We start from the raw sequence: 50,469 nt of genomic DNA, 5'->3' as shown, positions 1-50,469 counted from the left end.
TAAAATTCTTTTTGAAAAAATATCTTTACTTTAATAAATGAAATTTTCATTTGTTTCAATAAAATTATAATATATAATATATTTTGGACAGGCTGAAGAGCCATACAATTTGGATAAAAGAGCCTCATGCGGCTCGCGAGCCGCGGGTTGCCGACCCCCTGGTTTAGTGGGTTCTCAATATGGTTCAATATGCGTCTAAGGTACTCCTGTATAATTCTAGTGGATCGTCAACATGGTTATATTTGAGTGTAAGGAGGCCCTACATAAGTCCAGAGAGTCGTCCACTTGGTTAAATGTGAATGGTAAGGAGGTCCTATAAAGTATAGAAAGTCGTCTACGTTACGGTAGTAACAAATATAAAGCATAAAGCAATAGAAAAGCTGTAATTATAACTGTTAGTTGTGTCAGACTCCGACCTTTTATTTGCCATTCGCAACTACTGTAATAATCCTTTGAGCGCTGCAGTTTTTGCAACTAATTTTATTTATTTTTGCCGATTTTTTTAAGCAGACAAGCAATTGACTGATTGGAAAGGGTTATAAAAAAAGAAGTTATGTTTAAACATACAATTTATCATAAATAAAATACATTTCTTACAATAAAATATACACACTCTCCGAGTTTATTTACATGGAGAAAAGTGATAAGAAAATGTAATTACATTGTAAAATTAATAATGAAAGATTTATTAAATCAAATCACTCTAAAGTTTAGAGTCTAAAATAAGGATTTCTAATGTAAGTACATACATAAACATCACAAATATGAGTTAAGGAAGATTTTCATTATTAATATTTCTATATCAATGTCACAATAAAATTGTTTTAAAATAAATCCAGTGCCATCTATTAGATGCCTCAATTCGTAATTTTATTATAAAGTGGTTAGTTCCTGAATAGGTTTTCTCTATTGTAGAGGTGTATAATTGTAGAATAACACTTTATCTTCAGGTTTGGTCATACACTTGTAACGTTAAAACTGTCTCATTCGTATCTGAAAATGATAAAAATAATTTATTGTAACTTGCTTAATAAATATTAATAAACATCTTGATTATATTCTTATCCTGTCTATAGATGGCTGTTTTTTAGCCAAATTAAAAAAACAAAAAATTTTTACTTTATAAATTACTTAATTTTATTTTATAAAATTTACTTCTAACCATCATTTTTGCTTTTAACACTAACCAATTTTTTGTTTAAACAGGCGGGCATTAATAAATGCTTTTGTTTTTTTAAATGCTAGTAATGTTTGTTTATGGACAGCACTCTATGAGTGCGTTCCACTAAACGGCCACAACGACCACGCTCACGACCGCGGTTTTGGCCGTTCCACTTGCTTGCGAGCGTTGCGATCGAAAACCCAAGTGGAATGGACTGTGGGCGTTTTAACCGTTCATGTAAACATTACATATGGCGGCCTCGAAAATAAGTTAGAAGCTTGAAGTGGTTATTTTTTAATTTTAACCCCGTTTATAAGCAGTTATGATAAACTTTATTAATTATTGGTAAAGTTGACTTCTATTAAAAGAATATATATAATTCAATTTTTTTTATTACATTTTAGTGGAGTATTTATAAAATTTACGTTTAAATAAAATTAAAATGTCTTTTGTGGCAACAGTTGGATATTTATTAATAATGCTTTAGAAAGTTCTTTATCTAGTTCCGATTAGAGTGGAATGCAATTTTACAAAATCGCAATGATGAAAAGCGAAAACTTAGGCCACGTATTATTAGCTATCAGTGTAATTGATCTTTATTCAGATGAAGATTTCAAAAGTTATCTCAGGTAAATGATTTTGTGTTATTCAGTGATTTAGTATGTAAAGAGATAAGTAATTATTTATTTATTTATTGTAGACTTTCGAGAAACACATTCTATTATTTACATGAAATAATACTTTCATTTATACGAGATAATTTTTTCGGTCGCCATATTTTCTTTCAAAAATTGCGCCACATTTCTGAACGCCCATTTCGACCCAGCTCTATAGATGGGGCGTTGTGGGCTTCGCGTGAGCGAAAATAGTGACGTCATTAGTGACGTTTTCGCCACGACCACAACGACCGCGGTCGCCAAGTGGAACGCCTGAAGGTATGTTTTGGTCGCTGTGGTCGCTTAGTGGAACGCACCCTATATAACTGATTCACTTTCAACAGAAGATAATTCTTTGTATACTATCACCAGAATAATCCTGAAATACAATAATCCTTCTCAAAATCTCCGACAGAATGAAGGCGAATGAGCCAAATCGATAAGACCTCTCACGTACAGGACATCACCAAAGTACTAGATCTTCCTAGATTCCACCTCCACTTTCTCTTTTTCCCAACATTGTACCCTTCAAAAAACTAAACTTACGAATGATACTTAGCGAAGGGGACAGGAAAAAAAAAAAATCAATCAGACGTTTGGTTTAGCGCCCCTACGAGCCTTTAATTCTAAGGAGTTTCAAAGTTGTGCAGGAATAACAAATTTTAGAGATGTATTCTTAAAAAGAGGTTGGGAGCATACGCGCTGCTCATTACTAAGTAATTTTAAATTATATAAAAGTAATAAATGAAATGCTAAATAAATGTAATACAATTAGAGGATGAAATTAAGAAGAAAAAAATAGTTTTTAGTTAGAAAAGTTTTTTTTTCTAATTCCCTAAAATACCATAACTTCGACAAAATCCACACCTTTTACAGTACAACATACTATCATGGAAAATTTTACCAGTAATAACACCAAGTATAGATGTAAGAACACATCGTATCAGATAATATTTTGATGGGAATTTCCAATTTTTATGAAAAGAATTATATAACCACTTTTACCAAGGAAAGTCTAGAAGAAAAAATAACTATACAAAAATAATAAATAGATATTACCTCTTAAAAAATGGTTATCTCAAACCAGATTAGTTTTTCTCTCAAGAAAAATTAACATGAACTTTAAACTTTTCATTTAAAGAAAAGCCTTTTTCATCTATCCCAATAGTGACACGAATCTTTTCAATGTTGTAAAAGAAGTCCTGGAAAGTGATTTCCAAATTATTTTATACCCTAATAGTAACAAAGGAACCTTTTAATAAACTAAGACAGAAGTTCCATTAAATATACAATATTTTCATAGAAATTATTGCTTAACATGCACTGGATAATTCCTAAAGTCTATAAAAAATGTATTAGAAAATAGAGCTTAGGAGAGAGCTTACTACGTGCACTTTTCATAATTGTGGTAATTAAAATAAAGAGAAAAAAGAATTAAATCAGATTTTTGGTTTATTAAACATTAGCTGGCCTTAAAATTATTTGTAAATGCAAATTTAAACTGATAATTGCCCAAAATTTTATTTAAGGGCAACCTGAATCCATTAAAGTCCACTAACAACTTCCACTTTATTCACATAAAGTACCATTTATCAGCAATTACTCCAAAAACTTGGAAGTAGGTTGTCCTTAATCTAACTATAAAAAAAGAAGGCGGAAAGTAGCCTAAATTGAACGTTATAGCTTCAGTATGATTGGCTAAAATCTTCGAAAACCACTTCCTCTTACTAGAATTCTCAAAATCATAATTGGACCAATCTTGTTGATAACTCAGTAAAACTTGATTGCTCTTAAACCAACTATAATTAAAGAAGGTGACAATATATGTTGTACTGGTAAACTGAAAGTGTTTCAGAAAATTTGGATCAATCTGAATTCATTTTTCAATTCTAATATTACATTTTGGGACATGACAAAACTCCATATATTAAAGTAACCGAAGATTTTATTTTATTCAAGTATTTTATCAAATATAACATTCATTTTTACTGAAAACTTGAGAGAATTGATTTTGAAAGCATATGTACATATAATTTAAGAAATCATAAATATAACAGAATCATAAATAAATCATAACGGAGGAAGTATTTAATTACGAAAACAGAGTTCTAGTTAATATCCATTCATAGAAATTACTGCAAAATACAGCGTAAGAGAGAGCTTACTTCGTGTACCAACCAACCAAAATTCATTGCAGTCCCCTAAAAAGTTCTACATTATTCACAATTTACCAGCAGTTTTTCTAAAAACTAGCTCTGACCAAAGATTAAATTTGATTGTACATTAAGTAATTTTTAAATCAAAAAGGTGAAATACAGTTAAAATTGAACGTTCCAAGTTTAGTATGAGCAACTTAAAATCATCTTAAAACTACTTTCTCTTACTACAATTATTATAATTATAATTGGACAAATCTTCTTGATAACTCAGAATGTTTATTAAAGCTTTGGCTGCTCTTAAAATATCAATAAATAAAGAAGGTGGTATAATATTGTTAACTGAATGTGTTTTAGAACATTAGGATCCATCTGAATTTATTTATATTTAGGGCCCATGACTATATACTGTAGTAGTAAATTGCACGTATTTTATCTTATAAAACATTAATTTTTGTTGGAAACGTTTAGAGAGTTGATTTTTCAGGTATAGCTCATACATAGAATTAAATAAATATATATTTCTTCAAAATTCATGATTAGTTTTTAAATTTTGCTGCCTTCTAGAACTTACTATAAGATTTTGGTAAACCATACAATTCGTTGATATTTTTTAATAAAAAGAAATGCCTGTAATTCAATGTTAGAAGAATTTTAGCTTTTTTACTATTATTACAATTATAATTCACAAATTTATCTTTGCTTATAAGCTTAGTTTGATCTTACTTGTTGGGTAAGAAGATTATACAGAAATTAAACAGTAATAAACTATCTTCTTTTTTACGGCAACTTTTTACAAGTATGATAATATTTAACTAATTTACAAAGATTTCTACAGAATTCACACAGAATAACTTTATTTTTTAATAAACTGCTGTATGTTCACGTAGGAGATGGCAAATCACATAATTGATGGTATTTTGAACGAAATGAGATCCCAGATTCAAATAATTTGTAGGTACATTAATCTTTAGGATTCTAGGTAGTATATCATTATTAAAATACATTAATTTGATCTAAAATTGTTATTTTGATAAATATTGATCAATCAGAAACGAAAATATTGTATTAATATGTTGAGTATTGATTGGTTTTTGAGCTACTATGGTGAACTGAACGTCAATCTAGGGTCTAAACGGCCCTTAAGTATGATATAACTTGTTTAAAGCAGGCACATAACATAAACAGAAGTTAAATTTTATTATTATTTTTTTAATAATAATCAATAGAAAGGAAATTTATTGAATGCACTTACGGGAAAAAGGAAGATTGGGTAAAGGTTGATTTAAGTTATTTATAACATGGCTCGAAGGTAAAACTTCTCACCTTCTTCTACAATTAACTATTATTCTTAAAATGATGTAAAATTCAATAATAAAGCGTAAATGAACAGTTAATGCGAGCTAAAATTTCAATATTTATGAATATTGACTTAACTAGGGTTTCCACTCTAAGGCTTACATATGAAACAATTTCAACACAAGATTAAGATCCTTACCACTACTGTAAAATTACAGGCAATGAAGATTTTGCAAAAATATTAACTTATAAAAGAAAATTATCGCGTAGGTTCGTGGAAATTTTCCACGTACAAGAATAGGTAATAGGTTAAGTACTTTTTACGGATTTTCTTAAAAACAGTTTCAAAGATTTTGTTTAAACTTTGTGTACTTTTTATTTAAGCCGTATTACATAAATTTTACTGAAAACCGTTCTCTGAAAACTTATTTTGAGACCACTTTCTCAGTACAACTTCAGCCCTAGGTCACACTCGTAAACTAGCATTTAAATAAAATTTTGAGTTTTACCCTTAACTTATTATTAAACTTTACCTATTATTTAATAAAAGTTCTAAATTTGAAGAAAATCTATCGAGCAGATTTTCAAAAATTAGCCAAAGAAGGTCAGAAGTATAAGTAGGTGCTCATTTTTGCCTTAAAAAACTATTTCTAATGGAAAATAAAGTTTTAACTACTTAATTCAACTTGATAATTTAATATTCTTTCATTTTTTAAGAGAAAAAAATTAGTATTATTAATTTTTAACTGGAAGTACTTTTTGTATTCTTCCGCAAAACCATGTGCTTTTGAGTGACGTCATAAAGTAGTCCCAAATTATTTATTTAAAAAAAACCTTTAAAACTATTAATAGTGTGGGAAAATCATTTTTTTATCTAAATTAACTTGTTATTAATCCATTTTAAATAGAATTATGCTTAAATTTGATTTTATAAAAAATCCAAGTTCAAATATGGCGACTAACGGATTTTTGCAGTCAGTTGCCATTGGGCTCCCGACCAGTCAACATCTATGCTGTTCACGTAAGTAAGATTTTATTATTTATTTAATTAAATTCAATCAAATTTTTATTAAAATTAATAAAGTGATACAACTATCTTAAATTTACGGAGTATTAGATATTTTTTTACTAAAAAATTAAAAGAATTGAATTAGCACGTGGTCGACCAATGAATCTTGCATGCCTGGACAAGCAATAATTCTTATTTCTTTAATTATTTTTCTATTTCACTTAATTAATTTTTACATTTTAACATGAAATTAATTTTTATTATTATTTTAAATATTATTTTTACTAAGAAATTGAAAAAATTGAATTAGCATGCATGTGGTCGACCAACGAATCTTGCATGCCTGGACAAGCAATGATTCTTATTGCTTTAATTATTTTTCTATTTCACTTTAATTTTTACATTTTGACGTGTAATTAATATTTATTCTAATTTTAAATTTAGTTATTTATTTTTTTGTTGTAACTTAACTCTTGAAATAGCTTTAGACCTTGGGACGTTTCTTAACAACTTCACTAAAACATACAATACTCCGAATTGTGAAGCAAGTCACCCTGAACGTGCGACTGTCTTTACCCACCTTGAACTGAATACGCAGTGGTTAACTAAATTTTGGAAAAAAACAAGTAAGTAATAATATTTATTATTTTATTCAATAAGAACTGCAAATTAAATTTTTTTAATAGAAATTCAAATAGTTTAAAATAAAATTGAAATAAATTAAGGATTCAAATGAAACATGCTACAATCTACAATTGATTGGATTTTGGAATAATATTAAAGCGCAAAATAAGAAAGGCAACCTTCACTTTGGTGTTAAGCACTGAATAAAAAGAAAGATAAATAGAAAGAAAGAAAACACTAAGCGAATTTATATGATTCCTATGGCTAGTCAATTACATCATAAAAAAAAATTTGTAAGCTATGGAAAGATCCATCAATTTCTATTTAAAACAACTGGAGGGCATTTCATTTCCCTAAAAAGATTTCTTATGTTCTTAAATATAATATACTAGACTGAAGGAAATTAAAATATTATTCAAGATTTATGACAAATTTTATTATAATAATTCTTCCATTACACTTCGATACAGAAAATATTAAAACGTTCTCAATTATTGAAAACAATATCTAGATTTTAAGTTTGTACAATGCATTAATAAGGAAAGATAATCGTTAACCTTATAGTTATTGCGATAATCGGTAGGTAATTTTTGGGGAGCGAAATCTGATCTCTACCTCCTCGAGGTGCTCCCTGGGCAACTACTCCCGGGAGTAGGCTAACAGAGACAGTACACTTTTTAAAGCTCAAATGTAGCTTCAATTAACACTTACTTCTACAAATTATCTAGTATAATCTTTCGCTTCAATGTTAATTATAATTCCACTTATTTTACATGTTCATATTTAATTAATATGGTGTAACTAATAGCATGATAATATTGCATGAGAAAATTAAATCATTTCACTAATTGCATGTTCACTACTCACCTAAATGAATACTTGGAATTATAATTATTTAAAACATTTTAGTGGCCACTAACAATGTTTTTACTCCGTTTTTTAAGACTAAATGTGAATCAAATATACCGACCAATTAATTATTGTGTTAGATTTATCTCGGATACACGTCTTGCACAACACATCGTGACAAAAAACACTGGCTCCGACTTTATACATTACACGTTTCTTTGTTTTAAAATCTTTTGTTTCTTGGTTGATTTGTTTAATTTCAGGCTGGGGTTTCAGTTGCTAATCGACTTCTTCTTGATTCTTGAATTTCGATTTCTTTGTTGGTTTTGCAAACTCTATTTTCTTCAAGTCTGTATCTTTTAAGCCCAATTACCCACTAGACCAATCAGAAAAAACTATATCTTAGGAATTTCAATGAATGACTAAAATATCTAGTTTGTAAGCAAACTTACTTTGTAACCAAAGTTAAGCTTATTTGTAAATTGGGCTTGTGTGCCCCTGCCATATAAGAAGAAACTATCTTCGGAATTTCAATGGATGGCTAAAATATCTAGTATGTAAGTTAGGTTAAGCTTAGTTGTAAGTTGGGCAAGTGTGCCCCTGCCATATGTAAAGAAACCATATCTTAGGAATTTCAAAGGATGGCTGAAGTATCTAGTTTAAAAGTTAGGTTAAGCTTAGTTGTAAGTTGGGCAAGTGTGCCCCTGCCATATAAGAAGAAACCATATCTAAGGAATTTCAAAGGATGGCTAAAGTATCTAGTTTGTAAGTTAGGTTAAGCTTAGTTGTAAGTTGAGCAAGTGTGCCCCGGCCATATAAGAAGAAACCATATCTTAAGAATTTCAATGGATGGCTAATGTATCTAGTTTGTAAGTTAGGTTAAGCTTAGTTGTGAGTTGTGCAAGTGTGCCCCTGCCATACATGAAGAAACCATACCTTAGGAATTTCAAAGGATGGCTAAAGTATCTAGTTTGTAAGATAGGTTAAGCTTAGTTGTAAGTTGGGCAAGTGGGCCCCTACCATATATGAAGAAACCATATCTTAAGAATTTCAAAGGATGGCTAAAATATCTAGTTTGTAAGTTAGGTTAAGCTTAGTTGTAAGTTGGGCAAGTGTGCCCCTGCCATATATGAAGAAACCATATCTTAGGATTTCAATAGTTGGCTAAAGTATCTAGTTTGTAAGTTAGGTTAAGCTTAGTTGTAAGTTGGGCAAGTGTGCCCCTGCCATATATGAAGAAACCATATCTTAGGAATTTCAAAGGATGGCTAAAGTATCTAGTTTGTAAGTTAGGTTAAGCTTAATTGTAAGTTGGGCAAGTGTGCCCCTGCTATATAAGAAGAAACAATATCTTAGGAATTTCAAAAGATGCCTAAAGTATCTAGTTTGTAAGTTAGGTTAAGCTTAGTTGTAAGTTGGGCAAGTGTGCCCCTGCCATATATAAAGAAACCATATCTTAGGAATTTCAAAGGTTGGTTAAAGTATCTAGTTTGTAAGTTAGGTTAAGATTAGTTGTAAGTTGGGGAAGTGGGCCCCTGCCATATATGAAGAAACCATATCTTAGGAATTTCAAAGGATGGCTAAAACATCTAGTTTATAAGTTAGGTTAAGCTTAGTTGTAAGTAGGGCAAGTGTGCCCCTGCCATATATGAAGAAACCATATCTTAGGAATTTCAAAGGATGGCTAAACTATCTACTTTGTAAGTTAGGTTATGCTTAGTTGTAGGTTGGGTAAGTGTGCCCCTGCCATATATGGAGAAACCATATCTTAGGAATTGTAATAGATGGCTAAAGTATCTAGTTTGTAAGTTAGGTTAAGCTTAGTTGTAAGTTGGGCAAGTGTGCCCCTGCCATATATGAAGAAACCATATCTTAAGAATTTCAAAGGATGGCTAAACTATCTAGTTTGTAAGTTAGGTTAAGCTTAGTTGTAAGTTGGGCAAGTGTGCCCCTGCCATATAAGAAGAAACCATATCGTAGGAATTTCAAACGATGGCTAAAGTATCTAGTTTGTAAGTTAGGTTAACCTTAGTTGTAAGTTGGGCAAGTGTGCACCTGCCATATATGAAGAAACCATATCTTAGGAATTTTAAAGGATGGCTAAAGTATCTAGTTTGTAAGTTAGGTTAAGCTTAATTGTAAGTTGGGCAAGTGTGCCCCTCCCATTTAAGAAGAAACCATATCTTAGGAATTTCAATGGATGGCTAATGTATCTAGTTTGTAAGTTAGGTTAAGCTTAGTTGTAAGTTGGGCAAGTGTGCCCCTGCCATATATGAAGAAACCATAACTTAGGAATTTCAAAGGATGGCTCAAGTATCTAGTTTGTAAGTTAGGTTAAGCTTAGTTGTAAGTTGGGCAAGTGGGCCCCTGCCATATATGAAGAAACCATATCTTAGGAATTTCAAGGGATAGCTAAAATATCTTGTTTGTAAGTTAGGTTAAGCTTAGTTGTAAGTTGGGCAAGTGGGCCCCTGCCATATTTGAAGAAACCATATCTTAGGAATTTCAAAGAATGGCTAAAATATCTAGTTTGTAAGTTAGGTTAAGCTTAGTTGTAAGTTGGGCAAGTGTGCCCCTGCCATATATGAAGAAACCATATCTTAAGAATTTCAAAGGATGGCTAAACTATCTAGTTTGTAAGTTAGGTTAAGCTTAGTTGTAAGTTGGGTAAGTGTGCCCCTGCCATATATGAAGAAACCATATCTTAGGAATTTCAAACGATGGCTAAAGTATTTAGTTTGTAAGTTAGGTTAAGCTTAGTTGTAAGTTGGGCAAGTGGGCCCCTGCCATATATGAGGAATTTCAAAGGATGGCTAAACTATCTAATTTGTAAGTTAGGTTAAGGTTAGTTGTAGGTTGGGTAAGTGTGCCCCGGCCATATATGAAGAAACCATATCTTAGGAATTTCAATAGTTGGCTAAAGTATCTAGTTTGCAAGTTAGGTTAAGCTTAGTTGTAAGTTGGGCAAGTGTGCCTTTGCCATTTAAGAAGAAACCATATCTTAAAAATTTCAATGGATGGCTAATGTATCTAGTTTTTAAGTTAGGTTAAGCTTAGTTGTAAGTTGGGAAAGGGTGCCCCTGCCATATAAGAAGAAACCATATCTTAGGAATTTCAAAGGGTGGCTAAAGTATCTAGTTTATAAGTTAGCTTAAGCTTAGTTTTAAGCTGGGCAAGTGAGCTCCTGCCATATAAGAAAAGACCATATCTTAAAAATTTCAAAGGATGGCTAAAGTATCAAGTTTGTAAGTTTGGTTAAGCTTAGTTGTAAGTTGGGCAAGTGGGCCCCTGCCATATATAAAGAAACCATATCTTAGGAATTTCAAAGGATGGCTAAAATATCTAGTTTATAAGTTAGGTTAAGCTTAGTTGTAAGTTGGGCAAGTGTGCCCCTGCCATATATGAAGAAACCATATCTTAGGAATTTTCAAGGATGGCTAAACTATCTAGTTTGTAAGTTAGGTTAAGCTTAGTTGTAGGTTGGGTATGTGTGCCCCTACCATATATGAAGAAACCATTTCTTAGGAATTGCAATAGATAGCTAAAGTATCTAGTTTGTAAGTTAGGTTAAGCTTAGTTGTAAGTTGGGCAAGTGTACCCCAGCCATATATGAAGAAACCATATCTTAGGAATTTCAAAGGATGGGTAAAGTATCTAGTTTGTAAGTTAGGTTAAGCTTAGTTGTAAGTTGGGCAAGTGTGCCCCTGCCATATATGAAGAAACCATATCTTAGGAATTTCAAAGGATGGCTAAAGTATCTAGTTTGTAAGTTAGGTTAAGCTTAATTGTAAGTTGGGCAAGTGTGCCCCTGCTATATAAGAAGAAACAATATCTTAGGAATTTCAAAAGATGCCTAAAGTATCTAGTTTGTAAGTTAGGTTAAGCTTAGTTGTAAGTTGGGCAAGTGTGCCCCTGCCATATATAAAGAAACCATATCTTAGGAATTTCAAAGGTTGGTTAAAGTATCTAGTTTGTAAGTTAGGTTAAGATTAGTTGTAAGTTGGGGAAGTGGGCCCCTGCCATATATGAAGAAACCATATCTTAGGAATTTCAAAGGATGGCTAAAACATCTAGTTTATAAGTTAGGTTAAGCTTAGTTGTAAGTAGGGCAAGTGTGCCCCTGCCATATATGAAGAAACCATATCTTAGGAATTTCAAAGGATGGCTAAAATATCTAGTTTGTAAGTTAGGTTAAGCTTAGTTGTAAGTTGGGAAAGTGAGCCCATGACATATAAGAAAAGACGATATCTTCAAAATTTTCTAAGGATGGCTAAAGTATCTAGTTTGTAAGTTAGGTTAAGCTTAGTTGTAAGTTGGGCAAGTGTGCCCCTGCCATATATGAAAAAACCATATCTTAGGAATTTCAAAGGATGGCTAATGTATCTAGTTTGTAAGTTAGGTTAAGCTTAGTTGTAAGTTGGGCAAGTGTACCCCAGCCATATATGAAGAAACCATATCTTAGGAATTTCAAAGGATGGCTAAAGTATCTAGTTTGTAAGTTAGGTTAAGCTTAGTTGTAAGTTGGGCAAGTGTGCCCCTGCCATTTAAGAAGAAACCATATCTTAGGAATTTCAATGGGTGGCTAATGTATCTAGTTTTTAAGTTAGGTTAAGCTTAGTTGTAAGTTGGGAAAGGGTGCCTCTGCCGTATAAGAAGAAACCATATCTTAGGAATTTCAAAGGGTGGCTAAAGTATCTAGTTTATAAGTTAGCTTAAGCTTAGTTTTAAGCTGGGCAAGTGTGCCCCTGCCATATATGAAGAAACCGTATCTCAGGAATTTTAAAGGATGGCTAAACTATCTAGTTTGTAAGTTAGGTTAAGCTTAGTTGTAGGTTGGGTAAGTGTGCCCCTGCCATATATCAAGAAACCATATCTTGGGAATTGCAATAGATAGCTAAAGTATGTAGTTTAAAAGTTAGGTTAAGCTTAGTTGTAAGTTGGGCAAGTGGGTCCCTGCCATATTTGAAGAAACCATATCTTAGGAATTTCAAAGGATGGCTAAAATATCTAGTATGTAAGGTAGGTTAAGCTTAGTTGTAAGTTGGGTAAGTGTGCCCCTGCCATATATGAAAAAAACATATCTTAGGAATTTCAAAGGATGGCTAAAGTATCTAGTTTAAAAGTTAGGTTAAGCTTAGTTGTAAGTTGGGCAAGTGGGCCCCTGCCATATTTGAAGAAACCATATCTTAGGAATTTCAAAGGATGGCTAAAATATCTAGTATGTAAGTTAGGTTAAGCTTAGTTGTAAGTTGGGTAAGTGTGCCCCTGCCATATATGAAAAAAACATATCTTAGGAATTTCAAAGGATGGCTAAAGTATCTAGTTTGTAAGTTAGGTTAAGCTTAGTTGTAAGTTGGGCAAGTGGGCCCCTGCCATATATGAAGAAACCATATCTTAGGAATTTCAAAGGATGGCTAAACTATCTAATTTGTAAGTTAGGTTAAGCTTAGTTGTAGGTTGGGTAAGTGTGCCCCTGCCATATATGAAGAAACCATATCTTAGGAATTTCAAAGGATGACTAAACTATCTAGTTTGTAAGTTAGGTTAAGCTTAGTTGTAAGTTGGGTAAGTGTGCCCCTGCCATATATGAAGAAACGATATCTTAGGAATTTCAATGGATGGCGAAAATATCTAGTTTGTAAGTTAGGTTAAGCTTAGTTGTAAGTTGGGCAAGTGTGCCCCTGCCATATATGAAGAAACCTTATCTTGGGAATTTCAAAGGATGGCTAAAATATCTAGTTTGTAAGTTAGGTTAAGCTTAGTTGTAAGTTGGGCAAGTGAGCCCCTGCCATATCAGAAGAAACTATATCTTAGCAATTTCAATGGATGAACAAGTTATCTAGTTTATAAGTTAGGTTAAGCTTAGTTGTTAGTTGGGTAAGCAAGCCCCAGCTATATAAGAAGAAACCATATCTTAGGAATTTCAATGGATGGTTGATGTAATTAGTTTAGAAGGTAGCTTAGTTTGAACTTAGCGAAGTGTCCGTCCTTCAGCTCAGAAGAAAACCATATTTTTGGAACCTCAGTAGTGGATCTCAATGTAGTTGATAAGTAGTATTTTAAGGAAATGGTTTGGAACAAATGGTTTAATTAGTTACATACTGACTATAATAATAATTTCAATGCTCGTCATCTAATAAATACACAACCTAAACTAATTTAAGTGAACACTTCAATTTTTTTTTGTAGACTGTTGAAGTGCTCTTGAAGTATTGATGGATGTATAAGTTTTAATTGTACTCGTATTTTTTTTTTCTACACTTAGCATTATTGGTGCATTTAAGTGGCTTTTTTTCCTTTGGAACAGATATAGTATATTTCCTGGCAATATATTTTAATTAAATAATCTTCGTCTTAATCTTAAAAAGAAGGTTGTATTTAGGTACAAGAGTGACATTGATTAGAAGAAGAAAACGGTTGAACAGGTTGAAAGCGTACGCTGGTTTCTGAGAAACTTGTCGGGATCGTTTCATTTCAAATTCGTCTAAGGGTAGGAGATCTCTTTTAATTATTATTGATAGCGTTCTCAAAGCAGTCTTATTGTTTCTACATTATTTGCTTTGCAGTCAGTGGGAAATTTTTAGGACTTTTATTTTTAATAATTGTTTCGCTTACTTTTACAAATTTCGATTGTAATCTTGCATTTTTATAATAATTATAATTCCACTTATTTTACATTTCCATATTTAATTTATATGGTGTAACTAATAGCATGATAATAGTGCATGAAGAAACTAAATCATTTTACTGATTGCATGTTCGCTACTCACCTATACGAATACTTGGAATTATAATTATTTAAAACATTTTAGTGGCCACTAACAATGTTTTTACTCGGTTTTTTAAGAGCAACTGTGAATCAATTTACACAGACTAATTAATTATTTTAGTAGATTTATTTTAGATACACATTCTGCACACTTCGTGCCAAAAAGAAACACTAGCTCCGATTTTACCCATCACACGTTTCAGTTTTTTTTAATTTGTTATTTCTTGGTAGATTGTTTAGTTTCAGGCTGGGGCTTTTGTTGTTAATAATTGTCTTCTTCTTGTTTGTTGAATTTCGTTTTCTTTGTTGGTTTTGCAGACTTGGTTTTCTTCAAGTCTGTATCTTTTTGTAAGCCCAATTACCCACCAGTCCGAAAACCCTTTTTTTCCGAACGCCTTTCTAATAATTCCCCTATTTCCCTAATTGCCCCATCCTATACATAACCTAGAAATCTAGGTTTAACTCATTCTAGTCATTGGTCTATGCAGACAGATCTCCCTGTATATCCCTCAATCACTAAACGATATTCTTACCCTATTCCCTTTTCCTCCAATTTTATCCCAATCCAGTTTTCAAACTCCATTGTATGGAGTTCTACGTATCCCTATGCCTGCTTAAATGACCAACTAGAATGCGGATGTGGGTAGAAAGGCGTTCTTTGGGGAGCGAAAACTGATCTCTACCTCCTCGAGGTGCTCCCTGGGCAACTACTCCCGAGAGTAGGCTAACAGAGACAGTACACGTTTCAAACCTCAAATGTAGCTTCAATTAAAATTTTTTCCAAATTTAATTAAACTTTAAATATACAAAGATGTTCATTAATGACTACAAACAATAAATTGTGTTATCTGGTACAGAATCGCGAACGGTTGAAATATAGTATATCTAAATTTGCTAACAAAAAATAAACTTCACTTCGAGCATGAAATAAAACTAATAAGATCTCGACAAGTTAATTCTTCCACTCAAACAAGCGGCCTTAATTCTTTCAACTTTTTTCTGTATCAATGTCTTCTTTTAACTTAAATTTACCGTTTATTTTTTATGATCGAAACTTAAATTAACTAGCGAAAAATTTATTGCCAGCTAAATGTACAATTTCTGTAGTAATCCAGGAATCAGGGTCCTTTTTAAAACAATAATGGTTTATTTACAAACACAAGTAAAACTAATAAACAGAAAAATATGTACATAGCGATACTTCATGACAGAATAAACATTCTGACCTGACACAATTAAAAAAGGCCTTTTCTTAGTTTAAGTGTAGTTCATTTAGTGACGTTTCACTAAAATAACTTTATAGTTTACCTAACAAATTAAACTATTCATGTTCCAAATAATTAGTTATAAGTATAGTTAAGATAATTATTAAGATCAAGAATAATGAAGAACGTGTAATGATAATGAAGATGTTGGGAAACCAAAAAATTTAAATGCTACTTAGTTATAAGTTAGTTTTAAGTAACGCTAATCCCAAGCTGAGATGAGGAAAACCAACTTCGTTTAGTTAAGTTAGTTTTAAGAGACTAAGTTTGTACATTGTATTTAAAAAAAAAGATATCTTTTACTATTTTTCTCCCTAATCCTCTTGATATTAAGCACCAGTATGACATTAAATTTTATGACCAAAGGCAAAGCAGCTATGAAATGGAAGCCAAAAATAGTTAATACGAATTAAATAACTAAGAAGATATAGAGGTGAGCCAAATCCCGACACTCAGTGATGTGGAAGTCAAACATAGTTTTAAATTAATTAATTTAGTAAATTTGTAGCTATAAGTGTGATGCAGTGATGTGAATTTTGTGAAAAAAATTTTGCTAACATAAGTTAGTTTTAGAAAAATGCTTAAATTATTCTGTGGACTTATTATTGTTTAGTTGTTAATTAGTTATAAGATATTTAGTTACTTAGTAGGTTAGTTTTATAAGTTAGTTATAATCTTCATGAGTTGATGTGAACACCAAAAAATAATTCAAACGTAGCTAAATTAGTTAGATTACTAACTCTTAAGTAAGTATAAACCAGAAGCTGTGATGTGAAAACAGTGTAATATAATACGAAGTAATATGATTCGCACATGTACCAACTTTGAAGTCACACAGGAGAGGATAAATAGAAAAAGGAATCTAACTCTACAATATTTTTACATATGGGACATATGTTTTTAATATTCTCATCCAGGTAAAAAAAAACAAACTTAGTTTTAAGAATTAGTTTTAATGAGGCTGGGATGACGTTATGGATGAGCAAAGTGGATATGGATGAAGGAATGGAATGGAAGTCCTACAAATATTTTGGAAGTAATGGTAGATGGCTTAACGGACAATGGAGAAAAGAATATTTGATATTTGTTGAAATTGGTCCTTTCGTTGTTGCAAAATCTTAGTTTTTTTTGTTTTGTTGATTGGATCTATTGTAGTTTGTATAATCTCGCATTTGCTTTAAGTGCTATTAGTTGAATTAATACTCCTAAAAATGATTCACATGGACTTTATTAAAACAATCCTTTCCTAGTGTTCCATACCCAGTCGATAGTCAATCTTAATTGAATTATAATCAATGCTGCTCATCATTGAATATTTTGGGAAGCAGATTTTTATACTCTGATCTTATTACTATTGACCCTCTATATTTATCATTAGCATTTATGTATTTTATTATTTGTCTCATGGCACTGACTGTTAATTATTTAGGCATTTATTCCTCCTGAAACTCATCAGTGTTGATACACGTTGGAATTTCGTAAAGTTACAAGTTGATACTTGATTAAACTTTTCTTAGTGAATCTTTCCCTTGTGTATTAGAAAGTAAGAATTGAAACTGACTCTATCATAAGTGACAATAAAAACTGATAGATGGCACTAGTTTTAGTCACATTTTTAGTTGTAGTTTAGTTTAAGTAGAGCATTAGTTTAGAGTACAGATAGAATTAAGTATTAGTTATAAAAGTAGGTATAGTTTTAAGAATTAGTTATAGAAGTAGGTATATTTTTAAGAACTAGTTATAGAAATAGGTATAGTTTTAAGAATTAGTTATAGAAGTAGGTATAGTTTTAAGCACACTTAAAGGCCATCATATCAGTTTACATTCATTGAAAAAGTTCAGGTGTTGTGAGATGCAGTTTTAATAGATAACTAACCTAATTTGTTTAAAATTCTTACTTCTACATTATGTTACTAACCTGTATAAAACTAGCTCCTACCCCAACTTAGAATAGAAGATAAGTGAATTTGAAGCTAATTTCCAGACATGCAATTTTACTCTTTTATTCCTCTAAAACTATCTGCACCTTACACTTCTTTGCACGTTAATAAAAAAATAATTACTAGCTTAAATGTGACACTTAATTCTTCTAGAGTTCACTACTAATACGACATATTTTAAAAGTATGGTACCATACTACTAATATCCGGGCTAATATAAAATAAAACGGTGCGAGTTCTGATGATATTAGTCTAGGGAACGATAAAATCGGATATCCGGGTATTTAGATAATCCGTGAACGTCAAAACATTCGCCGTCCGAGTTACTTTTTTATTTTAAAGAGCTTAAAAGATTATTCGGCGCGGAGCGTGTTCGGGAAATAATTCGGTGTGGCAAACGGAACTAAATGGGTTACCGGCGTATTTCAATAGTATGTGATCTCTAGAACAATTGTATACGACATATGTCGCCAAACAATTAATTTACTGTTATTAATGTGCCAAGCAGAACTGGGTGCAAAGTATATCTATGATTTCTAAATTAGTGAAATTGCTTGTCTTACTTCGAATTGAGTGCTTCAGTCTCAAACAGTCTATTTCTCCGGTTTTATGTGTATATTATAATTTTGGTTAAACATCTATGTAGAATTTAAATTATACATAATTTCAAAAAATGTGCTCTTATTTAATACGTTCAACGTTTTGAATTTAATGTTTTAGGATAGTTTTTCTTTCTGTTGAGAGTTTAATGTTCATGGACTTGTTTTCGCTGCAGTAGATTAACAATCCATAGGGGTTAAACTCTGAATAGATGAAATCCTGTTTTTAGATTCGAAACGTGTGAAGTTAAATAAAAGTATTTTGGTTGTTAGGGTTAATGTAAATTTTAAACGTATTAGTAATCAAATATTTTGAAGCTCATGTACTTCTTTCATTTTTGTGTTTACTTTGACCTTGATCTCCGAAATCTGACTAGATTGTTAGGCGAACAGAGAGCTTCCTTTTGTTTGGTTTGTGTTCTTTGTGAATTCTCGATAGCTCTTCTTCAGACAAAAGTGGTCCATTGAAAATTAATTGTACCTTTAAAGGCAGTTACTTTCGTTTTGTAGATAGTAAATGGAAGTTAAACTGATACCTCTTGCTTATGATTCATTGATGTTCGTTGGTTCATAGATTCTTTGTAGGCTGTTATTTCTGCTATGCAGCTAGAACATGGAACTACTCCAAACCACCGCATTACGTAAATCTACGTCTTATGAAACTCCAGCCTAGCAAAAATTAGAATAGAATAATAATTAGTTTTTACGTTTACTTAGTTATAAGATGAGGAATTTTTAGCTATCATGACAGAAGAAAGCTATATGATTGGAATCCCAATGGGTGCCAGCTGAAATCAGCTCTAAGTTAACTTGGCTACAAGACAGGAGAAATGAACCATTTATGTCACATGAATCTAATATCTTTTGAATCGCAAACGTTGCCTAACCAAATTCACATTTTACGAATAATATTGGGTGAGACAGGTGTTTAGTTTATAAAGTAATGGTTTAGATTAAGCTTTAAACGTTCGCGTTTATATTTTAAGACTTCACCTGTTGGTGTTCACATCACTTGTAAGTATTTAAGTAATTTAGGAGTAAATCATATGCACCCTCAAGTTCAGACGAAAGCGAAATCTTAGGAATTTCAAAGGATGATTAAATTATTTAGTTTGTAAGTTAGGTTAAGCATAGTTATAATTTGAGGAGTATGCCCCTGCCATATCAGAAGAAACTATATCTTAGGAATTTCAATAGATGACTAAATTATCTAGTTTGTAAGTTAGGTTAAGCTTAGTTGTAAGTTGGACAGTATGCCCCGGCCATATCAGAAGAAACCATATCTTAGGAATTTCAATTGATGGCTAAAGTATCTAATTTGTAAGTTAGGTTAAGCTTAGTTGTAACTTGGGCAAGTGAGACCCTGCCATATCAGAAGAAACTATATCTTAGGAATTTTAATGGATGACTAAATTATCTAGTTTGTAAGTTAGGTTAAGCGTAGTTGTAAGTTGGGCAAGTGAGCTTCGCCATATCAGAAGAAAACATATCTTAGGAATTTCAATGGATGACTAAATTATCTAGTTTGTAAGTTAGGTTAAGCTTAGTTGTAAGTTGGGCAGTAAGCCCCAGCAATTTAAGAAGAAACCATATCTTAGGAATTTCAAAGGATGACTAAATTATGTAGTTTGTAAGTTAGGTTAAGCTTATTTGTAAGTGGGGCAAGTGAGCCCCTGCCATATTAGAAGAAACCATATCTTAGGAATTTCAATTGATGGCTAAAGTATCTAATTTGTAAGTTAGGTTAAGCTTAGTTGTAAGTTGGGCACGTGAGCCCCTGCCATATTAGAAGAAACCATATCTTAGGAATGCAATTGATGGCTAAAGTATCTAGTTTGTAAGTTAGCTTAAGCTTAGTTTTAAGCTGGGCAAGTGAGCTCCTGCCATATAAGAAAAGACCATATCTTCAAAATTTCAAAGGATGGCTAAAGTATCAAGTTTGTAAGTTAGGTTAAGCTTAGTTGTAAGTTGGGCAAGTGAGCCTCTATCATATAAGAAGAAACCATATCTTAGGAATTTCAAAGGATGACTAAATTATCTAGTTTGTAAGTTAGGTTAAGCGTAGTTGTATGTTGGGCAAGTGAGCTCCTGCCATATCAGAAGAAACCATATCTTAGGAATTTTAATGGATGAATAAGTTAGCTAGTTTATAAGTTAGGTTAAGCTTAGTTGTATGTTGGGCAAGTGAGCCCCAGCCATATAAGAAGAAACCATATCTTAGGAATTTCAAAGGATGACTAAATTATGTAGTTTGTAAGTTAGGTTAAGCTTAGTTGTAAGTTGGGCAAGTGAGCCCCTGCCATATTAGAAGAAACCATATCTTAGGAATGCAATTGATGGCTAAAGTATCTAGTTTGTATGTTAGGTTAAGCTTAGTTGTAAGTTGGGTAAGCAAGCCCCAGCCATATAAGAAGAAACTATATCTTAGGAATTTCAAAGGATGACTAAATTATCTAGTTTGTAAGTTAGTTTAAGCGTAGTTGTAAGTTGGGCAAGTGAGCACCTGCCATATCAGAAAAAAACATATCTTAGGAATTTCAATGGATGACTAAATTATGTAGTTTGTAAGTTAGGTTAAGCTTAGTTGTAAGTTGGGCAAGTGAGCCCCTGCCATATTAGAAGAAATCATATCTTAGGAATGCAATTGATGGCTAAAGTAGCTAGTTTGTAAGTTAGGTTAAGCTTAGTTGTAAGTTGGGCAAGTGAGCCCCAGCCATATAAGAAGAAACTATATCTTAGGAATTTCAAAGGATGACTAAATTATCTAGTTTGTAAGTTAGGTTAAGCTTAGTTGTTAGTTGGGTAAGCAAGCCCCAGCCATATAAGAAGAAACCATATCTTAGGAATTTCAATGGATGGCTGATGTAATTAGTTTAGAAGGTAGCTTAGTTTGAAGTTAGCGAAGTGTCTATCCTTCAGCTCAGAAGAGTTGTCTTATTGTTTCTACATTAATAGATTTGTAGTCAGTCGAAAATCTTTAGGAGTCTATCATTAATAATTGAAACATTTACTTTTACAAATTTTCTAGTTTAATCTTTCGCTTTAATTTTAATTATAATTCCACTTATTTTATATTTTCATTTTCAATTAATATGGTGTAACTAATAGCATGATAATATTGCATGAGAAAATTAAATCATTTCACTAATTGCATGTTCACTACTCACCTAAATGAATACTTGGAATTATAATTATTTAAAACATTTTAGTGGCCATTAACAATGTTTTTACTCGGTTTTTTAAGACTAAATGTGAATCAAATGTACCGACTAATTAATTATTGTATTAATTATCTTGGATACACATCCTGCACAACACTTCGTGACAAAAAACACTGGCTCCGATTTTATACATTACACGTTTCATTGTTTTAAAATCTTTTGTTTCTGGGTTGATTTGTTTAATTTCAGGCTGGGGTTTCAGTTGTTAATCGTCTTCTTGTTCTTTCTTGAATTTTGTTTACTTTGTTGGTTTTGCAGACTTTGTTTTCTTCAAGTCTGTATCTTTTTGTAAGCCCAATTACCCACTAGTCCAAAAACCCTTTTATTCCGATCGCCTTTCTAATAATCCCCCTATTTCCCTAATTGCCCCATCCTATACATAACCTAGATATCTAGGTTTAACTCATTCTAGTCATTGGTCTATGCAGACAGATCTCCCTGTATATCCCTCAATCACTAAACGATATTCTTACCCTATTCCCTTTTCCACCAATTTTATCCCAATCCATTTTTCAAACTCCATTGTAAGGAGTTCTACGTATCCCTATGCTTGCTTAAATGACCAACTAGAATGCGGATGTGGGTAGAAAGGCGTTCTTTGGGGAGCGAAAACTGATCTCTACCTCCTCGAGGTGCTCTCTGGGCAACTACTCCCGGGAGTAGGCTAACAGAGACAGTACATTTTTTAAAGCTCAATATGTAGCTTCAATTAAATTTTTTTCCAAATTTAATTAAACTTTATAAATACAAAGATTTTCATTAACGATAAAACCTTCCGTAAGGGGGAAGTGGACTAGTCACTTCTTTGGGGCGGGTCACTTCTTGGCGTCAGTGCGGGTACCTTAGCCTAGCAACACGAACAATACATGTTCACTAAAATCTGGCGCACCATATGCTACATAAGTTTGTTAAGTATTTTGTTGCGGTCTGTTTTTTTAAGTAGTGACACAGGTTAATTTCAATGATGTTTTGAATGAAGGTGGCGTTCTATTATGTATTCTACATAGCGATACTTCATGGCAGAATAAACTTTCTGGCCTGACAGAATTAAAGAAAGCCTTTCGTCAAGCTTCATCAAGGCAAAACTAACTAAACATAAATATTAAGTGGATTTTTACCTCTTTTGAAAATGGTTATCTCACATCACATTTGTTTTTTTCCTCAAGAAAAATTGACGAAAAACATTTTTCATCTATCCCAATAGTGACGAATCCTCTCAATATTATAATAAAATCCTGGAAAGAAATGATCAACAATATAATTATTTTATTTCATTATCATAACAGAGGTAGTATTTAATTACGAAAACAGAGTTCTATTTAATATCCTTTCATAGAAATTACTGCAAAATAGAGGGTAAGAGAGAGCTTACTTTGTTCACTTTTCATAATTTTGATAATTTAAAGAAAATCTAAAAGAAATAAATCAGATTATTGGATTATATTACATTAGTTGGCGTTAAAATTACTTGGAAATGCATTTTTGGGCTTATTATTAATGCAGAATTTTGTTCAAGGACAGCCAACCAAAATTCATTGCAGTACCCTAAAAAGTTCTACATTATTCACAATTTACCAGCAATTTGAAGAAATTCAAATAGTTTGAAATAAAATGAATTACTGAAATCAGTTGAATTGCAGTAAGAGAACATGTGCTGATTTAAATGCATTTTTTTTTTTTTTTTTAATTATTTCAACTAAACTAACAATTCTTAAAGTTTTCTAAAAGATAATCAAGAAAAACTATCTATTACTTACTTTCCTAAAGTCGTAAAAAGAAAATGTAGATTGCTAGGTGATTAAACTGGGAAACAGAGCTCCCTTATTTCACGTTTTCCAGTTGAAACAGCCTGCAGTCTTGTATACCTCTTGACTGCATTTCTATTGAAATTAAATATATTTATTGCACAAAAAACCACACAAAACCAAATCACCATTTAAAGAACCAATGTATTCCACTTTTGTTCTCTATTACCTACAATCACAATACACCAAAAGAAATGTATAGTACAGATCTACAAATGGAGGGAAACTTTAAGAATCATGTGTCCTCACTTTTGCTGAAAGACAGTGTAGCAATTATATATTTAATATTTACCAATATGAAAATTATTAATAATTAATTGAAAGTGTTTTAAAATTTTAAATATAAAATTATTTTTATAAAACCTTCTGATAATTAGTTATAATAATGTTTGAAATAATTTCTTATTTCTTTATATTGTTCCCGTGAACGAATTAAGATAACAAATTTACTTCGATTCACTTGAGTTTGATTCAGTGACTTTTATCTAAATCACCACTATTCTATTACGTTCTATTACGGAAGAGAAAACAATTCGAGAGAAATATCACACGATTTTCTCTTGCTATAATAATTGTCAAGGTTTTTCCATTACTCTTCGATACTCCAAATCTTAAAACTTCTTAATTTTTAAAAACAATATACAGATTTTAAGTTTGTACATTGCTTTAATAAGAAAAGATATCCCTATACATTGTTGTTATTCCGATAATCGGTAGATAATTTTTGGGGAGCGAAATCTGATCTCTACCTCCTCGAGGTGCTCCCTGGGCAACTACTCCCGGGAGTAGGCTAACAGAGAAAGTACACACTTCAATGCTTAAATGTAGCTTCAATTAAACATTTTTTCAAATTTAATTAAACCTTAAAAATACAAAAATGTTCCATTAACGATAAGCGAAATGCCTACAAACCATAAATTACGACAGCTTTAAAAGGGTTGCCGAACATAAAAGTGTTTTCTTATTCTGTATCGCGAAAGTTTGAGATATATATGAAAAATTGCAAAAAAAAATATACCTCAACTGCTCCAGTTCGAACTTGAAATAATACCAATAAGATCTCGTCAAGTTTTTTCTTCCTCTCCAGCAAGCATGCTTAATTTTCTTCAACTTTTTTCTGTATTGATATCTTCTTTCCACTTAAATTTGCCTTTTTCCTTTTATGATCGAAACTTAAATTTACTAGCGAAAAATTTATTGCCAGCTAAATATACAATTTCTGTACTAATATAAGGATCAGCGTTCTTTTAAAATCAATAATGGTTTATTTACAAAACAAGTAAAAGTGATAAACAGAAAAATATGTGAAGTACATAGCGATACTTCATGGCAAAATAAACATTCTGGCCTGACAGAATTAAAGAAGGCTTTTCGTTAATTTAAGTGTAGTTTATTTAGTGACGTTTCACGGAAATAACATTATAGTTTACCTAACAAATTAAACTATTCATGTTCCAAGGATTTTTTTAATTTAACATTCTCATTCAGGTGAAAGAAAATTTAGTTTCAAGAATTAGTTTTAATGAGGTTGGGATGACGTTATGGATGGGCAAAGTGGTTATCGATAATGGAGTGGAATTTTAATAGTCCTACAAATGTTTTGGATGTAATAGTAGATGGCTTAGCGGATAATGGAGAAAAGAATTTGTTCTAGACAATTTGATGTTTGTTGAAATTGGTCGTTTGGTTATTACGAAATCTTATGATTGTTGTTTTTTCCGATTTTTTTTTTATACGAAATTCTTGATTGGATTTATTGCAGTTTTTGTAATCTCGCATTTGCTTTGAGAGAATTGACATTCCAAAAAATGATTCACATGGAATAACAAACAATTCTTTCCTTTGGTGTCAGACCCAGTCGATTATTAATCTCGACTGAATTATAATCACTGCTGCTTATCATTGAATATTTTGAGAAGATTTGTGAACTCTGTTCTTATCTTTACTTGACCCTATATGTTTATCATTAGCATTTATATATTTTACTATTTGTCTCCTGGCAGAGACTTTGTTAGTTATTTGGGCATTTATTCCTCCTGAATCTCATCACTATTGACACCCTCTAATTCTAACATCATTATGTTTTTTTATTACCAAATATCACGTTTTGGAATTTCATAAGGTTAAGGCTATGATTTTAGATTGGCAATTTTATGCCAAGCGTATTTTATACTCATTAGATCAGTTAGTTTTGTGTGTAGGGTTTCAAGAAAAACGGGAAATAATGAAAAACATTACTTTTATACGGATTTACGGGTTTCCCGTTTCTACCAATCTATTTTTATGCCTGTTGTAAATTGTCCTCATTAAACTTGCTAGTTTTGTATGTGAAAATGGAAAACTGAATAATTTTCATTACTTTTACTGGTATTTCTATGTTTATGTTTCTCTAATGTTTTTTGTTTTGCCAATTGTAAATTATAAAATTTAGATCGGCTATTTTTGGATTTGGAGATTCTGAAAGCGGGAATAATGCATAATCTTTATTACTTTTGCATGAATTTCCTTGCGGTTTCTAATATTGTAAATTTATGCCAAACGCATATTATACTCATTAGTTCGACCAATTTTGGATGTTGAGTTTCATAAAGAAAGAAAAATTGCATAATCTTCATTACTTTTTCATGAATTTCGTTATTTTGATTGAATATTGGACACATTTGAAATATAATTAATGAAAAACGCTATATTGAATAATCTAAAAGATAGGTTGAGACGCTTTGTTCTAGAAAGGATTGTGAAGTCTTCCTGTGGCAATGGTAAGACAAAATTAATAGTAAAACATAAATTTTCGGTATCAGGCTGAGTAAAGTTTTTAGTAAGTAGTAAGTGAATCTCATCACTATTGTCAGCCGATAAAAGTTTGACAGTAGTGCATTTAAGTACGAAGTCACCTCTGAGCCAATCTATTACCACCTTCAATATATTTTCATATTAGCATAAAGTAATGGCAGAAGATTGAAGACTTACTGTTGATTAATGGTTACAATGGATTAGCATGGCTGAGGGACAACGTTAGGTTTGTTGACAACCTTTTACTCCACATCTTCAGCTTCTTATAAAAATCGTTAGTTTTTATTGATTTACTTATGGAAATTTTAGTTACGTCACTTGTAAATAGTGAAATATCAATACATCTTATGGAGATTTATTAAGAAATTTCCTCGTTTGTTATACCAATATTATTGTCCCATAATTATTAAAATACAATCATAAGATTGGTTGATTCTGTTATATGTACATAGCTTGTGAAAAGAGTGGAATTTATAAATAAATTTATATTATTTTGGTATTTGCTCTATTTAAATCAAAGAATAAATCAGGAATTGAAGTCCTTCTATTTAAATTAAAGAAATTGTAGAAATTCTATACATTCCGTTCTTACTTTTAAAGTAACTTTTAGGAATGGAAAAAAATAGTCATTAAGGTCATGCCTATGCCATCTAGAGGCAATAGCTTGAACTAGTAACGTGTAATTACATAGAAACTAGTTTCAGTAATTACCGCTAGGTAGGATTAACATGTACTTTGACACAATTAATTTAAATCTCCAAATCCAAAAATAGCAAGTTTAATGAGGACAATTTACAACAGGCATAAAAATAGATTGGTAGAAACGGGAAATCCGTATAAAAGTAATGTTTTACATAATTTCCCGTTTGTCTTCAAACCCTACACACAAAACTAACATTAAAATAAACATTAAATAACCTTCTAACTAAACAACTGTCTGGCAAGGCAGTGGAGTAAAAAGGGTATTCCGATTTGTCCAAATTTTCACTTTATTATGTAGCAACAGTAATTATTTGCCTTATTTAATAAATGTTCTTCACCCACGTTGATAAACATTTTATATCGTCAGTATTTTAAAAAGAAGTTTTCCTCTAAAAAAATTTCCATGTTTAAAATTCACCGTTTACCTCATAATTTGATGGTTTTTTATTTATGATTATTAGTTTTCTAGTTGATGCTGCTGTAACTAAGTCAGTGAGAACTTTACATACCTTAGAAAATTGTATTGTCTATTTACATTAAGCAATAACTTCCTAGGAAATTAAAAAACTTGTTTTTGCATAATTACTGCCTTAAGGACTTCTTACAGGTGAGCTACATTTTTTGTGTATACTTTTATTTTTAATTACGGATTGATGTGATTAGTAGTGTTTATAAAATTGACATATTTCCAAGACAGTTTATAGTAGGTGCATTTTAAGTGTACGCATGTAATTTTAAAAGTTGATTTTAGTCTTCATTATTTTGTTTTATAAAAATGTTTCAACGGTCATAAGTAGGTAGATTTAGTTCGTAACATGTTAATAATTTTATTACTGTGAAAGTAAATAGCTAATTAAGATTATGTATTTGGGAATTATAAACTTCCATGTAAATATTAACATTTCCCTCATTTAAAAGGGAGAGTAATCTCCATGAAATTTAAATTAATAATGTAAATTTTAATAACGTCCTAGAATTATGGACCTTGGTTATTGCAAGGTTCGCACCAATAGTTTTAAATTCTAACTTATTGAAAATTAATTTTTTTTCTAAATATTTGTAAATTACAATGAAAACAATGGTATAAATAAGAGTTTATATAATTTTATTTTTGTTCTCAGCGTTCTTTCGACATTCTAATGGTAATTTTGATCTGGTTCTATTCAGACAAATGGCTGAGTTGATGACATTCATGATATTTTATCCAGTGTAACACATTTTAACTCCTATAGTAACAGTAAGTACATGTTTTCAGCTTACAGCATGTTGTTTCTCAGTTAAGATATTAGTTTCTTAGTTAGATGTTAGTTATGTTATGTCGTATTATCTAAAGATAAATAATAAAGTATACAGTAATAGATTGGATACCTAGAAAGTGCAATGATTTTATTGCTTTTTGCAATAATTAAATCAAGTATTTCAAATAGGAAGATGGGGCGTTTTGTCTTTTGATAATTCATTATTTCACCCATTTCATTATTTTGAAGGATCCTTTTATACTTACAGCTAGTACGGCCGTATTTATGAGGTTATTCGCATCCATTCTATTTTGATGATAAACTAAACTAGATTCTCTAATTGTGAAACTGTTCTTCAAGTATTCTTATCTATTATTTACTACGTTCAGAATAGTACTACATAAACTAAAACTTTTTTCATATAAATTTTTATCTTTGTAGCTGAAATAAAGCTTTTAATTTTTGTGAAAGAAGGTTTTAATCTTAGTAGTGTGTCATTTCCAGCGGAATCTATTGGATTTAAGTATATCTAATTGTTGATTATAATTTATCATAATTTGTATGGAAAGGAATTGTTTTTAGAAGGCTGTATTGCTAGAAGCTCAACATAGTTGAGCAACACGTTTTGGTATCTGTAGGTTAAGACTATTAGTCAATAGTTTAGGTGGATTATTATTTTCTCCATTCTAATTTTTAACAAGACCTAAGGGTCACCATTTTTGTGTTGAAATGAAGGCCTACACGTCAACTCTTCAGCTCTTTCCGTGTGTTTTTCATCTCTAGATTATTTATTTATTTCTGATTTCTCATTTTGTTTTTCTTGTATAAATAAGTAATTATCTGTAAGGTGAGATCTCTGATTTAGATTTATGAAAATCAAGGATGAACGGTTTGCTGTTGACTTTCGTACCTTCTCCTTCACGCTGACACCTTTATTCACATTGAAGTTTCGTTATTTCGTAACTTTCCTTACAAGAACCCACCTGTTTCCTTTAATATACGTACAAACTTTATAGAAATGGTATTTTTATTTCATTGATAATTGAAGTAATGTTAAAATACTGTACGCTATATGTACAATTATTGGTCTAATTTAGTGGTAAAGCCTGAACTTCATTCATAATTTCGATATCAAAATTTCATTAGAAAAGGTTTCAATGAAATTCTTTTGTTCTTTAGCGGGAACCTTCGCCCAAGAACTGCCCTTTGTCGACTTGCTTGTTGCAGAGATGGCCTTTCATCACATCCAGCATGTAATTTGATATAATTCAAATCTATTTCTACATTCTGTTAAATAAATCAATGACGAAATCTCCATGCCTACCATGTTATCTTATGGAGCTGTTCTTCGTATAATCGTATCCATTGTTTGTTTCATCTAAAGCATTTTAACATCAATTAAACCTTTACTGTAATAAATTAAATATTTTCCTTTGAATCTGAATAAAATTGGTAATTACAGTCTTAACTAAGATTTGGTATGTAAAATGCTATATAAGTGTGAATGAATTTCTATCATTTACTAAGGTTTTAATACATGAAAACTTTCAGCCCTTGGCCGACTCGCAGCCCAGTAAAGCTGAGACATAATCTAAAATGATTACTTTTGAGGGAATTTCTTTGAATGCTGCAGCACTTCCGTAAATAAGAGGTGATACACATCCATCTCTATACCTGCAATATCCAAATAAGGAAATCTACCTACCACTCTGTGGTGTTGTCTTGCAGGTAATCTTATCCATTATTTATTAAAACTTGAGCTTTTTAACGTGATTAAACTGTTTTGTCCTGTTGAATCGAAATGAGTAAAGATTCAGTGTTGAAGAAAGTTTTATTTGACTGAAAAATTGAAAGGTTCGAGAACGAAAAATGACGAGTTTTTATTTAAAAAATGTTTATTTCACTTAAAAGCTTACAGTAAACTACTCTTTTGAAAATGGATTAAGTTCATATAATTACTAACACAATGTTTTACTTTCTTGCGTTTTCTTCCTAAAAGATTGATCTAGTTTTATTTAAACCTATAGAAATTAACATTGATTTTCAAGGAAGTTGAGTTGGATTTGAAGGACGATTCAGTAGACCAACAGTCTGTCTCATTGTATATTATTTGCCAGAGTTGAAACAGGCGAAACTGGAGTGCTTCCTGCAAAAGAGGTTCATCGAATCAAGCCAAAATAAAAAAGACGTTGGAAAACAACTGTCCAACTGCAACGCTTCCAATTCTTTGATTATTTGTAAAAAAATATATTTAAGTTTGAAAATGTAATTTAAATTTAAATTTTATAATGTAGATAATTTTAAGAATGATTACCTACAAGATGTAATTGAATTTAAAATGTTTTTGTAATACATAACAAGAAAAAATGTATATTTGGTAGCAAAATAAAGAATTATCTAAAAAAATTTAAAAACCTCATTATGTCTTTTCTCTTTTTGCCCTAGACTTCTTATTTTTATTATATTTGCAAAAAAACCAAGTTAATAAAGACCAAAAATAATAAGAGGCAAATAAGTAATGTACAGGTACGTATAAAACTGAAAATTCTGTTTACATTAAACAAAAAAAATAAAATAAAGTAATAGTAGTACGAAAAATGGCGTCAGAGAGCGTTAAAAAACCGAAAAAGGAAAAAAAGTTGAAAAAATTGTGTCAGAGAGACATAAAAACAAAACAGAGAAAATTAGTTCACATATTTGCCACCAGGTAGCAGCACTTACTGGACTTGTTTACATTGTAAACAAAATTTAGTTCACATGTTTGCCACCAGGTAGTACTAACACTGTTTATACTCTACTACTGTCAAACAAGATGTCTCCTCAGTACGACGGCAGAGTCGTACTCGTGAGGAGGGGGCTATGTCGCTCGTCACTCCAAAAATATCTAATCTAGTCCAAACACCTCTCTCCACATAAACAATTCTTGACAATATGTCATGGGTAATGGTTAGGGAGATGCGTCCACCTCGACGGTCGGAAGGCGAATATTCGCCCCACCCGGCCCGGCCCGCGCGGCGAACTTTCTTATATACCCTCTGGATGGCGTCTTATCACCATGACAACGGGCTCCCCCCCCTACTTTTAGTTCCACCAGCTGACACTAGATCGCTCGTGCTGTCTGTTTTACCTCTCGTAGCCTTTACTCTCAAGACTTTGGCAGCCATTGTTGTAACTTTCCTATCTTCTTACACTCTCTAGACTTTGGCAGCCATTGTGTCACCTTGCTATCTTCTTACACACTCTCTAGACTTCGGCGGCCATTTTTATAACCTTGCTATCTTCTTACACACTCTCTAGACTTCAGCGGCCATTGTTGTAACCTTGCCATCTTCTTACACACTCTTAAGACTTTGGCGGCCATTGTTGTAACCTTGCTTAATGCTTCTTACACACTCACATGACTTTAGCAGCCATTGTTGTCAACTTGTAACTTGCTAAACACTCTCTAGACTTCGGTAGCCATTGTTGTAACCTTGCTTAATGCTTCTTACATTCTCTCAAGACTCTTGCACCCATTTCAAGTTCTTTTTATATTTTTTATATAAATATAAAGATTAGGAAAAGGAAAAATAAATACAATATTGTTATAATTAATTCGTTTATTAAATATTAATAATTATTTATACATTTTCTTACAATAAATTTTTATAAAATCTTTACATCCTTTATCTAATATTTTGTTAACGACTCACAAGACTTATATAGGACCTCCATAAACTCACATTTAACCATGTTGGTGACTCTCAAGACTTATACAGGACCTCCATAAACTCACATTTAACCATGATGGTGACTCACAAGACTTATATAGGACCATCTTACAAGCACTTTTAACCAACTTGATGACTCATGAGACTTATATAAGACCACCTCACAAGCACTTTTAACCAACTTGATGACTCACGAGACTTATATAAGACCACCTCACAAGCACTTTTAACTAAGTAGGTGTCTCAAAAGACTTAATAGGACCACCTAGCGCCCACTTCTAACCATGTTGGTGACTCTCTGGACTAATACAGGACCACCTTGGAGTCACCAGCATGGTTATGTGTGTAAGGTGGTCTTATATAAGTCTAGAGAGTCACCAACATATTTAAATGTAAGTGTAATGTGGTCCAACTAAGTCTAGATAGTCACCAACAAGTTAAATGTGAGTTTTGGGTAGTCCTATATAAGTCACCAACGTGGTTAAATGTGAGTGGTCAAATACAAGTCTTGAGAGTCACTAACATGATTAAATGGACCGTTTATTTTGAAAGTGGTGTAAGTCCATTTTCTCTTATTTCGAGAAAATTAAAGGTTAACATATCTGTTAATTATAAAATTTAGACAAATTATATGAAGTCTGGCAATGTTTCTGTTACTGTTTTATCAACATGTAATTTACAAGACCACTATAACAATAAATAAATAAATAAATAAATAAATATGTAATTTGGTTATATAAATTTGTTTTAGGCGTATTTTACTAAACTGATGTATACTTACGGGCTGCAAATGGACTTACACTACTTTCAAAATTGGATAATTGTAAAAATCGTTTAGTTTCAATTTTGAAACATCAAATAATATATATTTTCAAATAATAATATACTAATAAGGGAAGGGATTAGCTATGAGGTTAGCATACTGGACTCCCACGCGGAGGTCCCGGGTTCGAATCCAGCAGCTGACCCTTAGATTTTCTCTTCCTAGGGAGCTTCTTACAGCTCACTGTCCGGTAATGGACAGTGTTGTCTGTAACGAGAGAACACTGTCCGGAGGCCGGCAGTGCACTGGAAAAAGCTGCGGGCGCAAATGACCTCAGCTGTTGATGCGCCAAAAAAAAAAATAATAATATACTAATTTATAATAATATTTTATGTTAATAAATAATAAAATACTTCATATTAATCCACTTTTGTTTACAAATAATAGTGACACGACATAAAATAGAAGTAATATTTTTAATTTTAGACGCTAATTACATTGTTAAAATTACAAGATATTGATAGTATTTAATATAAAACAAATGTAAAATAACAGGCTACTGATCGGCAACCATCTGCTAAGCCGCCTACCTATGTCAATTGGACTTACACCACTTTCATAATCGATGATTATTCAATTTCAGTCACCGACCAATTTTAAATTCTACAAAACATGAGAATTTTTTAAGAAATTAAACACGGACTAGTTATACATAAAAAATTAACATAAAATTAAGCATGAATTACGTGATATCTCATTTTTTTCAAAAATGGACTTACACCACTTTCAAAATAAACGGTCCAAATGTGAATGTAAAGTGGTTATATATAAGTTCTGTGAGTTACCAACATTAAAACTGTCCGGTAGGACAGTTGTATAAGGGTTGACCATCAAAAACTGCACGAAAAAGCGTAACGTTGAAAAACACCTAACTTTGACAATTTTTTTCTCTTTTTCTATAAAAGATAAAATTCCCAAATTTTCTTTAAATCTTACTCCAAACCCTCCTTTATAACTGTAATTTTTTTGCAACCACCCAGATCTAATAGGTTTCGAGAAAAAAGTTGCCGAAAATGAGCAAAAACGGCTTTTTCAAAAAATGTTCTTGTTCTTGTTCTTGTTGTTGTTCTTGTTGTTGTTGTTACCTTTTTTTGTAAACAACGTAGCGCCTAAACGCGCGAACCGATTTTCATGAATGAGGTGTCATTCGATTCGGAATTTTATGTAGATGTGCCTTTTGGGGGTCTCGATGCTGTACATCGAATGGGAGAGGAGTTAGCCCCCTTTATGTATGGCCCCCTCCAAAATTATTATTACTAATTACTCTGTAAATCTTGGCCCGATTTTGATAAAATTTGGTAGGGTGATAGGGTTAGGGCTCCCCTACGTAACATTAAAGCGACGATCAGCTCTTACACTTTTTAAGGGGAAGTATAGCAATCGTTGCAAATTATCGACACGTGAACCGATTTTCATGAATGAAGTGTCATTCGAATCGAAATTTTGTACAGATTTGCACATTAAAAGTCTCGACGCCGTGCCTCATAAGGAGGGGAGTTTGCCCCACCCAAATAAGACCCTTTCTAAAACTATTATTACCAATATTTCTATAACGCTTAGTCCGATTTTGATAAAATTCAGCCCGAATAAGTGGTTAAAGCTCCTCTACGTGGCTGTCAAGTGCCATCTTGCTCTTACACCTACTAAGAGGAAGTACTGCAATCGTTTAAATTATCAATGAGTGAACCGATTTAAATCAATGAATTGTCGTTCGATTAAAAAATCTTTCCTCTTTGCCTTTTAGGGAGAAGTACTGCAATCGTAGTTTATTTTTCTTACTCCTCTTAAAAGGAAGTACTGAAATCGCAGTTTAATTTTGCTATTTACGTACAAATACCTTCCTATGTTATTCAAAACGCTTTTTCAAAAAAATTGTTATTGAGGATGGTTTGGGGGAACGCAACTATAATCATTCTATAAAAAGATCTCTCCAGTGGTAGTTACGGTTCCGACTTAACATCTTATCAGATTATAATGATAGAATTGCTTATTCCAAATTTTAAAAAAATCTGTAAAGAAGATATGTAACTTTGTAAAATAGACAAAAAGGAAAATCTATCCAAAAGGTACAAAAATCTCCTTAACAAAAACTTACAGTTTAAAATGTTAAGTATAAGGGTTGATTAAACGCCAAAAGGTACACAAATCAGCGAGTACCCAACATTTCATTAATACTTCATTAATATTTAAGTAATTCTACTGCATTAATTTTCATTAATAAGTTATTTTTTAGAATTTATTAGATGTCACAGACCCTTATGCTGGCCACTTCATTTATAATATTTTTTAGTTATAATTATGATAAATCACATATATACGTACATGCATGTTAAAGTAGAAAAAGACAAAGTTAGAGTAGGCTACTGTCTTGAATTCGTCATACCGAATTATTCGTGAGCACAAATAATACACAGATAATAACAAGTAGATTATTTAACAACAATTATTCATTTCTCAATTGTAATTTAATTTAGTCCCCCTAATTTTACTTATAGTAAAATCCTGGAATAATTAGCTGTCCTAAAATATGCATATCTTATTTACTTTATATTACATATATACAACATTGTGGTATGAATACCTAGATTGAGAATGTATTTGAAGAAAACTATATTATTTGCGATAAAGCCAGATAATTATTACCTATTATTATAAACGTTTGACTACTACATAAAATAACAATTACTTTAATCGAAGAATGAACTTAAACCGACGATTTTTATTTAAAAATAAATAAATAAATAAAATAAAATCATTGATGTAAGTTTTTTATAAAAAAAAGTTTTGAATTTTTTAGCCTCATTTTTTTTTCTTTTTAACCTGTAATTAATAGTTTGATTATTATAAATAACTAGATATTACAGTCAATCTACAGTGCTACTTGAACATATATTTTGTAGACGAAAATGGCCAGCATAAGGGTCTGTGACATCTAATAAATTCTAAAAAATAACTTATTAATGAAAATTAATGCAGTAGAATTACTTAAATATTAATGAAGTATTAATGAAATGTTGGGTACTCGCTGATTTGTGTACCTTTTGGCGTTTAATCAACCCTTATACTTAACATTTTAAACTGTAAGTTTTTGTTAAGGAGTAGTTAAATGAGTTTAAGAAGGTCCTATTTAAGTCTAGTGACCCTCCAACATGATAAAATGTGAGTGCAAAATGGACCTATATAAGTGTTGTGAGTCACCAACATGATTAATGTGGTTGTAAGATAGACCTTTAAAAGTCTAGTGAGTCGCAACATGATTAAATATTAGTGTAAGAAGGTCCTATATAAGTCTTGTAAGTCGCCGTCATAGTTTAATATAGTGTAGGGAGGTCCTATTAATTCTTGTGAGTCGTCAACATGGTTAAATGTGAGTGTATAGTGGTCCAATACAAGTCGTAAGAGTCACTAACATGATTAAATGTGAGTGTAAAATGGTCATGTATAAGTCCCGTGAGTCGTCAACATGATGTGAGATAGTCCTATAAATCTTGTGAGTTGTTAACAAAGTTAAATGTTAGTGTAAGATAGTCCTGTATAAGTCTAGTGATTACTTAGTGCGTTCATTATGTATAATGTAACAATAAACTTACAGATCTCAGTTATGATCAGAAATCCGATTTTCTATAAGCAGATTCCAGGAAAGTATCTACGTCGTTGTCGGAGGTTGAGAACCCATCCATTTCAGGAAGATATCTTAGGTGCTGACGTAGTGTTTGCTGTAAAATAAAAAATAGCTCAATTTGTAGTTTGCACTTATTTATAAGGCTGCACAGTTTGTTAATAATGCTTACATTATTAACAGATAAGAGTTTTTTTTTTCCTCTTGTTATTGTTTTCTCAACTACACTTAAACTAACAAAAGGCCTTCTTTAATTGTGTCAGGTCAGAATGTTTATTTTGTCATAAAGTATCGCTATGTATATATTTTTCTGTTTATCACTTTTACTTGTTTTTGTAAATAAACCATTATTAATTTTGAAAGAACGCTGATTCTTATATTAGTACAGAAATTGTATATTTAGCTGGAGATGAATTTTTCGCTAGTTAATTTAAGTTTTGATCATAAAAGGAAAAAGGCAATTTTAAGTGAAAAGAAGATATCAATACAGAAAAAAGTTGAAAAAAATTTAACACGCTTGCTATAGAAATAACTTGACGAAATATTATTAGTTTTATTTCAAGTTCGAACTGTAGCAGTTGAGGTATATTTTTTTTAGCAATTTTTCATATATATCTCGAAACTTTCGCGAAACTGCACGAGATAACACTTTCATATTCTACAACCCTTTTAAAACAATTCTAATTTATCATTTCGCTTATCGTAAATGAATCTAATACTATTTATAAAGTTTAATTAAATTTGGAAAAAATTTAAATTGAAGCTACAGTTGAGCTTAAAAAAATGTACTGTCTCTGTTAGCCTACTCCCGGGAGTAGTTGCCCAGGGAGCACCTCGAGGAGGTAGAGATCAGTTTTCGCTCCCCAAAGAACGCCTTTCTACCCACATCCGCATTCTAGTTGGTCATTTAAGCAGGCATAGGGATACGTAGAACTCCATACAATGGAGTTTGAAAACTGGATTGGGATAAAATTGGAGGAAAAGGGAATAGGGTAAGAATATCGTTTAGTGATTGAGGGATATACAGGGAGATCTGTCTGCATAGACCAATGACTAGAATGAGTTAAACCTAGATTTCTAGGTTATGTATAGGATGGGGCAATTAGGGAAATAGGGGAATTATTAGAAAGGCGTTCGGAAAAAAAGGGTTTTTGGACTGGTGGGTAATTGGGCTTACAAAAAGATACAGACTTGAAGAAAACAAAGTCTGCAAAACCAACAAAGTAAACAAAATTCAAGAAAGAACAAGAAGACGATTAACAACTGAAACCCCAGCCTGAAATTAAACAAATCAACCCAGAAACAAAAGATTTTAAAACAATGAAACGTGTAATGTATAAAATCGGAGCCAGTGATTTTTGTCACGAAGTGTTGTGCAGGATGTGTATCCAAGATAAATCTAACACAATAATTAATTAGTCGGTACATTTGATTCACATTTAGTCTTAAAAAACCGAGTAAAAACATTGTTAGTGGCCACTAAAATGTTTTAAATAATTATAATTCCAAGTATTCATTTAGGTGAGTAGTGAACATGCAATTAGTGAAATGATTTAATTTTTTCATGCAATATTATCATGCTATTAGTTACACCATATTAATTGAAAATGAAAATGTAAAATAAGTGGAATTATAATTAAAATTGAAGCGAAAGATTATACTAGAAAATTTGTAAAAGTAAGTGTTTCAATTATTAATAATAGAACTGCTAAAGATTTTCGACTGACTACAAATCTATTAATGTAGAAACAATAAGACTGCTTTGAGAATGTTATCAATAAAACCTAGAAAAGATCTCCTACTCTTAGAGGAATTCGAAATGAAACCATCCCGACAAGTTTCTCAGTAACCAGCGCACGCTTTTAACCAGTTCAACCGTTTTCTTCTTCCAATCAATGTCACTCTTTTACCTAAATACAACCTTCTTTTTAAGATTAAAACAAAGATTAATTAATAAAAATATATTGCCAGGAAATATACTCTATCTGTTCCAAAAGAAAAAAAGCCACTTAAATGCACCAATAATGATAAGGGTAGGAAAAAAATACAAGTGAAATTTAAACATATACCAATACTTCAAGAGCACTACAACAGTCTGCAAAACAAAATTGAAGTGTTCACTTAAATTGGTTCAAGTTGTGTATTTATTAGATGGCGTGCACTGAAATTACTATTAAAGTCAGTTTGTAACTAAATAAACTATTTGTTCCAAACAATATCCTTAAAATACTACTTATCAACTACTTTGAGATCCACTACTGAGGTTCCAAAAATATGGTTTTCTTCTGAGCTGAAGGACGGACACTTCGCTAAGATCAAACTAAGCTACCTTCTAAACTAATTACATCAACCATCCATTGAAATTCCTAAGATATGGTTTCTTCTTATATAGCTGGGGCTTGCTTACCCAACTAACAACTAAGCTTAACCTAACTTATAAACTAGATAACTTGTTCATCCATTGAAATTGCTAAGATATAGTTTCTTCTGATATGGCAGGGGCTCACTTGCCCAACTTACAACTAAGCTTAACCTAACTTACAAAATAGATAATTTAGTCATCCATTGAACTTCCTAAGATATGGTTTCTTCTTATATGGCAGGGGCTCACTTCCACAACTTACAACTAAGCTTAACCTAACTTACAAACTGGATAATTTAGTCATCCATTGAAATTCCTAAGATATGGTTTCTTCTTATATGGCTGGGGCTTGCTTACCCAACTAACAACTAAGTTTAACCTAACTTATAAACTAGATAACTTATTCATCCATTGAAATTCCTAAGATATAGTTTCTACTGATATGGCAGGGGCTCACTTGCCTAACTTACAACTAAGCTTAATCTAACTTACAAACTAGATAATTTAGTCATCCATTGAAATTCCTAAGATATAGTTTCTTCTGATATGGCAGGGGCTCACATGCCCAACTTACAACTAAGCTTAATCTAACTTCCAAACTAGATAATTTAGTCATCCATTGAAATTCCTAAGATATAGTTTCTTCTGATATGGCAGAGGCATACTGCCCAAATTACAATTAAGCCTAACCTAACTTACAAACTATATAATCTAGTCATCTATTGAAATTCCTAAGATACAGTTTCCACTGATATGGCAGGGGCTCACATGCCCAACTTACAACTAAGCTTAACCTAACTTACAAACTAGATAATTTAGTCATCCATTGAAATTCCTAAGATATAGTTTCTTCTGATATGGCAGGGGCATACTGCCCAAATTACAACTAAGCTTAACCTAACTAACAAACTAGATAATTTAGTCATCCATTGAAATTCCTAAGATATGGTTTCTTCTTATATGGCAGGGACCCACTTGCCCAACTTACAACTAAGCTTAACCTAACTTACAAACTAGATAATTTAGTCATCCATTGAAATTCCTAAGATATGGTTTCTTCTGATATGGCAGGGGCTCACTTGCCCAACTTACAACTAAGCTTAACCTAACTTACAAACTGGATAATTTAGTCATCCATTGAAATTCCTAAGATATGGTTTCTTCTTATATGGCTGGGGCTTGCTTACCCAACTAACAACTAAGTTTAACCTAACTTATAAACTAGATAACTTATTCATCCATTGAAATTCCTAAGATATAGTTTCTACTGATATGGCAGGGGCTCACTAGCCTTACTTACAACTACGCTTAACCTAACTTACAAACTAGATACTTTAGACATCCATTGAAATTCCTAAGATATAGTTTCTTCTGATATGGCAGGGGCTCACTTGCCCAACTTACAACTAAGCTTAACCTAACTTACAAACTGGATAATTTAGTCATCCATTGAAATTCCTAAGATATCGTTTCTTCTTATATGGCTGGGGCTTGCTTACCCAACTAACAACTAAGTTTAACCTAACTTATAAACTAGATAACTTATTCATCCATTGAAATTCCTAAGATATAGTTTCTACTGATATGGCAGGGGCTCACTTGCCTAACTTACAACTAAGCTTAATCTAACTTACAAACTAGATAATTTAGTCATCCATTGAAATTCCTAAGATATAGTTTCTTCTGATATGGCAGGGGCTCACATGCCCAACTTACAACTAAGCTTAATCTAACTTCCAAACTAGATAATTTAGTCATCCATTGAAATTCCTAAGATATAGTTTCTTCTGATATGGCAGAGGCATACTGCCCAAATTACAATTAAGCCTAACCTAACTTACAAACTATATAATCTAGTCATCTATTGAAATTCCTAAGATACAGTTTCCACTGATATGGCAGGGGCTCACATGCCCAACTTACAACTAAGCTTAACCTAACTTACAAACTAGATAATTTAGTCATCCATTGAAATTCCTAAGATATAGTTTCTTCTGATATGGCAGGGGCATACTGCCCAAATTACAACTAAGCTTAACCTAACTAACAAACTAGATAATTTAGTCATCCATTGAAATTCCTAAGATATGGTTTCTTCTTATATGGCAGGGGCTCACTTGCCCAACTTACAACTAAGCTTAACCTAACTTACAAACTAGATAATTTAGTCATCCATTGAAATTCCTAAGATATGGTTTCTTCTGATATGGCAGGGGCTCACATGCCCAACTAACAACTAAGCTTAACCTAACTTATAAACTAGATAACTTGTTCATCCATTGAAATTGCTAAGATATAGTTTCTTCTGATATGGCAGGGGCTCACTTGCCCAACTTACAACTAAGCTTAACCTAACTTACAAACTAGATACTTTGGACATCCATTGAAATTCCTAAGATATAGTTTCTTCTGATATGGCAGGGGCATACTCCTCAAATTACAACTAAGCTTAACCTAACTTACAAACTAGATAATTTAGTCATCCATTGAAATTCCTAAGATATAGTTTCTTCTGATATGGCTGGGGCTCACTTGCCCAACTTACAAATAAGCTTAACCTAACTTACAAACTAGATAATTTAGTCATCCATTGAAATTCCTAAGATATGGTTTCTACTCATCTGGCAGTGGCTCACTTGCCCAACTTAGAACTATGCTTAACCTAATTTACAAACTAGATAATTTAGTCATCCTTTCAAATTCCTAAGATATGGTTTCTTCTTATATGGCAGGGGCTCACTTGCCCAACTTAGAACTAAGCTTAACCTAACTTACAAACTAGATAATTTAGTCATCCATTAAAATTCCTAAGATATGTTTTGTTCTGATATGGCAGGGTCTCACTTGCCCAACTTACAACTACGCTTAACCTAACTTACAAACTAGATAATTTAGTCATCCATTAAAATTCCTAAGATATAGTTTCTTCTGATATGGCAGGGTCTCACTTGCCCAAGTTACAACTAAGCTTAACCTAACTTACAAATTAGATACTTTAGCCATCAATTGAAATTCCTAAGATATGGTTTCTTCTGATATGGCCGGGGCATACTGCCCAACTTACAACTAATCTTAACCTAACTTACAAACTAGATAATTTAGTCATCTATTGAAATTCCTAAGATATAGTTTCTTCTGATATGGCAGGGGCATACTCCTCAAATTACAACTATGCTTAACCTAACTTACAAACTAGATAATTTAATCATCCTTTGAAATTCATAAGATTTCGCTTTCGTCTGAACTTGTGGGTGCATATGATTTACTCCTAAATTACTTAAATACTTACAAGTGATGTGAACACCAACAGGTGAAGTCTTAAAATATAAACGCGAACGTTTAAAGCTTAATCTAAACCATTACTTTATAAACTAAACACCTGTCTCACCCAATATTATTCGTAAAATGTGAATTTGGTTAGGCAACGTTTGCGATTCAAAAGATATTAGATTCATGTGACATAAATGGTTCATTTCTCCTGTCTTGTAGCCAAGTTAACTTAGAGCTGATTTCAGCTGGCACCCATTGGGATTCCAATCATATAGCTTTCTTCTGTCCTGATAGCTAAAAATACCTCATCTTATCACTAAGTTAACTTAAAAACTAATTATTATTCTATTCTAATTTTTGCTGGGCTGCAGTTTCATAAGACGTAGATTTACGTAATGCGGTCGTTTGGATTAGTTCCATGTTCTAGCTGCATAGCAGAAATAACAGCCTACAACGAATCTATGAACCTACGAACATCAATGAATCATAAGCAAGAGGTATCAGTTTAACTTCCATTTACTATCTACAAAACGAAAGTAACTGCCTTTAAAGGTACAATTAATTTACAATGGACCACTTTTGTCTGAAGAAGAGCTATCGTGAATTCACAAAGAACACAAACCAAACAAAACGAAGCTCTCTGTTCGCCTAACAATCTAGTCAGATTTCGCAGATCAAGGTCAAAGTAAACACAAAAATGAAGGAAGTACATGAGCTTCAAAATATTTGATTACTAATACGTTTAAAATTTACATTAACCCTAACAACCAAAATACTTTTATTTAACGTCACACGTTTCGAATCTAAAAAAAGGATTTCATCTATTCAGAGTTTAACCCCTATGGATTGTTAATCTACTGCAGCGAAAACAAGTCCATGAACATTAAACTCTCAACAGAAAGAAAAACTATCCCAAAACATTAAATTCAAAACGTTGAACGTATTAAATAAGAGCACATTTTTTGAAATTATTAAGAATTTAAATTCTACATAAATGTTTAATCAAAATTATAATATACACATAAAACCGGACAAATAGACTGTAGCACTCAATTCGAAGTAAGACAAGCAATTTCACTAATTTAGAAATCATACATATACTCTGCGCCCCAGTTCTGCTTGGCACATTAATAACAGTAAATTAATTGTTTGTCGACATATTATGTCGTATACAATTGTTCTAGAGATCACATACTATTGAAATACGCCGGTAACCCATTTAGTTCCGTTTGCCACACCGAATTATTTCCCGAACACGCTCCGCATAATCTTTGCCACACCGAATAATCTTTTAAGCTCTTTAAAATAAAAAAGTAACTCGGACGGCGAATGTTTTGACGTTCACGGATTATCTAAATACCCGGATATCCGATTTTATCGTTCCATAGAAGTCCTGCTAATACAAATATCATCAGAACTCGCACCGTTTTATTTTATATTAGCCCGGATATTAGTAGTATGGTACCATACTTTTAAAATATGTCGTATTAGTAGTGAACTCTAGAAGAATTAAGTGTCACATTTAAGCTAGTAATTATTTTTTTATTAATGGGCAAAGAAGCGTAAGGTGCAGATAGTTTTAGAGGAATAAAAGAGTAAAATTGCATGTCTGGAAATTAGCTTCAAATTCACTTATCTTCTATTCTAAGTTGGGGTAGGAGCTAGTTTTATACAGGTTAGTAACACAGTGTAGGAGAAGTAAGAATTTTAAACAAATTAGGTTAGTTATCTGTTAAAACTGCATCACACTACACCTGAACTTTTTCAATGAATGTAAACTGATATGATAGCCTTTAAGTGTGCTTAAAACTATACCTACTTCTATAACTAATTCTTAAAACTATACCTATTTCTATAACTAGTTCTTAAAAATATACCTACTTTTATAACTAATACTTAATTCTATCTGTACTCTAAACTAATGCTCTACTTAAACTAAACTACAACTAAAAATGTAACTAAAACTAGTGCCATCTATCAGTTTTTATTGTCATTTATGGTAGAGTCAGTTTCAATTCTTACTTTCTAATACACAAGGGAAAGATCACTAAGAAAAGTTTAATCAAGTATCAACTTGTAACTTTACGAAATTCCAACGTGTATCAACACTGATGAGTTTCAGGAGGAATAAATGCCTAAATACTTAACAGTCAGTGCCATGAGACAAATAATAAAATACATAAATGCTAATGATAAATATAGAGGGTCAATACTAATAAGAACAGAGTTAAAAATCTGCTTCCCAAAATATTCAATGATGAGCAGCAGTGATTATAATTAATTGAGATTGACTATCGACTGGGTATGGAACACTAGGAAAGGATTGTTTTAATAAAGTCTATGTGAATCATTTTTAGGAGTATTAATTCAACTAATAGCACTCAAAGCAAATGCGAGATTATACAAACTACAATAGATCCAATCAACAAAAGAAGAAAGTTAAGGTTTTGCAACAACGAAACGACCAATTTTGAACAAATACCAAATATTCTTTTCTCCATTGTCCGTTAAGCCATCTACCATTACATCCAAAATATTTGTAGGACTTCCATTCCATTCCTTCATCCATATCCACTTTGCTCATCCATAACGTCATCCCAGCCTCATTAAAACTAATTCTTAAAACTGAGTTTTGTTTTTTTTACCTGGATGAGAATATTAAAAACATATGTCCCATATGTAAAAATATTGTAGAGTTAGATTCCTTTTTCTATTTATCCATCTCCTGTGTGACTTCAAAGTTGGTACATGTGCGAATCATATAACTTCGTATTATATTACACCGTTTTCACATCACAGATTCTGGATTATACTTACTTAAGAGTTAGTAAACTAACTAATTTAGCTACGTTTGAATTATTTTTTGGTGTTCACATCAACTCATGAAGATTATAACTAACTTATAAAACTAACTAACTAAATTACGTTTGAAAAAATATTGGTTTCCATTATTTGATTATTCTATATAACTATTATTTGAAACTAGGGAACTTAAATTACTGAACGATGTTTGGTTTCCTCATCACAGCATTAGCGCTAGCGTTTTCTTAAAATTAGCTTATAACTAACTATCGATTAAATTATGAGTTTTTTCCACATCCCAGCTTAGATCTAGCGGTTCTTATAACTAACTTATTAATAATAAGCATTTAAATGGTATTTGGCTTCCATATCGCAGCTTGGAATTAGCGTTTCTTGAACTAATATCTTACAACTAATTAACAACTAAACAATAATATGTCCCCAGAATAATTTAAGCTTTTTTCTAAAATTAACTTATGTCAACAAATTTTTTTTCACAAAATTCACATCACTGCATCACACTTATAGCTACAAAACTAAATTAATTAATTTAAAACTATGTTTGACTTCCACATCACTGAGTGTCAGGGTTTGGTTTCCTCACTTATGTAGCTTCTTATTTATTTAATTCCTATTAACCATTTTTGACTTCCATATCATAGTTGCTTAGCCCTTCGTCATACAACTTAATGACATACTGGAGTTTAATATTAAGAGGATCAGGGAGAAAAATAGTAAGAGATATCTTTTTTTTAAATACAATGTACAATGTTTTAAGTCTCTTAAAACTAACTTAACTAAATAAAGTTGGTTTTCCTCATCACAACTTGGAATTAGCGTAACTTAAAACTAACTTATAACTAAGTAGCATTTCAATTTTTTGGTTTTCACTTCAAAGGTTGGTTCCACATCTTCATTATCATTGACGTTCTTCATTATCCTTGATCTTAATAATTATCTTAACTATACTTAAAACTTACAAACTAGATACTTTGGCCATCAATTGGAATTACTGATATGTGGTTTCTTCTTATATGGCAGGGCCACTCTCTCCCAACTTACAACTAAGCTTAACCTAACTTAGAAACTAGATACTTTAGCCATCCATTGAAATTCCTTTGATATGGTTTCTTCTTATATGGCAGGGGCACACTTATCCAACTTACAACTAAGCTTAACCTAACTTACAAACTAGATACTGTAGCTTTCCTTTGAAATTCCTAAGATATGGTTTCTTCTTATTTGGCCGGGGCACACTTGTCCAACTTACAACTAAGCTTAACCTAACTTACAAACTAGATACTTAAGTTATCCATTGAAATTCCTTTTATGTGGTTTCTTCTTATATGGCAGGGGCTCACTTGCCCAACTTACAACTAAGCTTAACCTAACTTACAAACTAGTTACTTTAGCCATCCATTGAAATTCCTTTGATATGGTTTCTTCTTATATGGCAGGGGCACACTTGCCCAACTTACAACTAAGCTTAACATAACTTACAAATTAGTTACTTTAGCAATCCATTGAAATGTTTAAGATATGGTTTCTTCTTATATGGCAGGGGCACACTTGCCCAACTTACAACTAAGCTTAACCTAACTTACAAGCTAGATACTTTAGTCATCAATTGAAATTCCTGAGATATAGTTTCTTCTGATGGGACTGGTGGGTAAGTGGGCTTACAAAAAGATACAGACTTGAAGAAAACCAAGTCTGCAAAACCAACAAAGAAATCGAAATTCAAGAATCAAGAAGAAGTCGATTAACAACTGAAACCTCTGCCTGAAATTAAACAAATCAACCAAGAAACAAAAGATTTTAAAACAAAGAAACGTGTAATGTATAAAATCGGAGCCAGTGTTTTTTGTCACGAAGTGTTGTGCAGAATGTGTATCTCAAATAAATCTACTAAAATAATTAATTAGTTGGTGTAAATTGATTAACAGTTGCTCTTAAAAAACCGAGTAAAAACACTGTTAGTGGCCACTAAAATGTTTTAAATAATTATAATTCCAAATATTCATTTAGGTGAGTAGTGAACATGCAATTAGTGAAATGATTTAATTTTTTCATGCATTATTATCATGCTATTAGTTACACCGTAGTAATTAAATATGAAAATGTAAAATAAGTGGAATTATAATTAACATTGAAGCGAAAGATTATACTAGATAATTTGTAAAAGTAAGTGTTAATTGAAGCTACATTTGAGCTTTAAAAAGTGTACTGTCTCTGTTAGCCTACTCCCGGGAGTAGTTGCCCAGGGAGCACCTCGAGGAGGTAGAGATCAGATTTCGCTCCCCAAAAATTACCTACCGATTATCGCAATAACTATAAGGTTAAGGATTATCTTTCCTTATTAATGCATTGTACAAACTTAAAATCTAGATATTGTTTTCAATAATTGAGAACGTTTTAAGATTTATTGTATCGAAGTGTAATGGAAGAATTATTATAATAAAATTTCTTATAAACCTTGAATAATATTTAAATTTCCTTCAGTCTAGTATATTATATTTAAGAATATAAGAAATCTTTTTAGGGAAACGAAATGCCCTCCAAATCTTTTAAATAGAAATTGATGGATCTTTCCTTTGCTTAAAATTTTGTTTATGAAGTAATTGACTAGCCCATTACTCATAAGAATCATATAAATTCACTTAGTGTATTTTGAATCAAAGATATTTATATCTTTCTTTTTATTCAATGCTTAACTCCAAAGTGAAGGTTGCCTTTCTTATTGTGCGCTTTAAAATTATTTCAAAATCCAATTAATTGCAGATTGTAGCATGTTTCATTTTAATCCTGAATTGATTTCATTTATTAATTTTATTTTAAACTATTTGAATTCCTATTAAAAAATTTTAATTTGCAGTGATCTTATTGAATAAAGTAATAAATATTATTGCTTACTTGCTTTTTTCCAAAATTTACTTAACCCCTGCTTATTCTGTTCAAGGTAGTCTTTACTGTTCGGGGTGACATGCTTCACAATTCGGACTATTGATTGTTTTAGAAAAGTTGTTAAGAAATGTCCCAAGGTCTAAAGCTATTTCAAGACCTACCAATAAATAAATAAATAAATAAATTTAAAATTGGAATAAACATAAATTTAAATTCAAAATGTAAAAATTAATAAAGTGAAATAGAAAAATAATTAAAGCAATAAGAATCATTGCTTGTCCAGGCATGCAAGATTCGTTGGTCGACCATGTGCTAATTCAATTCTTTTAATTTTTTTAGTAAAAAAATATCCGTAAATTTAATATAGTTGTATCACTTTATTAATTTTAATAAAAATTTGATTGAATTTAATTAAATAAATAATAAAATCTTACTTACGTGCACGGCGTACAAGTTGACTGGTCGGGAGCCCAATGGCAACTGACTGCAAAAATCCGTTAGTCGCCATATTTGAACTTGGATTTTTTATAAAATTAAATTTAAGCATAATTCTATTTAAAATGGATTATTAACAAGTTAATTTAGATAAAAAAAATTATTTTCCCACACTATTAATAATTTTAAAGCCTTTTTTTAAATAAATAATTTGGGACTACTTTATGACGTCACACCTAAGCACATGGTTTTGCGGAAGAATACAAAAAGTAGTTCCAGTTAAAAATTAATAATACTAATTTTTTTCTTTTAAAAAATGAAAGAATATTAAATTATCAAGTTGAAATAAGTAGTTAAAACTTTACTTTCCATTAGAAATTGTTTTTTAAGGCAAAAATGAGCACCTGTACGTCTGACCTTTTTTGGCTAATTTTTGAAAATCTGCTCGATAGATTTTCTTCAAATTTGGAATTTTAATTAAATAATAGGTAAAGTTTAATAATAAATTAGTGGTAAAACTTAAAATTGAATTTAAATGCTATTTTACGATGTTGACCTAGGGCTGAAGTTGTACTCCAAAAGTGGTCTCAAAATAAGTTTTCAGAGAACGGTTTTCAGTAAAATTTATGTAATACGGCTTAAATAAAAAGTACACAAAGTTTAAACAAAATCTTTGAAGCTGTTTTTAAGAAAATCCGTAAAAACTACTTAACCTATTACCTATCCTTGTACGTGGCGAATTTCCACGAACCTAAGCGATAATTTTCTCTTATAGGTTATTATTTTTACAAAATCTTCATTGTCTGTAATTCTACATTAATGGTAAGATATTAATCTTGTGTTGAAATTGTTCATATGTAAGCCCTAAAGTGCAAAACCTAGTTACGTCAATATCTTTCATATTAAAAAAAGTTGTTTGTACATACTCGTACTTATTTGACTGATGTTTTTTCAACGTCTTTTTCATTTCCACTTCAGTTGATGGACGGTTTTGCAGTTTTCGGCTCACACAATTGGCTGTTTTCAATCTGAATATCATTATTCAATGAAATAAACAGTTTATAGATTTAATCTTAAATTAAAAGCATTTAATTCAATGATACTACAACTTAATACGCAACTATTTGTTCAAGATAAATTTGTATCTTTCAAAAATTTAAGAAATAAATAAAATATGAATGCTGAAATTTTAGTTAATATCTTTTAAACGGATTAATCTTTTAGAACATATTCGTGGCATTGTAAAACATTAAATTATTTTAACATAAATTACGATGCAATTAAACTGTTATACTAAACTTGTTTAAGTCAAGCTGCCATAAACTGAAATCATTACTTCATGAGGTTTGTCAACCAAAATAAACAATTTTTCAAGCTCAATTTTGTTCAAAATTATTTCATTTAATTCATAAAAGTAAAGAAACACATTTAATATCTATAACTACTGATGTAATATTATTCATATAATTAAATAAATGTGACTGTAAGTAAACTTAAACAATGATGTGCACATAACAATAATTTTGCAAAGAAAGGATTTCGCTAGATAGAGGATAAAAGATTTTGAGGTCATTATGAATGGTAAGATCAATGCGAACCGAAGAGCATTTACTATTTTTCTAAAGATTTTTGATTGGGGAGACTGGATTCGTTGGAAAGGTAGTAAGCACCCTACGATTTCCGTCTAAGTACAGATTGCTCCATACCAGCTGCAATAGCAGTCTTTTATTGATTACAGAGAGTTTTTAGTTGTTATCAATTTTTCGAGAGAAATGCTCAATACATGCTCTAGATCATAATAACATAATGAAAGTACTTTGCTTACAGGAAATCGTAAATGCTGTTCAAGAGAAAAAAAGAAAAATCAGATTCAGTAAATTTGTAGTTAGGTGGCCAAAAGGAGCCATTTAACTAAATATAAATATTGGAATTTTCCCTTATTGATTTTCATCACACACGAAACTTGAAGATTCGTAAAAACATTTATCGAAAACAAATATATCCGTTTAAAACTAAATAACATTCTACTTGATCGTAACACCTTGTAATTATTATAGGCAAGAAAAAGTAATTGAATTGTAACGAGTGCTTGGTGGATATTAAACTGAAAGTGAAAAATTGAAGGCCAAGTAACATAAATAAGCCAAATACCTCATGATGTCGATACAAAAGGAAAGGATTTGTTCACACACTTGCTCCAGCAAGTACTTCTCATTCTACTCCTGCTTGCAATACTAACCTCTTCATTCTTGTTACGAAATAGTCCATTACCAGCGAAACACAGAGCTAGCAAGTTCTTATCAGTCCTATCTATGAAGCCATTTAAGTTTTCATCTGAATTGCCGAAATCACCATCATGTATAAATACCAAAGTTTCGATGTATTTCACACCTTTTTCAAGCCCTAACATTGTCATATTGTTATTTTTTCTTACACTGGCTATATTCTACGAAATAT

At 31.5% G+C, this 50,469-nt stretch overlaps 2 long non-coding RNA genes across 8 annotated transcripts; one reads left to right on the top strand and one right to left on the bottom strand.

Annotated features, from left to right (window-relative positions):
* Positions 1 to 596: 596 nt before the first annotated feature.
* Positions 597 to 23,618, bottom strand: LOC141447959 (uncharacterized). Of its 4 annotated transcripts, XR_012454712.1 has the most exons (5): positions 23,307 to 23,618; positions 22,668 to 22,784; positions 18,865 to 18,997; positions 2,878 to 3,020; positions 598 to 993 (listed from the first exon to the last, which is right to left on the bottom strand). It is a non-coding gene; the product is annotated as an uncharacterized lncRNA (long non-coding RNA). The 4 variants fall into 4 exon arrangements; XR_012454715.1 differs by lacking the exon at positions 18,865 to 18,997 and having other exon boundaries at positions 597 to 993; XR_012454713.1 differs by lacking the exon at positions 2,878 to 3,020 and having other exon boundaries at positions 599 to 993; positions 23,307 to 23,616.
* Positions 23,619 to 27,021: 3,403 nt separating this feature from the next.
* On the top strand, positions 27,022 to 30,506 carry LOC141447958 (uncharacterized). 4 transcript variants are annotated; one of them, XR_012454709.1, is made up of 5 exons: positions 27,022 to 27,456; positions 27,971 to 28,086; positions 29,267 to 29,565; positions 29,639 to 29,815; positions 30,136 to 30,506. It is a non-coding gene; the product is annotated as an uncharacterized lncRNA (long non-coding RNA). The 4 variants fall into 4 exon arrangements; XR_012454710.1 differs by having other exon boundaries at positions 27,045 to 27,456; positions 29,267 to 29,340; XR_012454711.1 differs by lacking the exon at positions 29,267 to 29,565 and having other exon boundaries at positions 27,055 to 27,211; positions 27,311 to 27,456.
* The last annotated feature ends 19,963 nt before the right edge of the window (positions 30,507 to 50,469 follow it).

Source organism: Rhodnius prolixus, unplaced genomic scaffold, assembly GCF_049639745.1.
Source record: "Rhodnius prolixus isolate KJV_2025 unplaced genomic scaffold, Rpr scaffold_13, whole genome shotgun sequence".
Taxonomy (NCBI): Eukaryota; Metazoa; Arthropoda; class Insecta; order Hemiptera; family Reduviidae; genus Rhodnius; species Rhodnius prolixus.
This window is presented reverse-complemented; position numbering and strand designations above follow the sequence as displayed.